Below are 60,948 nucleotides of genomic sequence, written 5' to 3' on the forward strand. Positions count from 1 at the left end.
AATCCACTCATACCTAAAGGAAGATTTAATTATCATCATTGTGTACGCACTACTTAACGGAGAGAGCCGATGGTGTCAGCCTTAGGGAACTTATAAATTCAAACTTAAATTGTAAACGTTGAAGACGAAATCTGTGTAATTGATATGTTGGGACCAAAATGGCACACGAGGAATACTTTGGGGACCAAAAATGTCAATAAGTTGTTTCAAGTCTCAACCTAACTTCGACTGTTTCAGCCGCACAAGTGCACGCCCCGAATACATATTTTCGAAAAAAGCTTCACATAATGTCAATTCAATTCGAGTAAGTGAACATTTGAAATAAAGAATTATGCGTGGTTATATAGTCATCTTAGTTATGAACTCATCAAAATGGGTTTTATGCTCCTCCTCCTCAAACATTTAGTTGTTTTCTTTGTAAATGGGTGCGACAAAATGAGTGATTCACAGTAAAATAGAGCTGTGAGCCTGTGAGAGAGTTGGAGTTGAGTTTCGGTGAGAGTTTTTGAAACTATTTTCAGTTTGTAAAACAGTGGAAATTTTTTCTCGGAAATTTTTGAAAAAAAAAAAGTACCATAGATTTAAATCATGTCAATCCTTGCTGGACCGAAGGATTATGAATTGATTTTTATTTGCATTTTAGTACTCTAAGCCCAACTGAGATAGTTGTGACGTGGAGTAATTAAGAAGGTTTGAAGAACCTTTTACTCTTTTTATATGTGCTTCCTTTATACTAGTATTAGTTTTTTTTACTCTTTTGACCATAAATCCATATTTGTGCTACTAAGGCCTCATTCCGCTAAGGTTCTTATTTTTTAAGTACTTATTTTTCGCTTTATAAGACAGGTCATTTTCTTACAATACATCACTTTTAATTCAAAAAAGAAGAAAAACAAATTAAGTATTTATTTTCCTTAGCGGAAATGGGGTTGCATTTGTTTTCTGAAATTTTTTTATCACAATTATTCAATTGTACGAATAAGTTTTTGGAGAGTATCATAGGCACGAGTACTTCGCTAGTAACATACAATGCAGGATGAAATGTTCTATGTCTAGTACTAATTTTTGAACAAATCTAAATTTAACTCTTTCGATCGGATTTCAGTAAAATAATTAAAATTTTCGGTCATATTGTTAAGTTTTCCGTTCTTCTCCTCGACAGAACACACAAATAAGAAAAATGCATTTTAATTTGACCAAGATATGATAAAAGAAATAAATAAATAAAAAAAGGAAAAAATATTAAACTATCTTAGACATCTCAAATACAAAATTAGGCCTATACCAAGCACAATGAATGGAAAAAATAGACATCTCAAATACAAAATTAGGCCTATACCAAGCACAATGAATGGAAAAAATAAGAGGAGAAAAATTACGAGTGTAAGCAAAAATGTGCCGTAAAAACTAGTGGGAATGGATGTAGCGCAAAGCTAGAGTTCTCACTGTTTTGTAGGTAATCCAAATTTAAAATTCAAATTCGAACGTTGCTACAGGCACAGCTGTACAACAGCCGCGTACAGATCATTTTTGCGCCCGTCTCGAATCCTGCAAAGATGATTGGAGCCGCTCATTTTGTTTAAAATACTTTGTTTAAGGTCTCTGTAAAAAATCATCTAAATCCGATATCGGAAGAGCGTTACAAATCATCCAATTTTGCTTCAAAATTTAGGATGTTTACGAATCATCTAACTTTGCTTCAAAATGTAACCTAAATTTTGAAGTGATCTGTGCATGGCTGTTATATAGCCTTTAGTGTACGCGTCTGTTTTAATGAAGTATCGGTTCGATAAGGCTTTAAAATTTTCAGGAAAAGTTAAACACTAATTCTAGGAACACATCAACCAACCACACCCCAACTGATCAAAAAAAAAAAAAAAACACCCCAACCACATACGTGTGGGTCCCATCTTACAAAAAAAATGTGTGGGGCCCAAACATATATTAAAGAGGTGTAGTTGGTTGATGTGCATACAGTACAATTGTTTTATTGTTTCTATTTCGGTCCGAATGAAACCATATTAAGGGGTTTTTTTGGCTAAATAAGTCAATTAGTTTTTTTTTGTCTTTATTCAAATACTTTTCATATTCGTTAGTTGCGCGTTAATTTTTTTTGGATTACTGGTTTGACTCAACGAGAGTTATCGGAAAAATTAAAAATTACAGTCCAAACCTTTTTTTTAATAAAGCTAAAAAAAATCTGCCTTTTTGTCTTAATAAATCAAATGGCTTATTTTTTTGTTCTTATTCAAATATTTTCCCATTTTTTTTGTTTTTCGTTAATTTTTTGTGTATTATTGGTTCGCCATGACCGTATTGGCTTACTTTTGTTTTTATTCAAAACAATTTGAATTTCGATCATAATTTTTAATTTCTCTCATCATGACGAATGAATAATTTATAAAAAAATTGACGAAAAAGTAACAAATACAGGAAAAAAAAATAATAATGACAAAAAAGAAGAAGAAAGGGATTTGGCTTTATTATGCCAAACAACCGAATCCATTTCGATAAGGCAGGGCCATAAAAACCAAACACCCATTAATACCCCCTACACCTTCTACTTGCTTGCATTCCCACTTTCCATTCGACTGAATATATACGCGGCTTCTCTCCCTCGTCTCATCTCTCTCACTGTATCTGTATCTCTTTCTCAAGCTCTGATCTTATTCACAAGGTAATCAACATTACTGGTAATCCTGTGCATGAGCGAGTTTAGTAGAGTATTCCCGCATCGATTACACCGTATAAGGTTTGCATCTCATTTTCCAATTTCGTCACCCTCGCTCTTCTTCTGTTTTGCTCGATTTATTTATTTATTAGAATGCTGGAACCAATAAGGCTCCGATTTTCGGGCTAAAGCCTCGCCTGTTCGTTGTTTGCATACACATTGCCTGCCTTTGGAATATATATCCCTATAATCTGCATGCGTTTATCTGTGTACGTACTGATGCTGCATTCTCCTGCGTGTATATACCTATGCATGTGTATCTCTTTGACCTCATTTGTGATATCTCAGTGGCAGAAAGCAAAATCCAAACAAGGAGTAATACAAATTTTGAAAAGTTTATTGATTCGGACTAAATGAGCAGCTCAGAAGAACACGACTTTTATTCGGATCCACTCCACACCCTACTACCAGAAGAAATCCTCCGTTTAATCCTCTCCAAAATTTCCGACCCGAAAACCCTCCTCGTATCTTCTCTCATTTCCAAGCGGATCGCATCCATTCTCTCCCATTCCGAATCCCTTTCTGTCCGATTCCCGACCCGGATTTCATGCCCTGGCGATCTCTTCCTTCGTCTGACTAAGCTGCTCCGAATATTCAACGGCGTTCGTTCTCTCCGCATTGAGCTGCCTTGCTCCTGCTACCTCTCCTCCGACGAACACACAGATGATGTTTTTAAGTGGAACGCTAAGATTTGTATCGGATTTGGGATATTCACCTTTTTCTGCTCGAAATCGGTGAGTAAAATCGACGATGAAGTGGAAGCGGAAGAGGAGGAAGAGGAAAAAGTAGATGTAGATGATTTTCATATACCTACAGAGATAATTGGGCCAGTGCTTTGTGCAACTAGCATGCATCACCTGATCTTGCTTCTTATTTGGCAGCATCCGAAGCTTGACAGTTTGGAGTTGACAGATTCAAAGAGACACGGGAAGCTTAGTCTCCGAGGGACAGAGCTTGTTAATTTGAGGAGGCCTATGCTGTTGGATTCGCTGCCGCCGCAGAAGAATGTTAAGTACTTCATTGGGGGTCCCTTTGGGCATCAGAAGGTATGGTACGTGCCGAAGCTGCGACTACCTTTGTCGGGGTTTGTGATGAAGGAGGTGAATTTAGTGGCGTTTATAGGGGATGTAGTCGCCAACGGAAATGGGGGTGCCGATGCGGAGGACAATGCTTCATTAGATGGTGGTTTTGAGGACGATGTAGATGGCATTTTTGGTGAAGCTATTAGTGAGATTGTCACTAAACATCGTTTCAGGGCGACTAACTTTTAGGAGTAATTATTCACAACTTTTGGAGCTTCAGCCGAACAATGCACGGTAAGCGTTTACTTCTGGGTTACTTTTATCTGGAACTACTGCTATGAGGACTTTATTATTAATTTCCTTTTTTTCTTATTTCCTCCTTGTATATATGTTCTGGTCAATTGTATAGCCATATTACTTTCCATTCCTACATGGGATAATCTCACACTTGGAGATGTTGAATCAAAAAGAAATCTAGGGTAGACTATGAGGTACTGAGTCATGGCCATGTAGCTGACCTTGTTTGACAGGGAAAGGACCTCCGTTGAAGTACGATAGCTCATAGCTGAGCTGCTGAGACAACATTTTAAAGAACAAGTCACAATTTGGTTGCTAGTATTATGTAGGGACAGGCCATGGATAAAGAGATTGCTTCCATACCAACACTGGACGAACTAGAAGAGATTAAAGATATAGAAGCTAGGGTTCTAAATGTTGGTGGGAGAGAAATATTTTCACACAATTTCAAACACTCTCCGTATATAAACTACAAATACAAATCACTCATCTTTCCAAGGCAGTTTACTTGTAGACTCGGAAGGTGTAAGTTACTGCTTTGCTCGCAAGCTTATGTTCTCCTTTCAATACTCATCTTCGTGGATGCCATTGCAAAGTGGCTGGAAACAAGGGCGTACAATAATAACAGCAAAACATGGTTTTATTTGGGGCTTAACTGAATCTTAATTGTTCAAGGTTGTTGCCCTTTCGTGGTTGACATATGTTATATGCTTGAATTGAAGTGGAGAAGAGATGAATTAAGATAGCTTGATTTTCATTGTTGGGGTCATTTTCTATAAAACTTAAGCTTTTAAGACAATTGGTGATTTAACTTGATTACAAGCTTTGATTTCTGGAAGGTCTTAAGTTTTGTTTTCTATTTCTCACCATTTGCAGTAGAGCTTGAAATGCTTGCTTTACGTTATTGGTCTCATTTTCTTATGATGTAAACTTTTCGGGTATATTGTGTTCTTAAAACCGTACCGTAACTTATGACTTTTTATCTCGATGTTGTGTTAATCTGTTTTTGCACAGCTTTTTCTTTTCACTTGGGGGGAAAAACTTTAGAAAGTTAATTTTTAAGAATCTCATTTGATTTGTTTTGGCCCTTGCTTTTGGATAATCAACTTTCTATCGTTAAGTTCAGCTACAACAAATACTAGATTCAGAATGAAAGCTTAATGAGTGACTAAACTACATAATAGTACATGACTTATTTTTAATGGAGCTTTAGATGGGATTTATAGGATAGAAAGCATATAAAGCTATGAACCTATTCAAAGTTAATTAGGAGGGGTTTCCGCAAATGGTCATCCATTGAATATTGGCAGATTAGCCCGGTACTGAGTTGAACCCGTTTCCTTCTTGTATTTTCTGGTCATTGTACAGCCACATTACTGTCCATCCCTATCTGGGATGACCTCACACTTGAAGTTGTTGAATTAAGCAAATAGAAATCTAGTAGATTTTGAGGTACTAAGTGATGGTCATGTAGCTGACCTTATTGGACATGGAAAGGGTCTCCATTTAAGTACAATAGCTGAGCTGCTGGGACAATATTTTTAAGAACAAGGCATGATTTCGGGTGCTAGTGCTAGGTGTCCTCACTCTGCTTTCTTGCATAAATATTTCTTCGGAAGTTGGGAACAGGCCATGAATAAAATGATTGCTTCCATACAAACACTGAACGAATTAGAAAAGATTAAAAGATATAGAAGCTTAGGTAGTAGATTTCTAAGAAGCTCATGTAGAAGTTGTCCTACTTTTCGAGTGGTAAGCTAAGAAACATACACACCCCTAAAAGTGGCGTTCCCTGAAATTTGCCATCAAATTGCTTGAGCACCAGCATGCATGACAAACTACCCGTGGATGACAGGGGGAACTCGATAGCATCTAGACGAACTTATATGAGCCCATGATATCTATTTTTAAAAGCTTGGGTAGAGATATGGAAGATTTGGAAGGGAAAAAAAAAACACCAAAAAGTTATAGAAAATTTGGAATTCATCCTTGCTTGAGTATATAGTAATTGCTTTTCTGTATGGATATTGAATTGCATCTTTTCGCTTTGTACAGATGGACTATGGTGAACTTCTCCACAGCTCGACTATAGTTTTGACATATGGATATGGATGCTTTTTTGTTGGGACGTCAAGATCGTGGTAAACTTCTCCACTGCTCATGTAGACTTTTTGGCATATGGATGCTTCTTGGCTGGACGACGACTATTGGTGTATAAACCTTATATATTATGTTGCAAAGATTTAGGTTATTTGGAATGTATTTGTGTAATACCGTGATGGCTATGCCACCATGATTATGCATGTATAGTTGAATATTGTGTGATTATGGCAAATGGTCGGGACATCAAACGATGATTTTGGATTTGATATCTATGATTGTTAAAGCTTTAAGACTTATAGATTGTGATTACTTATTTTACTTTCATTCTTGAACGGTTTGGCATTTTGGAGGTGCTATTTGGATGAACAAGTAGTTGTCGAGCGAGCCGTCGAGGGCACAGCTACCGGGGATTGAATGTATAAATCGCATCGAAGGAGATTTGTGGCCAAATTAGAGCAAGAAACTGGTCAATGAGAGATGGTGAGAATGAATGAGGAACCTCTTACATATCCCATTCTGTTTCTCACCGGTTTTTTTGGTGAGATTCTGTGAGAATGGAATGGTGGACAACAATAATTATTTGGGTTTTCCGACTTTGTCCCTGTCATTTTATCAAAATTACACACTTGTCTGCAACATTCAATCAACGTAACATCTTTCTTTCTTCTTTTCGGAAAATCCTATGTGTACCGACCATTTTGGACCGAAACCGTACCGACGGCCGCGCGCGGCCGTCTCCGGCCACCGGACGGCCGATCCGAGCCGTCCAAAAATTTTAAAAAAAAAAACCGAGGGGCCCAACGCGGGAATCAACGTCATCCGATGTGTGTAGGGTGCTTGATCTAAACACGAAAAATAGGGTGTTTAGATCAAGCACCCTACACACATCGGATGACGTTGATTCCCGCGTTGGGCCCCTCGGTTTTTTTTTTTAAAATTTTTGGATGGCTCGGATCGGCCGTCCGGTGGCCGGAGACGGCCGCGCGCGGCCGTCGGTACGGTTTCGGTCCAAAAATGGTCGGTGTATATAGCAGTACTCTTAAAAAAAAAAGTACTGCTATATACACCGACCATTTTGGACCGAAACCGTACCGACGGCAGCGCGCGGCCGTCTCCGGCCACCGGACGGCCGATCCGAGCCGTCCAAAAATTTTTAAAAAAAAAACCGAGGGGCCCAACGCGGGAATCAACGTCATCCGATGTGTGTAGGGTGCTTGATCTAAACACCCTATTTTTCGTGTACATATATACACGAAAAATAGGGTGTTTAGATCAAGCACCCTACACACATCGGATGACGTTGATTTCCGCGTTGGGCCCCTCGGTTTTTTTTTTAAAAATTTTTGGACGGCTCGGATCGGCCGTCCGGTGGCCGGAGACGGCCGCGCGCGGCCGTCGGTACGGTTTCGGTCCAAAAATGGTCGGTACACATAGGATTTTCCTTTTTTTAAATCTTCTTCCGTTGGAGATGGATGTTGCTCTCATCCATCCGGCTGCGGCATCTATCCCAAGTGTTTTACTATCCCAAGTGTTTTACGCTTCTTCTTTTTTTTATAGGCAACTGAAATTTAATAAAATTTGACAAAGGGTACATCAAGAAGGGGAAAGGGAAGAGGAAAATCTAACCAAAGGTTGAATGAAAATATCAGAGGGACAAACCCAAAACACATAAAAGGACAACCAAGTGTTTTACGCTTTGGAAGAATTATTTTCTCAAGTGGAAGATGTCAATATTGAAAACTAAAACGTAGGAACTTATGTTTTTTATTTATTTATATATATATATATATATATATATATATATTAAAACGAAAAGATAATGCAATCTACTTCATGTAATTGACCGGTATATTAAAGAAATACGACTGTAATTAATAATTTGGCCGGCCAATATACTTGACCAGGCCTCGAGTAAGGCGAGATTATTCACTGTGCTACTGCTCAAGGAGCCCTCCTTTCCCGTCGCATTAGGTGGGATCTACACACTTGTCGAATAGATAAATTTTTTAAATCTAGCAAATACTTCAAGAGTACGAAATAATTTTCACAAGTAATTGTTTGTCAGAAAGTTAAACTCCCGATGAATCAAACTATTAGAGAATAGAATTCGAAATTATCATAATGAAGCTTCTCAAAAACTAACTTTAAAAGTTGCCACAAGCAGAAAGACAAATACACAAAAGTGAAAAATAAAAAATCGCCAGTGGAGTGGCAGCCCGGATTACACTTTAAGAAGACTATATAGTGTGAGCTATTGTGATGTACTGTAGTATTGATTATTAAGTCCTTCACTATTGATCCGGTAAAATAGGATACCGAGTAAGGTTATACTCTTATTGGCCGTTTGCGACCATATTAGTTGTGAGGGGATATAGCATAAGGGAGGATATAATAAAATGACGATATATAGGGAGAATATGTTGTAAATAGTTCGTCCGAATAATTTATAAAAGAGAGGATGTATATATATGCTTGGTTTGTTTTGTGGTATCGGTAGATATAGAATTAAAAAGAGAGGTTAATTGCATTTTCGTAAGTAAGAGACCAAATATGAAGGCGGATATAAAATAAGAATAAGGGAGAGAGGGTATTATTTTCATACATGGGTATACTATCCCAGAATATGACAAACACCAGATATAAGGCCATCCACAGTGGTATAATCAAATGCTAATTGTTTCTAAAGTTAACAATGTTGGTACAAAAGATTACTCACAATGGTATAATCAAACTTAGCAACATTCTTAGAAATAATCAAATTTTGGGCTTTGGATAACCAAAACTAACAACCCTTTTCAATAATCAAAATTTGTGGATCTTACACCACATAAGTTAACTAGTTCCAAAATTTGTATACACGCGTGTTTCAACTAGTATTTTCTTCTTTCCTTCTTCGCCCACTCTTTTTTTTTTTTGGTTAAAAAAATAAAATTGAAGAATAAAAATTTTATGTAGCCAAACTTTTTCGCTACTCTATATCTTTTTCACTTCGCCAACAAACTATTTCTCTTTCTTTTCCTCCAAAAGTGAAACTCATATCTCTCGATCATCTACAATTCAATCCATCGTCGCCGGATTAAGGTGTTTCACTTTTCTTTCCTGTTTCTACTACCCACCCCCGAAAAAAAAAAAAGGAAAAAATCATAATAGGAGAGAAGGAAGTCACCAATTTTTTTTTCAAAATTAAGAGAGGGAATCGATATATTTTAACTCATAAAAAACGTAAATGGAGGGAAGTGAATGACGGGAAAGGGGGGGGGGGGGGGGGGGGGAGAGATAATGAAATTGTAGTGGATCCCATATTTTGATTATGGACTAGAAGTGACCATAGTGAAGCTTAACATTGTTAAGCTTAGCAACCTTTTAAGTGAATAATCAAAAGCTGATGTGTCAACTTTTGGTTATCATTTTTTGATTATACCACTGTGGATGGCCTAAGTAGTTTAGTTCGGGTATGCTATCCAGGGTGATAATATAACTGCTTTTTAACATCATGTTGACAAAACAGATGACAATATCCATTCACTAATTTTCCGGTCAGTATACCATTACAAAAACATAATTAAATTTCCATCCCATCAAATTTATCTCCAATCTGTATAATTTCACGCAAATGAAATTTACTCTTACCACTTTTGTTGAATATGTTTGCATTCAATCCCAATAACTTCATCATCAAAACAATATGAAAAATAATTTATTCTCAAATTCACTACCCCTTGCCAAGATTTACAGAGTCGAAAAAATTCCCTAAATTTTCGGTATTTTTTATTCAGGTACTTTTGTTCAGTTTTTTTAAGTCTTGTTAGGTTTTTGTTGTTTTTTGAATTAATCATTCATCTAAACGATGAGTTCCAAAAGAAAAAAATTAAAGACGAAAAAGTCGTATATGGATTCTTTTAAACTTCAGTCCCTACTTTTAAACAAAATACCAAAATAAAAATACCGAAAAAATATCAGACCATAAATTTAGGGGAAAAAATTACCAAAGTCTTCTGGAGTAAAAAGAGACACTCGAACAACCACAGAATAATTGGCATCTTCTGGTCCTCTCTTTGTGGGAGGCCAGGGCTTGAGTCTCGTCGTGGACGTTTGGGGCTCAGGACTATAGATAGACTCTGAAACTCCCCGTGGACTAACCTAATATAACTCCTCACTTACCCCGGTGATTTATATAATATATTGACCAAAAATAAAAAAGAAACAACCACAAAATAAAGAAACTGATCAAAAAAGATCCTGAAATCAAACAAAAAATTGAAAAGATCGAGATCATCATATCCCAAAATGATGCGAATTAAATCTTTCTGGTCCAACCAGTAGATGGGTCGTTGGAGCCCTATAGTAATCTACTGCCCACCTACACACCGCTTGTACGTTATCATATTGGGATAATTTCTCACTGGTCTTAGGTTGTCATCATGTGATGCCTAACACCGGTCTCTACCTCAAATTCATAATGGTTAATAATCGATAGTTCGATACGTTTGGCGTTGGCGCTAAAGTGACAGTGCCCCAACGGCACCCAATAATTCGTCTATCGCATTGACCCACATAGTTTATTTCCTAATCACTAAGATTTAAATTTGGGAAGTCACTCTCCATCGCTATATATATATATATACCACTTCGTATGCACCAGAGAGTAATCTAGAGCGAAGCAGATTTGAGATCCAGAGAAGCCGAGAAATGGGTTTGCAGGTATTTTCCTTTTTATTCCTCTCTCAAAAATTGAATCAAACTCTTCACTTTTAGCTTCTGGGTGGTATCTTGATTTTAGCTGTTTTATCCACTCCTGTATGAGTTGGTTTTGATGTGTTTTTGGTGACATTGGTTTTTGTATTTTCGTTAATACTAACAGAAATGCGATTTTGAAGTCTTGGTATCTATTTTTTTCACCTAAAACGTGTTCCAGATGCCTTAGAATATCTCCAATGGTATAATCAAAATTGAATAACCAAAAGTTACCACATCAACTTTTGATTATCTATATAAGAAATTTGCTAAGATTAGCAATATGTAGAGGTCTACAATGGCATAATTAAAATTGGATAACCAAAACTTTACCACATCATCTTTTCCAATCACAAAAAACTGAAAATTATGAACATAGAAAATATTTTTTAAACTAATAAAAACTAGGGAAAATTTCAAAATAACACCTAACCTTTCACACAAATCACACATAGGCACCTGACTTTTTAATATTATAAAAAAAATACCTAACCTAGTTAAAAACTCATCAATTTTCCACCCGCCGTTAACTTTCCATCCAAAAACAGACGGAAATGATAAAATGGCCTACATCTGGCCATTTGGAGAAAAACCAATATACATTTTGGGGGGAAAACACATTACTCTACTGATTTCTCCCGCCAAAACCCACCTATAGGGCCATGGAGTTCCAATGGTTTGTTATGGGAGTAATGCTTAAAAAACTTAATCTTGGTTATTAATTGTAACTGTTTGCTTTTGTTGAACTGGTTATTGCACATTTTGGGAATCAAATTTGTGTGCCATTTTTTTCGGCAGAACTTAAGATGCTGTGAAGCAAATGAAGGAGAAGAATGAGATGTTTGAAAATTTTGGGACATCCCAATTCCACTTAACTTTTCTATAACTTTTAATTTTGTTCTTATTTGAATTTTTTCCGTGTTTCGTAGTTTTGCGCCTCACTTTTTTTTTTTTGTCAAGACTAATCAGAAAAGTAAAAAAAAAAATTATATATTTACCCAAATATTTTGGGAAATAGTCAATTTTTTTTATTTAAAAGTGGTTATTTTCTAAAATATTTGGGTATGTATATACTTTTCCAATTCGTCTTGTCTAGACGAATCAATAAGTTACAAAAGGTTGACGCAAAACTAACAAATGCGAAAAAAAAAAAAAAAAAGAAAACTAAAAGTTATAGAAAAAATAAAAATAGTTGTTATTGAAACTCCATGGCCCCATAGGTGGGTTTTGGATGGAGAAATCAGTAGTGTAATATTTTTTTCCCCCAAATGTATATTGAATTCCCTCCAAATGGCTAGGTGTAGGCCATTTCAGCATTTCTGTCTGTTTTTGGATGAAAAGTTAACGGCGGGTGAAAAATTGATGAGTTTTTAAATAAGTTAGGTATTTTTTTGATAATATTAAAAGGTCAGGTGCCTATACGTGATTTGTGTGAAATGTCATGTGCTATTTTGAAATTTTCCCTAAAAACTATTTTTTAGAAATTGAGTGAGTTTTTAAAATTCTTTTTTTGAAAAAAATAGTTTTAAAAAAACAATTTTTCGTGTAATTACAATTTTTGAAAAAATAGTTTTTTTATAAGATAAGGTTTTGAAAAAAACAATTTTTCAAAAAAAAGTACAATTTTTTTGTATAAAATTATTTTTCAAAAAATAGTTTTTATGAGAAAATAGTTTTTATGAAAGAACAACTTTTAAAAAAGGAAAAAAATTGTTTTTACAAAATATTTTTTTGGAAAACTATTTTTTTGAAAACATTGTTTTGAGAGAGAGAGAGAGAGAGAGAGAGGGAAGATAGAAGGTTTTTATGTAATGATTGGTGTATTTGATTGAGAATATGTGGGATTCACTAAATTTGATTATTAGCAAAAGGTTGCGAGTTTTGGTTATCCAAAATCCAAAATTTGATTATTTTTAAGGAGGTTGCTAAGTTTGATTATAACATTGTAAGAGCATCCATAGTAGAATAACCAAAAGTCAATAATCAAAAATTGCTACATCATCTTTTGGTTATCCATTTAAGAGGTTGTTAAAGTTAGCAATGTAGATACCCACAATGGCATAATGAAAATTGAATAATCAAAACTTGCCACATCATCTTTTCAACCTATAAAAATCTAAAAATTGTCACCATATAAAATAATTTTTTTAAAAATAGTTTTCAAACTGATAAAAACAGGTTATTAGAAATAGAAAATAATTTTTTAAAAACTTTTATTTTGAAAAACACTTTTCAGAAAAAGTTTTTAAAAAAATACATTTAAAAAAACAATTTTTGAAAAAAAGACAGTTTAAAAAAACAAAAACAAAAACTTCTTTTAAAAATATATGAGAGAGAGAGAGAGAGAGAGAGAGAGAGAGAGAGAGAGAGAGAGAATGTTCAATTATTGGCAAAAGATTGCTAGTTTTGATTATCCAAGAGCCAAAATTTGATGAGTTGCTAAAATGTTGTTAAGTTTGTTTATGCAACTGTGAGCACCTTTTTAAGAAAACATTGCAAACTTTAGCAACTCTATGATTTTGATTATTCCGCTGTGGATATTCTTATTAAGCCATATTTTGCACAAACATTTTTTATTTTAGAAACCTTTTACTTTTGATTATGTGGATAGACTTACCTAGTCTCATGGCTATATAAAAACACCACACATGCAAATAAAAGTCATTTTCTTCTTTATAACATTCAACAAATTGAGTTTTAACCAAACCAGAGACTCAGAGAGGTGACCAGATCTTAATCCACAACCCCACAATTTTGTTTTGTCATTGCTTCCTATGTTGCACGGTCAGTCAAATAGCTTTTTGCGAATTCGCCTTTTCTGTTGTGATGCTGCTTTGTACTATAATAGTCGATTCTGGTGAGGTTGCCTGCCTTCACAATTTCCTTGACATAATTTTCATTGTTAGCTTCTGTTTTGTTAGTAATTTGACATCCAAAGTTACCCCATGTTGTGCATGAGAAACTTTATATCCAATTCAAAATCAATTGACAACGAATAGAGAGGTCTCAAATATTATTAAGTGATCATCCATTCCACTCCCAAATAATATGAGACTCTATTTCTTTAGCATCCCCCTCACGTGCAGCCGCATTTGATATTTGTCACGTATGGGCACTTTTTGGGTCCTATCAATTCGTGTAGCTTTTTTTGCTAGTCTGTCATCGTGGGGTGTGGATTGTAAATTTTTTAAAATGTGGAGTGGAATGAGTCCCGCTTTGATACAATGTGAAAACTTAATGTCCATATCAAAACCAATTGGCAATAAGTGGAGAGATCCCAAATGTTATTAAGTGATCTCCTGTTCCACTCACAAGCAATGTGAGACTCTATTTTCTTAACATCCCCCCTCACGTGCAGCAGCGTTTGAGGTATGTCACGTGTGGTCACTTTTTGTCTCACAAGCAATGTAAAATTCTATTTCCTTAACAGTGCACACCCAGGACCTCAAACCAAACACACATGCAATCCCATACAAGATGAGAGAAAAATAACTCTGTATAAATCACATATACAAAGTTACAAAAACTCTCCGGGAATCACAACCGGTTCCTCTCTGGAGAGCCACAAGCAGCTCCCCACTTTCCTTACCCTCTCCCTCACATTGTGCAACCCCACCCTCACATTGGGTTTACAACAAAAATATATACAGGGAGGCTCCAAGAAAATTACACACAATACTCTTAATTATGGATGTTGTACAAAAACACCCCACCACTATGGGTGGATTCCAACACCCCATAGGCTATATATGAATATGAGAATGTCATTCATTTTAAGTTCAATCTAGTGCAGTACTTTCAGACTTGCCATTAGCGTGCTAATATCGAACAACTTTGATGCCTGCAGGAGGAATTTGAGGAGTATTGCGCGAAAGCCAAGACCCTGCCCTTGAGTACTCCTAATTATGATGAAAACAAGCTTATTCTGTATGGACTGTTCAAGCAAGCTACTGTTGGACCAGTGAATACTAGTCAGTAATTAGCTACTGATAACTTTTTTCTTGAAATAGAATATAGTTTGTTTTGCTTTAGTACATCTTGCTTTTTCTCTTTTTTTACTCATAATTAAGTCTCATTTTGTACGTTGCTTCTGGTCCATAGGCTGCCCCCGTACGCAGGACAAGGCAAAGTCATGGGATGCATGGAAGGCTGTCGAAGGTATCGTACTCCGTCTTTGGCTATGAAGTTGTGGAACATTCGATCTGTTGGTAATGTCCAGGCCATCGTTTTTCATGTGAACGCTCCTCATTTACGGAGTATTATATTTTTCACTTTTGTGCAAAACGCAGTTTACAAATATTGAAAACATATTTTTGGAGTTTGATGAAAAAAGAGTTGTATTTTGAAAGAGAGAGAAAATCCCAACAACAGTTTCCAAAAGTAGTTTGCCAAACAAATTCTATGTATTTCCAATAAAAGAAAACAAAATAGGAAACGGAAATTAACGATGTCAACCAGACCCATTATAAGCGCATGCAGTGTGGTCTTTCATGTGATTTAATTTAATTGGCCCTCACCATGCATGGTTTGCCCGATTTTTGGCAGGAAAATCCAAGGAGGAAGCAATGAGTGACTATATCACTAAGGTGAAACAGTTGCTTGAAGAAGTCTCTGCTTGATGTTGTTTGATGTTCTGAAGCTTGTTTTTCTCCCTGATAGCTTTGCATGTGTTGGAACAAATTAAATATGTGGAAGATGATAATAAGGAACATTTGTGGTTTCACTACTACTAGTGTTGTGTGCATGGAAGATGACAATGATGTAATGTCCATACTTATTTTCAAGCTTTATATATATACCACCATAGATATATATATAAGAAGATCATTTTGTTTGACTAATTAATGTTATAAACATGCAGATTACACTATATTTAAGATGGCTATCTATCTGGCGTTAGTCAAAAGTGTTTATGATGCGGATTAAACATATCTCAAATATATCTTACAAGTATGCGATATTGTGACATACTGTAGTATTAATTATTAAGCCCTTCACTATTGATCCAGCAAAATAGGATACCGACTAAGGTTATACTCCTGCTGTTCGTTTGCCGACCGTATTAGTTGTGATCGAGTGGATATAGTAGGGAGGATCGATATGATAAAATGACAGTATATATAGGGAGAATATGTTGTATATGGTTCTTCTAAGTAATTTATAGAAGAGATGATATAAATATGCTTAGTTTGTTTTGTGGTAGATATAGAATTAAAATGATAGGTTGCATTTTCGCAAGTATGAGGCCGAATATGAAGGCGGATATATAATAGTAAGAGCATCAACAGTGGAATAAGCAAATGTGAATAACCAAAACATGCCACATCAGATTTTGATTATCCATTTAGAGGTTGCTAAAGTTAGCAATGTCAAATTCCATATTGGTTAGTTTTTGCCCATAATCAAAACAAATGGGCCCTCCAAACTTTTTCTCTTTATTTCATGCATATTTTTTGAAAAAGCGGTTTTTGAAGGAAAAAAAACAGTTTATGTTAGAAATAGTTCAAAAAAATTAGTTTTTCGAAACAATTTTTTTTTCAATAAACACACACTTTGTTCACTTAAAAACTGTAAATACAATTTTGAAAGAATTGTATTTACACAAATAGTTTTGAAATTTTAAAAACTATAAATACAATTTTTTAAAAACAGATTTTGTGTAAAAAATAGTTTTCTATAAAAGAGTTTTGAAATTTCAAAAACACTTTTTTTAAAAACACATTGTATTTACTTACAGTTTTTAAATTTTTTGAAAAAATTATTTTTTGTAAAAAAAAAGTTTCTGAAAAAATCTGAAAGTTACAGTTTTTTAAAATTATTTTTTGAAAACATTTTTGAGAGAGAGAGAGGGAGAGAGAGAGAGAGGGTTTTTGTGTAAATGTTGGTGTACTTGATTGAGATATAAAATTTGATTATTGACAAAATATTGCTAACTTTGATTATTAAAAAACCAAAATTTGATGAGTTGTTAAGAGGTTGCTAGGTTTGGTTATTCCAATGTGAGCGCTTTTATGATCTAACATTGCTAACTTTAACAATTTTTTATTTTGCTTATTCCATTGTGGATGCTCTAAGAACAAGGGAGAGAGGATGTTATTATATTTGCATGCGGATATACAATCCGAGAATATGACAACCACCAGATATAACTATTTCGGATCGATATCCTATCCTGCAAGGTGATAACATACCGCTTTTTATATCCGGTTGACAAAACAGATGGCTATATCCATTCACTAGTTTTCCAGTCATTAACCCATTACAAAAACAATAATTTCCATCCCATCCATCAAATCTATCTCCAATCTGTATAAATTCACTGATTTCACGCAAATGAAATATACTCTTATCACTTTCGTTGAATATATTCGCATTCAATCCCAATAACTTCATCATCAAAACAATATAAAACATAATTTATTCTCAAGTTCACTGCCCCTTGCCAAGATTTATAGAGTCAAAAAATTAAGCACAATAATTCACGAAACTTCATTCTCCCTAAATTTTTGGTATTGTTTATTCAGGTACTTTTGTTCGAATTTATTTTTTCATTCTTGTTAGATTTCTGTTGTTTTTTTAATTAATCATTCATTTGAACAAGATGAGTCCAAAAAAAATATGACAAAAAAAAAAAAAATTAAAGACAAACTACTAAAACAATTGACATTTTTGTTGTCTTATATGGATTCTTTAAAACTTCGGTTCCCCCTTTTAAAAAAATACCAAAAAAAAATATCAAACCATAAATTTAGGGAAAATAATACTAAAGTCTTTCGGAGTAATTAGAGACATTCGAACAACCACGGAATAATGCCAAAGAGCTCTAGCCCAGTTGGCACGCATCTGTTGGTCCTCTCCTTGTGGGAGGCCAGGGTTCGACCTTCGTCGTGCGCGTTTGGGGTTGAGGGCTATGAATAACCACCCCCGTTGACTAACTTACTATTTACTAACTCTACATGCATTCGCTGATGTATACAATATTAGGAAGAAAAAAAAAACAACCTCAAAATAAAGAAAATGAAAAAAGATCCTTAAATAAATCGAAAAGAGATCATCATATCCCAAAATAATGGATGAAAATTTCTGCCATAAATATTGGAAAGAAAAACAATCACAAAAAAGGAAAATCAAACAAGATTCTTAAATCAAACAAAAAATCGAAAAGGAGATCATCATATCCCAAAATGATGGATGAAAATTTATGTCATGCTCTCAAGTGGTATGGGAGCATGATGCTTCCATCGAAAATAGACTTTTAGATTGAAGAATATGTAATCACAGCTGTTCGATCAAAACAATTCTCAAAAAGCAAGGTGAATTTGCCAAAAAATGAGATGACTTACTATTTTTCCACCAAAAATTGCAATATAATTTACCATAAAAATTTGGTGTATATATCATTTTACTAATGTAACACTTATTACGTATATTTTATTACTACATTAACTACAGAGATGTTTTACAATTTAGACCAATATTAAGATTCACTCATACAATCTAACGGTTAAAAACAATTGAGAGCATTATGCTCCCAAATCGCTTGGAAGCATCGTAGCCATTGCCCAAAATGATGCAAATTAAATCTTTTTGGTTCCCACCGGTAGATGGGTCGTTGGAGCCTAGTAATCTACTGCCCACCTACCCACCGCTTGTACGTTATCATATTGGGATAATTACTCGGTGGTTCTGGGTCGTCACCTAATGCCTAACAGCTTTCTCTACCTCAAATCCGTAACTACGGGTGTTGATTGAGTAAAACAAGCCAAACACGTAATATCTAGGCTTAGCTCGATTCCTTTCTATATGTGCTTAAGCTTGGCGAGAGCTTGAGGAATTTTTTACAGTACAGCAGAAGTGACACAGACAGCACGTAGAGCGCGCATTTGGGCCCATTTCGGATCTAACAAAAATAATCGGAGCCGCTCATTCTGTTCAATAGATTTTGCTTAAAGTCTCCATAAAAAATCAGTCCCATCCGACATCCATAAGGGCATTTACGAATTGTCAAAAATCGATTTAAAAATTTTCATAAGCAATTTTGGATGCTTCGTAAATGCTTTTATCGATATCGGATGGAGCTGATTTTTTACGGAGACCTTAAGCAAAATATATTGAACAAAATGAGCGGCTCTGATTATTTTTGTTAGACCTGAGACGAGCCCAAACACGCGCTGTATGCGCTGTCTATACCCACTTCTGCAGTACTAGTAGCATTGCTCAATTTTTTATACTAATTGTTCAGATTTGACTCGAACTTGAAGTTTTGTATTCGTGATATGTTTGACTTGGCTCGTGAAAAGCCAATCTCGATCTTCCAAACATGAACTTAAGCTCGTGAAGTTTCAAATTTTCAAGTTTGAGCTTAAGCTTATTAAGTTCCAAGATGAAATGAGCTAATTCAAAATCATAAAATCCTAGCCAGCTAGAAGAATGTGATAATAGCTCCAAATTTTCTAAATTAACCCTTTGAATTGCTCCAAGGCAGATTTACATAGGATTTAATGTAGCCCTAGATTTTCATATCTCATATAGGAGATTTCCTATTTGGATGCAATAATACTGTAAAGTAAAACTGGTGATGAAGAGTGCTAGAGACAAAAAAAATGGGCAAAGAAAAGACAAGACACTTTAAGAGTCTTTTCTTTGTCCATTTTCACTTTAAAGGTTTTTTCTTTGCTCATTTTCTTTGCACTTAGCATTTCTCAACTTGTGAAATATCTTCCAGCTCATTCTCATATTAGTGATATTTATTTATTCTACTCTATATTTTTGTATTTACGGATTGACCTCTTTGTTCACGAGTCTATCGAACCAAATACGAATACGCTCAAGCTTGATTTGAATTTATAAATAAATGTAAAAACGTGATTGAATTTTGCTTATATTTTTTTTATAAATAAGTTTGAACAAAGTGAAAATTCAAACCGAGATCGAGCTGTTTTGTTTGTTTAGCAGCACTATCCACAACAATTAATAACCGACACACTTGGTGTTGAGGACTGAAGTGACGAGGCAGCCAATAATTTTTCCATCATATTGACCCCACGTAGTTTATTGGGTGATCACTCAGATTTAAATCTGGGAAGTCACTCTCCATCGCTATATCTACGCATCTATACCACTCCTGTACGCAGCGGAGTAATCTAGAGCGAAGCAGATTTGAGATCCAGAGAAGCCGAGAAATGGGTTTGCAGGTATCTTTTTTATTCCTCTCTCAAAAATTGAATCAAACTATTAGCTTCTGGGTATCTTGAATTTAGCTGTTTCATCCACTCCTTGTCAGTCGGTTTTGATATGTTTTTGGTGATTTTGGTTTCTGGGTCCTTTTTCTTTGATCTGTATGCTTTGGGCGCTTAGATGAGAATTGGGATTAAGTTTCCAGTTTCTTGTACTGTTCTTATTAGATTCTGGTCAGGGGCGGAGCCAGGATTCTGGCACGGGGTGGCACCGCTCAAGGGAAATTTAGTTATATGTTGTGCGAAAAAATGTGAAGAAGAAAATTATTGTGAAGTCATATAATTAGGTTTTGTCTTTTGATAAACAAATATGGCTTGCTCCAAAAATATATTTTTTATCTTAACCGACCATTCTCTAAATTGCAACTTTTACAGAATTTGTACGAAGGATTAGTTTTTTTTTCTTGCATACCCATGACGTATTAGTTTTTTTTCTTGCATACTCATAAATACATAGTCGAACCACGTTCGTCCTTAAAAAATTACGTATTCAAATGGGGTCACTTCCTTTCCAATTAGTGGAAAAAATTACAAATCTATATATATCTATATAAGGGCCAGTTTTGCTCACACAAAATTTGACAAAAGTTTTGCGTGGGACATTCACACAAATTATCAAAGCTGTTCAATTTATTTAAAACACATATTTTTAAGAGCTCCTGAAAATATATTGAGAGAGAGATGAGTTTCTTGGAAATAGAAAAAACGGTATGAGGTGCCAGGAGATTTGAACCTCAATAAAGAGATGAGTTTCTTGGAAATAGAAAAAACGGCATGATTTGGTTGTTAACGTGTGTATATGCTAGGCACCCAGGCCCACGTGAAGCGTGTGCAATGTTATATAAAAGATGATAAGAGAATCTTGACTTCTGATTAATCAGTGATGAAATCTGAAATCTAAAGGTTGAAAAGATAGGAGAAAAGAATTTGGGGTGGCAGTTTTTTTCCCCTTGGTAGTTTTTCTTTACCCTTCAAAAGGGTAGTGTGGAAAAACAGTGGGAGTCAGCCTCAAACCGCCGTTCACACCATAAATTGGTGTTCCATTTATATTAGTGATAGATGCAAGGGTTTGTTCATCTCATAATCTCTACTTGAATCCCTAAGAGGGATTTTATGATTATAATCTTTATTAGAAGGGATCTGCTGTAATTCACATGGTCATTCAATTCAAATATAATCTTCTTAACGGTTGAATCTAAGTTTCTGTCTGTTCTTGCACATATATAGTTTCTTCGTGGCTAGTAACATGGTTAGTGTTGATACAGCTATTAATTTGAGTGTTTATCGTTTTGATTTGTAATCTGGGCGAGTTGTTCAGCTTTGATCGGACAAACATGTGGAGGTCTCACCTAGGTTTTAATTTAAGTGACAAAGAAGCTCAAAGCAGCTTCATCAGTTCGCTATTATAGATAAAAAGGAGCTTCATCCCTGATGTGGAGCAAAATACTGATACGTGTGGTGATAATAACAGTACGCATACAAACATGCCACATATTTTTATCAAAATTACCAAACACCAATTATTTTTATCAAAATTTATCTAGTTTGAAATTTGTTTGAGCCTGGGTTTTGGTCTACCCAGGTTAAAATGGTCCAGTCGGTACATTTATCTAATTTGAATTGCTCCCGTATGCTTTTTGCTTTTATTTTATTTCTCTTTTTGCATTCAATTCAAGATGATCAATTTGTATTCGAATAAATCGTGACATGCCATGGGAACTTCCTTAGTCACTGAAAGAAGCAAATAGAAGGAAAGAATCCAGAATAACCTTTTTTAAAGTTCTCATGCATTACTGCCATCTTCGATGCTTTTATTCCTTTCTGATGAAAGATGCTATTATTTCTCTCTGATGGATTTGCCTCCTAATGCTCATGGACAGAACCATATTCCTTTCTGTGTTTTTTCCCCATTGTTTTCACCCCTTATGATGTTTATCACCAAATCTTGCTTCAAACTTCTCTCTCATTTTTTGTCATACTTGTAAACATTTGGAGCCCATGTGCATCGTTGGTATTGTGTATAACAGGGAAATTTATTTTCATCGTTTTAGAAACCCGAAAAACATGCCAGCTATCCTCATCAACTGACGGGCCTTTTCTAATACGCAATGATGTTCCCGTAATTTTAATGACAGACAAAGCTTCAATACTGCGTACTAACTTAATGAGATTGTAAATCCTTTCTGCTGCCAATAACACATCAGCTTTCCTCATCAACTGTCAGGCCTTTAAAGACCCAATGATCTTATGTAACACGATGAGAGACTCAAAGCTTGATTATTTTCATAATGACTGAATGAGTTTCTAAATCCTTTCTGCTGCAATACAAATTGTGTCAACTTCAGTAAACGTCTAGTTTGAACATTGAATTTACAGGAAAAAAAGTGTTTTCATAGTCAATAACATAAACTATGGTGACTGACAAGTTTTTTTAACCATGGAGATGCCACGTTGTACTTTAATTGTAGATTCTGGTGAGGTTGGCTTTCCCAATTTCCTGTCATATTATTTCATTGTTAGCTTTTTTAGTAATTTGACATCCAAAGTTACCCTATCGACTGTGAATATGAGAGCATTCTAAGTTTCACTCTAATGCAGTTTCAGACTTGCCATTAGTGTCCTGATATCGAACAACTTTGATGCCTGCAGGAGGAATTTGAGGAGCATGCTGAGAAAGCCAAGACCCTGCCCGAGAGTACTACTAATGAAAACAAGCTTATTCTGTACGGACTGTTCAAGCAATCTACTGTTGGACCAGTGAATACTAGTCAGTGAATAGCTACTGATAACCTTTTTCCTGGAATAAAATACAGTTTGTTCTGCGTAGTCTTCCTTTTTTTCTTGTTTTATTCATAAGTGAGTCTCATCTTGTATGTTGCTTCTGGTCCACAGGCCGCCCTGGTATGTTCAACATGAAGGACAGGGCTAAGTGGGACGCATGGAAGGCTGTTGAAGGTATTGTACTCCGTCTTTGACTATGAAGTTGTAGAACATTCGCTCTGTTGGTAGTGTCTGGGCCATCGTTTTTCATGTGAATGCTCCTCATTTATTTATATTTTTCACTTTTGTGCAAAAAACAGTTTGCGCCGTCTGGTCTTTCATGTGATTTAATTTAATTGGCCCTCACTGTGGTTTACGCGATTTGTGGCAGGAAAATCCAAGGAGGAAGCAATGAGTGACTATGTCACTAAGGTGAAACAGTTGCATGAAGAAGCTTCTGCTTGATGTTGTTTGATCTTCTGAAGCTTGTTTTTCTTCCTGGTAACTTTATGTTGGAACAAATATATGGAAGATGATAATAAGGAACATTTGTGGTTTCACTACTACTAGTATTGTGTCCTTCCCAATTCTGTGTGTACTTGGATCAGGTATGTTAAGGTTTAGCGGACACGATCATAGCTAATGAAATTGGATGTTTGTGTTTTAGTTTCTTATGATTGGTTTTGAAAGTGTACCCGAGAAAATTAGACCAGCACCATGAATCCATCATAGTTTGATGTTGTGTGGGCTTGGGCTTGGGCCCTTGTTGTCCATGTTGGACCGTTTCGCACTTGCGTTTCTTCCACTTACGTTTTTTGGAATGTGTTTCAACACAGGCATACGTAATCGATGATTGAACCTCAATCTGGCAAGTTGTCATGAAAATTTGAAAAATTACACTTAAGATGTGTGAGTGTATCCATTTCTTTTCTTCCTCGACTCTCTCCATGAGCATGAAGATATGTTACGGCGAGGCTCTTCAACCCAGTTGCCTTTCTCCCAAATCCAGAATCATTACCTCCAACCCAGCTGCATGTTCCATCTCCAAAATGGAGGCCATGATTTGAAGATGGATATTCATTTATTACATATAAGTAAATCAAATTAGCGTTTTACTACATCTTGTGCACAAGAAATTAGTATTGTCAGAAAAGTAGCTATAATGCCTTCAAATTAAGACCAAGTTTCTCGACCGAGTTTTTTGAATGGCACCAGGAGCACAATTTGGCTTCCTTATTTTGAACTGCTATTGGTATAAGAAGACTTTCCAGTCTTAAAACAAAGCGTCATATGAGACTAACATAGCACTGGGTTTGAAGTCTCTCTCCGGTCCACACATTGTACGGTGGTCCATGCAACTAAGGTTAAATTAACAATCAGACCAATCAAATAACTATGGATTTATCGTTTCATTGCAATTGTCGCAATTGTTACAAGATGAATCGATTTGATCACTGCTACTCCGTACTGCAAGTACAGAGTGGGATCGGAGAGAAGCTTGACTACGTCACAAGATTGGTGTAATAGAACACAGAGCAGGATAAACTCAGAAGTAAATTCCTATTCACAACTGGAAGTGATGAACATTTCAAACTCTACCTCCCTCTCGGAAATCTCCCCCTTCCCATGATCCCATAACCAGGCAAACCCAGATAAAGTTGGAAGTTGTTCTGTAGGTCTATAGAGAACTCTTTCTTCAGACCTTGGTATGCGCCGACATAGTAACCAACGAACAAAAAGTACTACCTCAATTCCTCAAGCTGTTTTCCTCAAAAAGAGCAAAATTAGTAAACCGCGAGACATGCACAATTTTCTCTTTGTCACGGGTGTGCCAAGACTGGATTGCAGTCGGAATTCGTGCTAAGGCCTAAATGCCCCAAATCTGACTTTCGTACAGAACGATTGCTTACGACCTAAGACGTGAGGCCGTATGTGGTTCGTGGTTTGCCTTAATGAAAAAGAACTTAAAATTTCTCAACCGTTATGGAAAATGGAAAGAAAAAGTAGGACAGAATGATAAAAGTAAACAAATTTCGTTAACTGTGTAACAAAGTTTGGGTACAAGAAAATGAAAGAAAATAAAATCTAGGCAAGGCTAGATTGAACGGAAAGATAAAGTACTTCGCTGAAAAGTAAAGATAATTTGGCTAAGCGCTGAACTTGATGGTCATAGACCCCTGCTAAGGCCTTCAATTCTAGTTTTTTATAGGCAAAGCTCCGGGCCTTGAGCTGCTCGAATGCACGAGCTACATAGCTACCAAGTGTCCCAAGCCTTGCTTCATGTGCCTTGCTTCATGTTGAAGAAAAACTCCAGGCCTTGAGCTGCTTATGCTAGCCTGATTAAGCTACTTGTATGCATGGGGAATTGCCCAAAAAGGAATTTCGATTGTTGGAGAGAACCTTCTAGGCGTTTGAGCTACTAGCAACTGCTTGGGCTGTATGAATACCATATGTCCCGAGCCTTGCTTCACGTTGAAGGATGACAGTCATTCAGGCCTTGAGCTGCTTTTCAAGTATGACTAAGCAGCTTATGACCTTCTTGACTTGGTTACCCTTGAACTGCTTGTGAGTTGATTGTGCAGGCCTGATTGAAGAAGCTTCAATCCTTTCCAAAGAAGGCAATTACTTGAAGGCCATTTTTGGTGATTTTGTCACCCTTGAGTGGTGAGGCCCTTAGGTATGAGAGAGTTTATTTCATACTTCTCATTCCACCATATTCTCTTTAGACCTCTTTCTAATTGGGTCAAAATAATTCCAGACTTGATTAATCTAGGCCTTTACAAAAATGAGCCCCGACTTGAAAAACGAATTTGGACCTTCAATCAATTGGGCTACGTGGGCCTAAACTTGACAATGAACCTGAGCCTTTATTGATTTGGGCTTGGGCTTTAATTAATTGGGCCAAGACCTAAACCTAATCTGGGCTCCTACCCAATTGGGCCAAATAAGCCTAAGTATTGAGCCTTGACTAATTAAGTCCTGCTCCAAATATTAATGTGGCGCATTAATCCCAATCAGCCATTCCAAATCCAATTCGGCCCAATTGTGGTCCACCATAAATGTAACCAAGGCCCAAAAAATAATAATTTGGCCATTAATTCTTCAATAAATCATCTTCTTAAAATTTGGCCAAAAATAAGTGTAAACACAAGCATAATTCTTCTTCTTCTTCTTCCTCTCTGTTTTTAGGTCCAACAACGGAGTACAGATCCCAACAACCAGGCACAATCCCGGACGCTGTAGAGCACCCGTGCTAGCTCAAGAGTTCCATACAAGGTGATGCTTAGTTTAGATTTGAATGTCGGATTAGATACTCTTTTTATGCTAGCAAAATTTTAGTCAATCAAATAACTGAGCAATTATAAAGAAACCTCAACCCATAGCATTTCTCCTTCCCTAGAATATTAATTATAAAAAATAACGTACAGCTTTACACAAGGGTTCCACCTTTATCTGTATCACAAGTTCATATCATTACTACTGGTGCTTACTAACTTCTTTAAAATGAGTGTTTCCAATCCTCTTTGATACCCTTATCTCAAATTAATCTTCTTTCCTCCTTGGTTTCTCTTTGAACAATGAAATCATTCCGCTTCTGTGGGACTTCTTATCACCACTTAAATGGGTTTGTGCCAGACCTGAACTTGACCGAAAGAGGAACATATTGATTGGGATTGTGTACTATACTAGTCTAAACATCTCTATTGAACAAATGGATACCTGGATACATAATACTCCTTTACACGAGAAGCGCCATCTCTGGCTAGAATCCCTTCAACATCTCCAACAATTCTTGCCAACCAAATCTCCAGATTCCTCTGGATTTCTTTGAAGTTGTTTTTAATGGAGTCCAAGCACCGCCTCGTCGTCAGTTTGGCTTGACTTTCCATATCATCCCCAAAATACCCCTTTCCTGTCTCAGTTTGTAATGCCATTAGCTTCTGTCCAGTTTCAGATGCACGCTGCTGGAGACGTAATGCTTCAATCAAAAACTCGGTTTGCCTTTGTGCTCGCAACTCTGAGCTCAAAGTGGGATCACTTGCCTGCTATAAACAAATGAGATGGAGTTTTCCGTCAATCACTAGTACTACGAAACAATCGTCATAGTGCTAGAGAGAGAAGATGCATAAATGATATTCGTGCAAGAATACAGACTTGAACGGAGGAAGAAATGAAACTGCAAAATGAGATACCCAGCACTGACCCCAATTCCCCAAAAAAGTTCACCCTCTGCTCATATATACTAAAAATATGCTACTTAGACACCTCCTTAGTTAATTCCTACAGAAGACTTAACAAAAGAATCCAATTTTTCTAAGTCAATCCCCTTCATTGAAAAACCAATAAAATTGAGCAGAAGTTTTAAATAGACATCTTTTTTCCTTCATTATTTTTTTTTAGTTTTCGGATTCTACATAAACATTTCGTATTATCCTTCAGAGGAAACACAGGATGTAAGCTTTGCCTTTGATAAGCCAAACAGCGTTATCAAGATAAATGCTCGCACAGCCATGTACTACGCATACTTGATAATGAAAACAGCTGAAAGCAGCATAAAATAGAGTATTAATTATTTGATCAATACAAATTTCTGCAACTTGGATGTCTGATTTCCAGTCCTCACAACTCTGGTCCATGTGCAACATCATTCTTAAAAATCTTCTACATCCCAAAAATCTAATGCACCAATTGATATACCATCCTTGTCTTTCTCAAAATCCTGGGTATTAATTTCTACTTACTGTACAACAATTTTCTTTTGATTGGCAAAGAAAACAATTACTGTACAAGAAAAAAAAATAGACGCGGTGCTAATTGAAATGTGAATTGTATGTAGCAGTACGGTGACATATAGTGAAAAGATCACTAAACTACTCGGGTGAAAGATTTGGGGGTGAAAGAAGACGAACCAAATTTTATGTAAAAGCAAAAAGTTGCAAAAGTAGACTGCTAACTTGTTATGCATTACCATTCTTCTACATAAGTTATCGATCTTCCCCGCAAGAGTTTGATATCTCCTTGTTTGCTTCCGCATTTTTGACGGTACCTTGGATAGATCACTTTTCCCAATTCTTTCCAAATTCAGCAGTTCCTGCTCAAGTAACTTCAGTTTAGAGGATACACCTGAGGCTTCACCTTCCAACTTCCAAGGGGACTCCCTTCTGAGAATAAACAGTTGATGCACTTCTATTAGTTGCATTATGCTACAACCTACACTGTGATTTAATGCAGACTGTTCAAATTTACCTCGAAGCAAAATGCTTCAGATGACACAATGATTCAAGGGATTCATACTGTACATCCTGCAACAAAGAACACATGAAATCAACATATTGTGGAAATAGCATAATCCCAAGTCTTAAGTTCTCCTTAGCAATCTGATAAGTCCCTTCAAAATTACCAAAGTTAAACACTCACCAAGTTGGCATCCAAAACAACAATAAGAGTTGGGAAAATGTATAATGTTACCCAAGAAGGAGATTTTGCACGTTAATTATCAGTCCAATTCATGATGAAAGGGAAACTTCATCTTTTTGTAACCAATTCTATCAGACAGTACCACGTGAACTGATGATTTTTAATTGGACCACACTTTCCGAATGGATTATAGCAAGAGAAGCAATTCCTACATCTCAAATATGATCAAATACGAAAATCTAAATCACCTTCAGTGCGTGCAAAAATTTGTTGTGTTTGAAACTGAGAAAAGGTAAATTCTGTAAAAGAAATTAACAGTCAGAAGCCAAAAGAAAAAACAGGAAAGCAAGAACAAAAGGGCATATCCACAACAAACTTAGATGAGTCCATGAAAGAGAGATATCACAAAATTAACTCCTTTTTTATTGGTAACATTATGAAATTGACTCCAATTATGCAACGGGCTCCTTAGTGCAATCCAGATAATAAAAAATAAAAAAAAGGAAAATCCAACAGAAGTGCCCTCATATTGATCAATATCTTTCAACTTTCCAACGTAATTTGTCTTTACCGGGACTTATTTAATTGGAAATACCAAGTCAGGTCCAATAATACCAATTACAGTTGGATGACAACGATGTAGGAAGAAGATACCCCAACAGTGATAAGAAGACTGATGAGCAGTGGACCAGTTAAATGGGGAAGTACAACGGTAAACAACAAGAAATACTGAAATCAAGAGTTGTTTGTGATTCAAAAAAAGCCAAATCAAGTGGGTACCGACAAAGATCAAAATATCACGAAGTCATGGATAAGGGGATGAGGACAAAATCCCAACAAAAGAAATACAAATGATCAGACAAATTGCAAGTTATATCAGCACTCCACGAGGAAGAGTGTTGATGGGACTTGGTTATGAGCTAAACACACAATTAAATTTGAACTTTTGGTGCCAATTAACGCTCGGTGATCAACTTCAGAAGATATGGTCCTAAACAATAACAATTACACATGAAGCAGCAATCTTTCCAACGTCAATGGCATCAAAACAACAAACCATTCCCGCAAAACCAATCTACGAAACAAACTTCCAAAAGCAGATATCCTTATCGTAACAAAACAGCATTAGCTGCAAATGCAGAGTCAAGCTGTCATCAGAATTCAACACCAGTCCTCTTTAAAATTGACTTGAAATTTGCAAGGACACAACAAAAGGAAGAAAGGAAACAGATATGCTGGTCTTTTCACATTTTGTTTTCACAGCCCCAAATCCCATTAGGGATGGGATCCTCCCCAGTCCCGGACAGTCCAATAATTTCTCACAATGCAGGATATCTTCACATGAAGATATGTTTGTAGGACCGGCCGGCACTTGTGAGACAATTCCAGTTTGTACGACGCACACTTGTGAGACAATTCCATTAACTGGAGAGGATACACTCCCATCCCCTTAACACACACAAATCTTTCTTTCATTTTCTCTCATTTCCATATTCCATATTCTAAGCTACCAAACAGAAGAGAAAAAAGAAAAAAGAAAAACCATTATGCAAAAACTCCATCAATAACTAAAGCAATCGGAGAACAAGAATAAAAGACGAACAAATGATCATCAAACCTGCCAAACACTCGCTCTTTCAGCCCAAAACTTGGAAGCAGAATTCCTCAACTCAGAACTAAACCCATCATTATCTCCATACACAGCAGCCCCCATTTCCTCCACACCACCATACCCCTCTCTCTCCAAAAATCCCTCCTCTCCCACCTCACCTCCCACCCCCTCCGAAACCCTAAACTCCCCAAACCCCGCACCCACCGCCTCCACTGCCGCCTCCGAACACCACCGCCCTCCCTCTTCGAACTCCGGCTGCCTCGTGACGAAATTCAGCATCTCCTCCCTCTCCCCGACCTCTCTCCTCAGCTCCTCCACCTCCCTCCTCAGCTCGGCGTCGGAGCTCTCCAGCTCCCCCGCCCGCTCCCGGAGCCGGGCGATCTCCTCCGCCGCGGCGTCAATCCCGCGCAGCAGCCGCTCCTCCTCCCGCCGCCACGCGTGGCGCTGGCTGGCGAAGATCTCGACCACGCGCGCGTTGGCCTTGGAGTCCTCCTTGCGGCGCGAGCGCAGCTGGCGGAGCTGCTCCTCGGCCTCGATCAGCTTCAGGCAGAGGTCCCTGTTGCGGGATTGGAGGGACGAGAGAGAGGAGCTTCGGGTGAGGCCGAGGTAGACAGCGAAGGTTAGACCCAGGTAGGAAGTCAGGAGTTTTTCGTGGGTTTGTTGTTGGTTGTCGGAGAGTTCGGCCGTGTTGGTTGGTTGCTCGCCCTCATGGGCTTGTGCCGCCATTAGTGGGTCTCTCTCTCTCTCTCGAAAATTTTTGTCTCCCTCTCTCTCTCTGTCTGTCTTTCAATCACGCACACGAGGTGTCTTGGGGGAAATGGGGAGAGGAGAGATGGGGGGTGGGGTCGGGGTCTTGTCTGTATGTAGGTGCTTTGTATGTATAGATTTCTGAGAGAGAAACAGATTTTGAGCTTTTTTTTGTGGGTCTGGTTTCTTCTGTCTGTATCGTGGGAGAGAGTTGAGCTTCTATAATGCATCCAAAATCAGTCTCAATACACCATTAGTCAATACCCCTCTTGTGGTGCGTTTCCCTGTATTATTATTGTTGGACTATATGCTAATATCAATAGCGAAGTAGTTTTCGCAAAATAGTACTAGTATTTCACTTGATACAGGTAAGGAGAATGATCTTTCGAAAAATTAGTGAAAATATTTGCTTTGATCCACTTAGAGCCCGTTCCAGAACACCTTCTTAAAAAATAAGTACTTATTTCACATTTTCAAACTAAAAAATAATGCAAATGAAAAATAATTTTTTAATTTTTTCTGCACCGTATTAAAGATCTCAATGAGATCTTTTAAACAAGATCCATATTGCATATTTTTAGATTTTAATAAACTTATCATTTTTGAATTTAAAATTGCCTTCTTAAAAAATAAGTTTTTATTTCGCGTTGCGAAACGGGGCCTAAAGTTTAGCGAAAAACGCCTCCTCTATCCTAATTTAAGAACATGTTGTATTTTCACACTCTATTTGGGGGCTGCAATTGAACCCAGTTACTCGTAATCAGCTCGACTTGTTTAGTAATCAAGCTGAACTTGAGCTCGCATTCGAATTTTAGACCCATGTAGCAAATGGGTCAAGCTTGCATTTGAAAAACTCGACTTTTTTCTCGTTTAGTACATGAATCAGGTTTAAATTGATGGTCGATCACCTCTCATATTTGTTTGCGACGACAATGCAATATTCTGCTTGCGACCACCTACGAGGGTGTGTATGAATCAATTTGGGATTAGGGGATCGTCAACGACTAGTTAGTCGTTAAATGGTTGTTTTTACAACACGATTGGTTCTTCCATGATTCTGAGGCCCCCTCTCTTCGGGCCTGGGGTTGACATGGTTGCATTAGAATGCCATACTGTCGTCAGTGTCGTGTTCGTGAGCGTTGGGGTAGTTTGATCATTTTTGTGTAACTCGTAGTTGGCTCCACAAATATGATACGTACATGATATGTGCACAATGTATCGCACGCATCTTTAATGTCTAAACAAAGTATGATCAACAACCAAAGTGGTTTATGAATAGTGAGAAAAGCAGATGACAGCTACATACTATGCCCGAAGAAAAAAGTTTAAGGATACTTTTGGCTCCGTTCCGGAACCAAAAATAAGTCCTTATTTTTTAAAAAGGCAATTTTAAGCTCAAAAATTATAAGTTTATTGAAATCTAAAAATATGCGATATGGATCTTATTTGGAAGATCTCGATAAGATTTTTCATAAGATGCAAAAAAATTGAAAAATTATTTTTCATTTACTTTATTTTTAAGTTTAAAAATTTTTAAGTTTAAAAATGTAAAATAAACTACTCATTTTTTAAAAAGATTTATGAAATGGGAGCTTCAGGATGGTTTTAGGCCTGGATGCGGTGAGCAGCCGTCATCGTGGCAATAGCGGGCTAGACTACGGTAGCGGGAGATGGGGGTTGAGAGGTACTCCTATTTGCATTTAAAATAGTAGTAATTGTTTTAGTTTAGTCATGACAGAAAGGAACTACTCCATACATACATACATACATACATATATATATATATATATATATATATATACACGGGACGGTTCCGGAGACACTTAAAAAAACTTCTAAAAAATTCCTCCAAATCTTAATCTCGTAGTTCCCGATCAAATTTTGATGATCCGAGCCGTTCAATGTGTTCAAAACATGATTTTAAGGTTACTCGCGAGAAACTGGCAAAAAAACTAACCGGGAAGGGCTTGATTTGAGCAGTTTTTTATTGGACCGTTCAATAAAGTTCAATAAAAAAATGTTCGGATGAAGCCTTTCCCGGTCTTTTTTTTTGCTGATTTCTCGCGGACACCCTTAAAATCACATTCTTATTACATTGAGAGGCTCGGATCATCAAAATTCGATCGGAAACTTGGAAGGGTTTTTTTAAGTGTCCCCAGAACCGCCTCTATATATATATATATATATATTTGTGTTAGGTCCGGACCACAATCTCAGCCGTTGGATTGTGTTTTCAATTAATGGTCTAGATGCACAGACAGTTTGTTCGTGCGAACAAATTTTCTGCTGATGTGGACCATTGAAAATACAATCGAACAGCTGAGAGCAAAAGTCCGGACCTAACACTAAATTAGGGTGTCCTGACTTGATCTCAATGTGTGTGTATATATATATATATATAACTGGTAGAGATTCTCTTTGCTTGTTTTACTAACATTTGTGCATTGTTGTTGACACAATAAACACCATGTGAACATAATTATATTTGCTAAATTGGGGAACCCACCATGGCATGCAAGTGTGAAGATACAATAACATATACTAACTTGTCATCATCATATATATAAGTAGAAGATTAAATTATATACACCGTCGGTATAAACATTTGTTTTTTCTAAATCAATTACATTACGCCATATCACCATGTTCTATTAATTGAGACAACTGTTTTGACGACTTGAAACAATGTACGAAGTATTTGGTTTGGAGAAAATAAACATTTACCACGTCGGTGTATATAATTTATTCTCATACAAGTAGTATATTACTCTCCTTGGGGAGTTCAGTTTGAGGGTGCACTGAGGCCCTGTGGCGTGCATTTAGTATCTCCTTTTTGCATGTGGTAACTAGTTTTTCTTGTTTTACTCTCCTGAAAATAGCATTCATTGAGTTTTAAATTTACTGGACCCAACATTTAAGAAATCCAACGGACCTTTTAAAGAGTAGTATCTGGTTCTCTTTCCTACTGTGTTGACTTCCCTTGCATGGTTCATTTCTTTCTTTTCTTTTCTTTTTCTATCCTATGCATGGTTCACTATTGAGGGCTAAACTAAACATGTCATGTTAATAGGGATGGGAGGCTCTCCAATCCCTTAATGTATTTTCGAAACACATTTATTTCGAAAAAACGGGTTTATAAAATATTGCACCACTAGATAAAATTCATTTTTCTAGAGATGAATATGTCTTGAAATGAAAACACAATCATATCAAACGATACCCGATTAGCATGATTTTTTACGTGCCTATTTTTCTTAATGAGGTCTAATATATCAACAATTCTGATCATCAAAATGGATCCGGAAAGGGCCTGAAATGATTCGGATAAAATTGTCCAAAGGGAATCACGTCCCATATTGCCTTTATGTCATAAAAGAAAATTGTGAGAAAGGTAGAAAATAATAATAATTTAAGGGAAATGATAATAATGTCACTGTCTAATAAACTGGCGTAAAAATAATTTCCTTATAGTTTTTTTAGTTTCTTGCTAGACACGTTTGAGGGAAAACAAATAAAAGATGTGAGTTCTATAACTTTCTTGGAACATATTAAAAATATTGAATAGGGATTTTTTAAACTAGCTAGAAGTGTTTGGGCCAATTTAAATGTTAATTCACAATGGATCAACTTTATCCTACACTCACAAAGTTCAATGATAATTGAAGAAAACTCTGGACCTATCTCTTTAAAATTTAATATAACATCAAACAAAATTCAACTGCGAGATCTACACGTAAACCCCAAATTATGATCCAAGATGCAAGGGGAAGAAGACATGAATTGGAGGGTGTCTCTTCTGGGATTCACGTACTTTATTGCTACACGTGTATAACCATTAGTATTTGTTATAATTAAGGGAAATGATTTTGCCACTCTTTTTTTTGTTAACGTCGCTCCCTTGCAAGTATATTTTTTTTATCAAAAATACACTTGTAGGGAAGTGGCGTTAACAAAAAAGAAAATTACAAAATCAACAGCCATAATTAAAATACGATAATCAAAAAAAAAATCTTAAAAATTTTGTCTCCTCAGTTAAACTCGAAATAATTTTTAATACCTACCGTAATTTTTGAATATTTGTCCGAGAACAAATGTGGGCGTAATAAATTGGAGACCGGAGATAGACTGTCAAAATACAGATATTTTCTCTGGAATAGGGTGTGGGCAGATATTTGTCAACTAATATCGGTTCTTCATATAAATGCTACTACATGAATATAGTTGTACTATTTTTAATGCTATGAATATAGGAGTACTATTTTTTTTGTAGGCAAAAATCCAGGTGGGTAGTTGTCCTGTAGCGTAACTTTAACAAAGTAGTAGTACTACACATGTTTAATTCGAGGTACGGAGGTGGTCATCTTCTCTAATTTTGTCGGGGGTTTGTTTTTCTAAATAAAGTCATTTGGTTTATTTTTTTATTTTTATTCAATTTTTTTGTTTGTATTTGTTAATTTTTTATTAATTTTTTTGAGGATTATTGCTTATTCATGACAAGAGGAATCTAAAAAGTAAAAAATTACGATCGAAAGTTAATTTTTTTTTAATAAAGACGACAAAATTGGCTTATTGGCTTATTTTTGTTTTTATTCAAAAAAATTAGGTTTCGATCATAATTTTTTATTTTTTGGATTCCTCTAGTCATGACGAAGCAATAATCCTCAAAAAATTGACGAAAAATTAACAAATGCGAAAAAAATTTAAATAAGGACAAAAAAAATAAATGCCAAGTGGCTTATTTAGAAGAACAACCCTCAGATATCTTGATATCATTCGCATGTTTCGCTAAGGTTCTTAAAAATATGCAGTTTATTTGTAATTATCAAATTTAAAAATAATGTATTTATAAAAATAATTTTTTGATTTTTTTGCATCGTTCAAAAGTTTTCATCGAGATCTATTAAACAAGATTCATATTGAACAGAAAATTATTTCAGTAAGCCCATTATTTTAAAACTTGAAAATTGCAAATAAACTACTTATTTTTTAAGAACTTTAGCGAAACGGATTCACTGCGCATCATTTCTTTTCCACAGCAACACAAACAAACCACTCCCTCTCGCTCTTTTCATTACTACCTCAAATTCTCTCCCACATCAACGAGAAAATTTTCAATGTAACTGTTATGTGTAATGTTTCCCTTATATGGGATGTGACCTATACGTACATAGGACCTACATCGTGTGACAGGACATTACAAATAACCGTTATATTAAAACTTTTTTACACATCAACAACTTTTGCGGATAAAAAAAAAAAACACCTTCCCCATATAAACTTCTCTCACATCTGTCTCCCTTGTTAATTACTCCCAACCAAACATCCATCTTCCCCTTTTCTTCTGCAACTCCGGCGACCACACCCCTTTCCGGCAACCCCTCTGACAACCCTCTCTCTCCTCGGTGAGCACCCCTCTCTCTCTCGGAGTGTCATAAAAGAAAAGGAAACAAGAGAATGAAAAAAAAAAAAATGTACGTATTCTATATAATATGCATGGGAGAGCTGTAATTGAATCCGTATATTTTGGACCTTAGGATTGGTACATACTTTTTCTACAACTGAGATATACGGTAGAGCTAACGATATACTTAGAAAAAATGAATAATTTTTCCTTACTTTCCTAACAGTTATCAAGATGAAATCAATTACTACCACCTCATTTAGTATATTAGAGACTTTCCTAATTTATTATAGAACGTAATTGATATATTAGAAATGATACGCCCACCGCACGGGCACCGCATGCCGTGTGGGGTCCACTCTGAGCCTTACAAAAATACAAAAAATACTCATAAATACTTCAATTTTGCCCCTTTGAATTCAGAAAACAAACTAACCGATTTCCGTTGTAGCTGATTTTTTACAAGGCTTCATAAATAATTATTTTAAAATTTATAGCTATTTTCTGTATTTTGTGAGGCTTGAAACGAGCCCCAATAGGCATGCAGTGGGCGTATCATTTCTGTTGATACATGTACGGACATTCCTAACGTAATTGATGTATTTATTATAGACTTTCCTAATTTTTTAACTATGTTGCTGACATTAAAGTAGATGAACGGATGGTCTAGATTGGTTAGGACCTATTACTATATTTGAGTATCCACAATGTTATAGTCAAAAGTCAAAAGTTTTTAAAGTTAACAATGTTAATGGAAAATATAGCTCACAGTGCTATAATCAAACTTAACAACCTCCTTATAAATAATTAAATTTTGGATTTTGAATAACCAAAACTAGCAACATTTTGACAATAACCAAATTTAATAGACCTTGCATATTCTCAATCAAATACACCAATCATTATACAAAAATGTTCTATCTCTCTTCTCTTTTCCTCTCTCTTTCTTTTCGAACAATATTTTCGATTTTTTTTTTTAGAAAATAGTTTTTTTCCCAAAAAAGTTTCAAAAATTATTTTCTATTTCTAGTAAATAGTTTTTATTAGTTTCAAAAGTATTTCTAGGAAAAATTATTTTCTACTGTTCACAGTTTTTAGTTTTTTGTAATTTGAAAAGATGATGTGACAAGTTTTGGTTATCCAATTTTGATTATGCCATTGTAGACATCTATATTGCTAACCATATCAATCTCTCTTAAATGAATAATCAAAAGCTAATGTGTCAATTTTTGGTTATTAATTTTTTATTATAGCATTGTGGATACCCTTAGAGACATCATTTTGCCCTAAATGGATGGTCTACATTTGTTATGACCTATTACTATAGTTAGAAATGCATGTAGTTAGCCTTTCCAAAAAAATAAAATAAAATCCTGTTACCCCGGAAATGCACTAAAGTTCTATAAAATCCTGTCATGGCTAATTGATTTTCAAATTCAAAATGGTCAAGATTTATCAATGTTTTAGGATTTTGAAAAAGGAAATTCTCATTCTCACTATGCCCAAATAGAAATGAAAAAAGGAAAACCTTAAAACATTCACAATTTAAATATCCTTGCACTCTAATAACAAGCATAATTTTCTTTCCTCTTTGATCATGAATCTTCTCTACCCACTAAAATTTTGTGACCTATGTCCATTTTTCCTCTATTCTCAACAAAGGGATAGGCATAAGAGAAACATGGGTATGTGACCTAGACCCTAGGATTTTTTCAATAATGCTTCATATATAAATCATGTCTTAGTGAGTACATTTGTTTTTTCTCCTCAGCAAATTTGCAACCAAAATCAAGATTATTATTATTTTTTTTGAAACGCCCAAAATCAAGATGTTTGGCAAAATGATTTCAGTCAAAGGCAAGGGTCCATATCCATGAAAGTTTCGTTGCTTCCGTTTTTCTTTGACCGTAGGCCGTTTGTTTTCGGTGCTTGTTTGGCTTTTGTTCTGGTCGTCCTATTAAGGCTTGGAAGGGATGCTAATCCAGTGCTTGGCTAAATGGGCGTTGCTGTCCCACTCTTCGTCATCAGTTGCTCGGGGAATACCGTTTTGGACGGGAGCTTCTTCAACCACCGGCCTTCGGTTTTTGTTTATTTTGTTGTCATTTGTTTCCCTTGTAAACTATTTTCATATATTAATGCATTTCTATCATTGTTCCAAAAAAAAAAAGGAGAAAAATCAGGTATATGGTCTCTTTTTTCTGCGAATATGTAATTGTAGGATTTCGTCCAATCTCAATTTTATACTTCTAAGTTGACATGCTTCATTTGCTTTGACACGACCAATTTTCTTATTGACGCGGACAAGATGTCAATGACAACAAAGAAAGTCTTTGCAGTTAGTCATTTTAATTAATTTATGATTAATTTTCTCCTACTGTCATTCTCTTTGTAAAAAAAAAAAAAAACACCAAACATCTAAAATCTGCTATATAAAGCTACCTACATCTCTTTTCATCCATTAAAAGGATAGACACAATAATAAATTGCTCCATTTCGTACCAAGAGTTCTCTGTTAACTAAAGGAAAACTCATTTCTTTGTGTGACTTCTGGATTTTTCGCATTGCTAAGAAGGTTAAATTAAGTACTATCATAAATCACAATGAAAAGTTGAGGATGTGTTGAATCATAATGTATCTGTTTCAACTAATTTTTAGAAACTCTATATGTAAAGTTGTTTTTCTTCTTTTCATTATGTAAGTTTGTAGGATTACAAAGTTTGCATAGCTAATTCATTGCACAAGGATCACACGCAATTGGTAGAAACTACATGGGAGAGCCACGGGAAAATATGTCAATTGAGATGGGTGGGTGCACAAGGATCACATGTAATGGGTTTCAGTTTTCGTGTAGAAATATTGCGAGACATGAGGTCTTCTTACTATTGCTAAAGTGAGATGAGAATAGAGGAGAAATGGATAGGGATATGAATGGGTTGAAGTGGGTTAGAACAGGTGAGAACCTGAAGGAGGATTCAGCTGTAAGTCATGATTAATTGGGGTTTGAAATTTATTATGGTTGACTGTGTTTTTAATTTTTATAGGTTAGAGGACGGAGATGGGTCGCTCGCTAATACTGAGTCTAGTTTTGTAATTCCTATTAATTGTATATGATTTGTTGGACATGCAATCACATTATGTTTGGACCAAGATGACAATGTTTGTAATTTATTTTGTTTCAAGTGTGACTAACTCTCGAGTCTCGATGAAGCTGTTGAATTCTAGATTAATCGATGTGGTCCCCACTAATTAGAAATCGGTTTATGTTGGGATCAAGTTATGTGGGCGTGTGTCCTTAGGCACGGGCTGTCACGCCCCGCCCCGCAAAACGGCACCCATTGTGGGCCCGAGTCGGCGCGGCCACATGGCATTCAAAATCACCAACCAAACAACCACTCAACAACAATAAATACCTCAGAATAAACTAGCGGAAGACTTAACATTAATATTAACAAAAGAGTCGACATTATACACCATATCATTACATACTTGACATACTAAAGTGCAAGACATCCTTATTACAAAACAAGTCGATAATATGTACAAGACAACTCACTACCATCGACTCAACCAACAACCTTGAAACTAGCCTGAACCAACCCCAAAACGCCGACCGGTAATGGACCATCCTACGAACCCCTGCTATCTGGCAATCCAAAGGAAAATCAGGAGTGTGTGAGATATAGAATATATCCAATAAAACTCAATATAAACAACCAACTGAACATCCACAACACATGCAGTGACATGTCTATCACATCCCATGTATCCAAGGTATTGTGTCCCGCACACCAAGCTCTCATTCACTGTAAATAGAACGGCACGGCCCACGACAAGGTGTGACTCACTCCACAAACCTCATATGGGTACAATCAATACACGTCAACATGCATATCAATAGCTAAACCAACAATAGCATGATACACATCTAACAACATGTTAACATCTTATTGAAGACATAACATATCAACACACTCACCTGTGAGTCGACCGAAGTATGCCAAACTATGGTTTGGGCACCTCCCGATTACTCTACTCGTTACCTAGCCATACGCTAAGTCGTATTAGTGATGAGTTCAACAAACAATCAACACAAAATTATAAAGCTCATAAGAAACTAAACGATGCCCAAAGAATGCAAGTATATCTATCTCAAAGACCTAGAAGTATTCCAAAACACACATGAAGTTGAAACACAACAAAACCCCCAAAATAGTAAAACATTCTACAACCAGCCTGTCTTTAAATGACTGTAGCATTTTATAGGTTTAGGATTGGATCATGAAACCACCACCGTTAGAAAGTAGATTTCTAGTACATCAATATCGATATAAAGTTTGTCCCAAACAGATTCCGGATGACAAAGTTATGCTCGTCCAAATTCACAAAATTAGAAACTCAAAACTGCAGTTTCTACAAATCAATCAACTTCGAACCAACGACTGATTTTGCCCACGAAATATTAAGGCACAAACCCTACATATTTTGAAAGGTTTATGAGTCTAGTTTCCAAATCAAAAACCGGTTCGCAAACCCGATACACGTGCTAAGAGATATGTCGGTTTTTCCAAGATGTGTTGGTGCAGCAAATATAAAATTCAGCAGAACAGTCTGTGATTGATAATTCATTAAAAATTGCATACTTAATATTTTTCAGTATTTCCAACACCAAAACATCTGTAACTTACCAATCTTTAAGACCCATAAGAACCCATAACTAATTGGGTCAATTAACTATATCAAAACTGATGAAGAACCCCAGCTCTGAAAACTGTCCAGATTTCTAAAATTCTCAATGCCTTGTTTGGATAGTGATTTGAAAAAAATTTCTCTAACTCAAAAAATACTTATTACTCCTACTTACAATTATTACTCACATCTATCTTCAATCATTATTCTCATTTCTCTCTTTATCTCTCTTCAGTTATTATCTCTACTTCCAATCATTACTCAAATTTCTCTCTCCACTCATAACTCTGCAATTTTTTTTCAAAAACTCATCCAAACAAAACACAAGTCATCAAAACAACTATTGCCATATGAACTCCCTTCCCAAACATGAGATATAAGCCTTAAAACATGGAATTCAAGATAAAGGTATGAAATCAAGTACAAGAAAATAATAGCCCGTTTGGATGAATGATATGATTTTGGGTGGATATAGAAAGGGGGTGGATATATAATGAGGATGGATATGTAAGAAGGGTGGACCCACCTTCTACGAATGGTGGATTTGTAATCTAATGTTTGGATAATGTTTTTGGAAGGGGATTTAGAGGGTGGATTTGATGAGATTATATGTTAAATGACTGAATTACCCCCACAAATGTTTAAACTTAATTTCATTTTAGAAAAATATTTTTTCCAAAACAAATTAAAAGTAAACCATAATTGATTAGAAACCCCATCTTTGCAACGCCTCATTTTCTCCGTCCGCCGTTGCCGCCGCCGCCGTCGATTATCACCACTCCGGCCGTCAATCTCTTGCTCCGATCATCACTACAACTTCCATCCACTTCTCAAAAAACGAACAGTACTTCTTTCTCTCTCCTTCTTCTTTGTTGCCCCTAATTCTTCCAACTGTTTGGATGGAAGAGAGATTAAGGGCAAAACAGTCATTCGCCTTCCCCATATCACCTCGCATATCCACCGACAGGGGTACCCCCTGTCGTTACAAATCCTGGCAAAGGGGGAGTAGCAATCCTGGTGTCGGCCAAATCCAGAACAAAACAAGGAAGTTTTTTCCTCTCTCAAACACCAGAGAAAGAGTGGGGCCAGGAGTTGCAATCGAGGAAGGGGTTATGCGGGCTTATGCGGGGTCTTAAGGACCAGCCAAACAGGCCGTAAGAGTTATCAAAATCAAACCTCAATTCAAGCAAAGAAACACAATCCCTAACCTTTCCCCTTTTCTCCTCTTCTTTCTCCTTCTTGTTGTGCCCTTCTCTCTCTATATATACGTGTATAGAAGAGTTCCAGGAGAATAACACGTTTTAGTTCTCTGTTGATAAACTTAAAAGTAAAGTTATCATGTGTATGCTAGTCCACAAACTAGTATGCTCTCATCCACAAATCACACACAAGCCCCCACACTTCTAATGAATGCAATTTAACCCTAAGACGTGTAATTCAATTAAATACGTGAATTAAAATACTAAATATCCAGGACGGGTGCGACACGAGCAGTTGCTCACACCTTGCTAAAGAGTAAAAATGCTAAAAGTCAGTTATAATGCCACATTTTCGAACCGTGCCTAAGGCACGGGCATGCACTAGTTCTTTTATATATTTTAGCGCATTTAACACGTTTTTTCAACCTCAATAACCACTTCAATAGACTATTTTTAGAATTTATTTTTCGCTATTCCAAACAAAATTCCCATCCAATAGAAGATTACCGGCAAGACTAATGACCCTGGCACCTTTCAGGGAATAACTTAAATTATATTTCGACCGAATAGATCTCAGTTGTCCAGTCGAGGTAAAATTTGAGCCGTCCATTACTGAACATGGACTATCCGGATGGGGCCAACATCCATGTTGTCCCTTAAAGGACAGCAGGGTCCCAAGGAGATGGATTCATGCTATTTTTTCATTTTCAATATTTTTTTACTAGAACTTAATTTTTGAAATTTTTGTTTAGCTTTTTTTCATAATTTTTGGGATTAATAGTTTGTCTCGACGAGAGGAATCGAAAAAGTATAAAAATGTGAACTAAAGTTGAAAAAAAGTTCACATAAAACGACACACACAAAAAATCAGCTGTTTGGAAGTATTTTTTTTTCTTGTTTTATAGACTTTTTTGGCTTTTGGTTATTATATTTTAATTTTTTTTGACTTTTCTCATCGAGACAGATAATTAATTTAAAAAATAAAATGTGAATGAACATAAATAAAAAAAAGGACAAAAATACCGAAACAAAAAATGCAAAAAATAGAGGGTGAACTCATTCCGGAGAACTCAACCTCCATTTTTTAGGGTGTGTTCCATCAACTAAAATAATTATTTATTTTTAAATTAAAAGTGATGTATTGTAAGAGAATGACTTGTATCATAGAGCGATAAATAAGTATTTAAAAAATATGAATCTTAGCGGAATGAGACCTAAATGAGAATAATAAAGAGGTTTGCTTAGATAAAAGTGCAACTCCAACCAAATTCCAAAATAGAGAATGTATGTGACATATTGAGGGGATATTTTGTAATCTATCACAACTTTTTGTACTTTTGCCATTTTTAGAGATTTAATCTCCAAAATGAAAATGTGGTCACCATTTTTGGAGACCCCAAAAGTAAATTTAGAGACTAAATTTTTATTAAAAAAATAAATAAATTATAAAGTCTTCTTTCAATATGTCACATTCATTATCTATTTTGGAGTTATAAAACTTGGTTGGAATTGCTGTAAAGAAGAGAAACCCCTATGATGTCTAGCCACTAGGGTTAATGTCATTTTGTGGGGTGTTTTAGATGGAAATTGCCCTTAAGTTTTGTTTGTAAACGTATTTTTGTCAATCTAACATATGCTCCATGATTTTCTAAATATTAAATAGAGGTAATACTGTATAAGTTAAAAATAGTAAAAATAAAAGAAAGTATACTACGGTACTACTTAAAAATTCTCCTCGTCATTTTCAAATTTGTTTAACCCCCTCCGGCTAATTTACTGCAGGCCTGGACGGCTCGAAGATGAATTAAAGAGACGAAAAATTCAAAAGCGCCATTAAAGTTCATTTTTAATTTTGTTTCTGATCTACAGTCCCAATTGAAAGTTGAAAATTCAAAAACCAGAGTTTTCATTGAAGTAATTGTGCCAGGTTATATACTTGTAAGTTGTAACCCCTAATCGATCAGAATCAGAACCACCCCAAAATCTCAAATGGAACAAAGCTCTTGGCACAGCTGCACAGGTACCTCTCTCTCTCTCTCCGCCTCTTTCTATTGGTCTCCCTCTTTCTCTCTCTTCGTTATTGTTATTTTTCTGGGTTTTTTTTTTTTTGGGGGGGGGGGGGGGCAAGTTAGATGCTTAAACGTAATATGTTCGGGGTTTAGTGAGTAAACTCCCCTTCAGGGGTAATGGGTATGTCGTGAATCCATTCAAACTAGGAGGAGTATTAATCGTTTAGGGGCCTGAAGCTGTGGCTTTTTTTCTAGGCTTCTGCACAGGGCCGGCCCTGCCCTGTTTATACCCACCGTTTGGTTGCTGAGATTGCTCAGGAGAAGAAAAGAAATGAAGAAACATGTAGAAATCTTCATGTTTTTCTGTTGTTTTGGTATCTAAAAAGAAAAGCACCGAGCTTAACTGAATTAGACAGTCATATTATGCTTAGGAGAAGTACTGCATTTCTTTGTGTTTGTCCCGTAAATTTTGGTGGGCATTTGAAGTTTATGCCTTTTTCATTTCTTGTGTTTGATATCAGTTAATCAGCATTGAAAGGGAGCATTTTATTTTTAATTTTGAATATAGTCTTGGATTTCACGACATTGCGTCCCTTGAGTTCCTCCATTTTTGGAGGTTAGTGGGGCCGCTATTTCAGATGGTAAGACTTCATAACTAGCCGTCATTTCGTGCATGTATCTCGCCAAGGACCTCCCCTGCTCATACCCCTGTCGATTGGGGATTATATGGTACTGTTAACGTTGTTGTTGTATAGGATTTCAGCTCAGAACTCTATCTGCAATTTCATGTTTTTCAGGGATTGATTCATTGGCGTAGATGCAGATGTAATTTGCTGGACAACTATGTCAATCCTTAGTAGATTCTTTCACAGAAGAGCCCCGGATGGCTTGCTTGAATTCGTTGACAGAGTATATGGTAAAGGAACTTGATTCTCAAACGTAAACCTGATGATATATTAATACATTCAGTTATACACTGCTACATTGACCTTCTGGGTGGTGTTGGGTTTGAGCCTTGTGAAATCTGTCTGCACCTTCTTTTGGCATGAGTTAATACTCATTTCTTTCTTGTTCAAAAAGAAAAACAATTAAGGGCCTATATTCATTACATATTGGGTGCAAGCCCCTAAGGTGAGGAGTAAATAAGAACCTCCAGTTTCCCCAGAAGGTAAGATAAGTTCTTTTTGGTTTGTGGAGAGTTCAACCGATATGAAAACTAATGTTGGGCAATGCCCATATCTGTGATTCTGTGAATACAAATACCATTTCTTGTTGTTACTCATGCACAGTTTTGTGTTAATTTTGGGATTTTTATGGTTTGTGTACCTTTGCAGTGTTTGACTCTTGCTTTTCAACCGAAGTTTTGCCCGATGGATTGTACCAACTTTACTTGCATGAGACCATAACAGAATTACATGAAGCATTCCCAGAATCATCCTTTCTCGCATTCAATTTCCGAGAAGGGGAGAAGCGGAGTCAGTTTGCCGAAATTTTGTGCGAGTATGATGTAACTGTCATGGATTATCCGCGACAGTATGAGGGTTGCCCCCTGCTGCCACTGTCTTTAATTCACCATTTTCTTCGTGTTTGTGAAAGTTGGCTATCAGGTTGGAACCACCAAAATGTTGTTCTGCTCCATTGTGAGAGAGGGGGTTGGCCCCTCTTGGCGTTTCTTTTATCTAGTTTCTTGATTTTCAGAAAGTTGCATAGTGGGGAACGAAAGACTCTTGAAATTGTCCATAGAGAGGCTCCTAAAGGTCTGTTACAGCTCTTGTCACCTTTAAATCCATTTCCCTCTCAGCTTCGCTACCTCCAATACGTATCAAGAAGAAATATATCTCCAGAGTGGCCTCCTCATGAACGAGCTCTTTCTTTGGATTGTCTTATTATTCGTGCAATCCCAAGCTATGACAATCAAAATGGGTGTAGGCCACTTATCCGTATTTTTGGAAGAAACCTTCTCAGCAAAGGTGGTCTGACCACTCAAATGTTGTTTTCCACGTCCAAGAAAAATAGAAGTCTTCGATACTACCGCCGGGTAAAGAGTTTCTTGTTTGTAATTTTGCATGATTTTTGGCACTGCCTTTTCTTGCATAGGTAGGTCCCACTAACAATGCTATTTTATTGCAGAAAGACAGTGACGTTATCAAGATTGATATTCAGTGTTTGGTGAAAGGGGATGTTGTGTTGGAGTGTGTCCACTTAGACTTGGAACCTGAAAGAGAAGTTATGATGTTTCGTATCATGTTCAATACTGCTTTTATCCGGTCTAACATCTTGATGCTAAATTCTGATAACTTGGATATAATGTGGGATTCAAAGGTGCGCTATCCAAAGGGATTTCGAGCAGAGGTGAATATTTTATGACTAGCAAGAGCTGAGTATTTGATGGAACTTAGTTTACTTACACTGGCCAATGGTCATACATCTCATTACAATTTTATTCTGCTTAAATTCAGGTTCTGTTTGGCGAGGTTGACAGCATCTCTCCCCAAAAAGCTCAAACTACAATCTTAGATGGTGAGGAGAGAGGTGGATTGCCCCTTGAAGCTTTTTCTAGGGTTCAAGAACTTTTCAGTGGTATTGAGTGGGTTGATAATGGAGACGATGCTGCGTTTTGGTTGCTCAAACAACTCTCAGTGCTAAATGACGCAAAAGAACTGTCAATGTTGCGGAGTAGAGCAAGTACATATTTATCACCTTTTGATTCCGAAGAAGAAAATAACGCGTCTAGCATAGCTGATAGCTTGGATTTTCTGGACGCAGAAAAGGTTAATAACCTGACAAACACTAGTGCAATGGGTTTGAATTTCTTGGATGATCCTTTATCTCAGGATTCTGCTTCAGATGAAGTATCTGATCCTAAGATGTCTGCGGATGCACCAAAGACGCCAGATAATGTTGATTCAATACCATCTCCTCTTGAAGGAGTTGTTCAACAGGATATGGATGTGACTTCAACACCTTCAAATCAAGTTCCATCTGTAACTGTTGAGGAACAATCTTCAGTTCCGAGTGAAGAGGGTCCATCTTTTTCTTCGATTTTGCCACCAGCACCTCCTTTTTTTGGTACATATGCCGTTCCACCTCCTCCGCCTCCACCTCCTCCGCCTTTCCAAATTAATTCGACTAGAGGAACTTCACTGCATCCACCAGCTCTGCCTCCACCTACTACAAATTCTAGTGGAGGATCTCCTCCTCCGCCTCCGCCTCCGCCGCTGCCTACTACTACCAGTAGAGGTCTGCCACCCTCGCCTCCACCACCACCTCCTCCGCCTCCTGCTACCAGTAAAGGTCCTCCCCCGCCACCCCCGCCACCTCCCTTGCTGCCTATTATCAGTAGAGGTCCTTCTAAGATGCCTCCTCCGCCGCCGCCTCCTCCTCCGCTTACTAGTAGAAGCCCTCCACCACCTCCACCTCCAACACCCCCACCACCTCCGCCTTTCGTTACAAGTAGCCATCTTCTGCCACATCCACCTCCCCCTCCGCCTCCCACTGCAAGTAAAGGTCCTCCTCCACCTCTTTCCTCAAGTAAAGGCCCTCCCCCACCGCCGCCGCCGCCTCCACCTCCTTCTTCAATCTCTGTTAGGTGTCCCCCGCCTCCGCCACCTCCTCCCCTTTCCTCTTCCTCTAGTCAACCATCAACACTTGCACCCCCACCCCCTCCGCTGCCATTGGCACCGCAATATGCTGGTGTTGCCACGAAGAAGCCGCCACCACCACCTCCGCCACCTCTTTTAGGTCTCAGCCCTAGCATTAACGCAAAGCCGCCACCGCCACCACCACCTCCTCCAGGACCCCCTCGACAATCTTCCAATCCCTCACCTCCTCCGGAGGCACCAAAGCCTCCCGGGGCCCCCCCTCCACCTCCAAGTCGTGGTTTGGCACCAGGTCCACCTCCACCGCCTGTGGCAAAGGGCTCCAGTGCTCCACCACCACCACCTCCATCTTCCGGAAGAGGAAAAGCCTCATCAGGTTCAACAAGTCATGGAAGGGGGCGAGTTGGTATAGGTTCTATTCCTCCTAAGCGAAATTCATTGAAGCCATTACATTGGGTGAAAGTTACCCGAGCAATGCAAGGGAGTTTATGGGCTGACTCTCAAAAACAGGAAAATCAAACAAAGTATGTGGATTTGAAATTCTTATTTGAAACCGGATTCTTATTTCTAGAATTTCCTTTTCAGATGTTGCAGTTGTAATTTTTGGAATTCTTTGGACCATCACTTTAGGATTGCCTGAATGAGAAGTTGACTTTAAAAAATTTGTCATCTTTGGATGTCGTGTGAGCTTAGTTGTTGCCTATAGCGCAATCACCGATACTAAATATAGTGATGCCTTTTGACGATTTAATTATGACTTCCACTTAATTTCACAATAAAATAGTTGATAAGATGTATCTTCTGAGCTTTACGTGCTTGGCTTTTGCTGGGTCTTATTTCCTCTTTTGTTTTGCATATGTCATTCTTTCATCTCCAGTAGAATTCTTTGATACCAAATGGTGACATTTCGTTGTAGGGCCGCTGAGATTGATATATCAGAACTTGAAAGTCTGTTTTCAGCTGCTTCTACTTCAGATGGCGCTGACAAAGGTGGAGGTCGACTTGGTTCTAAAATCAACAAACCCGAGAAAGTACAATTGGTAAGCAACACAAGTTTCTCCTTTTTAGCTTAATCGGAACTTGTTGGAGCAATTAGTTTCTGAATGCATACAGCTATGCTTTTACTTGACAGTAGTTAGGTAAAATTGACTTCAGCTCCTTAGTTAATGAAGTTGCAGTCAAATTATAACAGCAGGGTGTTAAACTGTGATATCGTATCTTTTGAGAATGTCAATTTGACAGTTGTGATTGCCGACGGAAAATGATACGGATGAATCCATTCATTTCCACTGTTGATTTGCTTAGGCCTAATGCTGGGGTGTTTTAGGCTAATCGCTCTGGGTAACTATATAGTAATGCATGTCCATCCGATTTTTTCTCATCTTCTTTGTCTATCCAATTTTCAACTAGAAGAAAGGATTTCCACGGAACATGAGAAACATCCAGCCGGATTGAGTTGCAGTCAGAACTTCAAAACTATTAGTCATTTAACTTAATGGGTGGCTTTACCCGAGACTACATGCTAACAACCTTGCAAGCTGCTCGGTGGATTTACGCGATCATATATTAAGGAAACGACACATTTTAACTTCACGGAGATGGCGGAGATTGATTCTTTCATAAGAGGGATGAATGATGCCTGGTTGAGGCAGAGGGGGCCACATTTATGAATGAGATGCTGATTGCGAGCCCATGTTAACACTTTGGCATAACTCTATATGCTGGTCTTATATAACATTAGGATACCGTTCACGTTGTTTTTACTTCGGCGACTTAGACAAATATCTGACCAAGGAAGGTAATTTGTATGTCCTGTTTGTCTGCGGAATGCAAAATATGGTCTGCTGCCAAATAATTGAAAATTATATCAAGAAAGGCAAAGAAGTTGGAGATAGCCTCGTGGTTATCAAGAAGGGAAGGCCTCCGGTGCATGCTATGTCCCTAGGGTTCGTACCATACTACCGGCAAGATTCCATCTCCAAGAGAATAAGTCCGGCTGTCTTGCCTCCAAGTGAGTGAGCTCGCCTCAAAATGACGTATCGGAAGTATCATGGCATATTCATGTTTCTTTTGTTCCAGAGCAATGGATGATACTGAGGTTGCGTAGTCTAAGCCTCTAGTACATGGACTTGGTAGTTAAGGAGCGCCCATGTCACATGACAGGGCATAGATATGGGTGTTTATCTTTGTCAGACAATGGCATCCATCCTGTCAACTCTGATAGAGGATGCGTTAAACGGTTAAAGAGTAGGTTGGTGATAATACTTATTTTTGCTGAGTTGTTAGCACATCTTTAACGGGCACTAGCAGTGAGCACATCACATTTGTTTGCTTCTTACCAGAACAATGTCTTTACTTCTCTCGACGACGAGCCCAACAGTCTTTCCATCATGGAAAAGCTAATTCTTTTTCTATTTCTTGTTGTTTTTGTTAGTACGTCATTAGTCCCTAATTGACAAGTTAGTTGTGGTGTTCATTGGAGTGAATTATATGGAGCATCTCTTTTGTTTTCAAATTTATGTACCTGATGAAAGTGGGGTGCAATTTCATCCATTTTCTTTTCCTTCATGAAAGCGGTAAAAAGTTCTTATCGGTTCAGTTTAATAATGTTCTCTTTGTGCTTCTTTCTTTCAGGTTGATTTGAACAGAGCAAAAAACTGTGAAATCATGCTCACTAAAATAAAAATTCCGCTTTCGGATATGATTGTAAGCTCACCTTTTCCTCTTCCCATTGCACACACATTTATGTGAAAGCAACTTTAGTTTTCTTACAGATCTATTTCCAAATGGATAATTATGAGTTGTTTAGTCTTGATTTGTTTGAATTCTTTTTATTATTAAGGCTATGTCATATTTGATTTATGAATGGAGATTTTGTTGAAGTAACAGCCAAAAGGGTGGGGGTTAGCTGAATGACCGTGCCTGGTTTCTACCGATGGGGTCTGTGTTCCCTTCACTGTACTATATTTCCTTTGAGTTCTATTTGTACTCTTGGGAAGAGTGATATTGATATTACCTAGAGCTTGACTTGAAGAGCAAGAATCTGTTAGGGTTCAAATTTTTTGTATGTATGGACTCCTTCCTCAGCGACACTACGTACCCAGGGTGGCAAATCCAGTCTAGAAGCTTGAGTTAAGAGCAAGAATCTTGTGAAAACCTCACTCCCTTCGAGAAATAACCCCACTTCAAAATAGGACGAAACTTCTCTAGCAAATGAATATCAGAGGGACAAAAGAAAAGCTACAAAGCAAGAGCATATCACTGGTTTAGATTTACACAAAAAGAACAATTTTTTTGTAGACATCAATTTTCTAAAATGTTCAAAGAAAAGGATGTTGACATCAACCTTCGGTATTTGTTCAAACATATACATTTATAATAATTATTTTTCTTGAAGGTTGTGGTCGAGGATGGATTCGAACCCACGACACCGTGGTTTGTAGCCACATGCTCTAATCCTCAAAGCTACTTGCCCCACCTTGTCTCACTCAATATGTTCCTGGAAGTAGACCTAAAAAAAGGAACATTCTTATTTTAGATTATAATTGTATTATATAATATAAATGCTTCTACAAGCACTCCCAACCCTAAGACTCTTTTAAGTGCCCCTCGCTACTCCACCCTGCTCCCACTTGTGCAATCAGGGCTGGCACTTATTTAAACTGGAATATCCATGCAGATTCAGTCTTTTGAATCTCAAAGCTTGAGTTTGGGCCTTGATTAACAAGATGACTCATCCAGAATGAAGTGTTTGTCTTGTTTATTAGCTTGCTATCTTCCAGGAGAATAAAATTCTCAATTGTTCAGAAAGATTGTACAAGCGCATGCAAATCCATTGGTTTGTGCTCTAGTAAATCTGTGACAGCTTGATCTGTTGTAGTTAACGTAACAAAAGTAAATGTTGCGGTATAATGTATTATTATTGTTTTTTTTTGTTCATGCTGTTATAAATCAGTTTGTTTATCTTGAAGTACCATCATAGAACTTTGGTGTGCTACAAGTTAAAGATGTTCTCTTTCCAGAATGCTGTTCTTGCTTTGGATTCTTCGGCCCTGGACATTGACCAAGTGGAGAATCTCATTAAATTTTGTCCTACAAAAGAAGAGATGACGATGCTTAAGGCACTCCCCTCCTCCCTCTCCTCCTTGTTATCTAATAGCACTGCTTTTTTATTATATTATTTGGCCTACTTTTGTGCCTCTATGTGCAAACTGCAAAGGCTTTATCATCCTACAATAGCTTGAAGTTGTGTTGGACTCGTAACTATGTGCTGATATTTAACTTAGCAGTATATTTTACATTTAGGAAGGTAGAATATAGCCTGCTTGCCTCAGGATAGGGAGTGTTTTTGAAGGCAAACCCATCAGTTGCACGTTTGTGATGAGTGGCTTTGTTGATGAGATTGATAAGTGTCCGACACTTTCTCAAAGTGTTAGTTTTCTTGACATGTAAAACTAAAAGTACGAGGAAACTGGTACGATGCTGCTGCCTACATTTCATACTGTGCTAGAAGTTGAAAAAAGTTTTCCTGTTCCAAATGGAAAGTAGTGTTATTTAAATTGGTATCTTGATTGATTAATTGTTTGGTTTCTCCAAATTACTTTCATGGGTTTTGAGTGTTACATTGAAGCTCAAAATGTAGGGGAAGGGTTAAGAAGTGTTTAAATTGGTTAAAAAACTCAACTTTAAAGTGCTACAAGGACAAGAGAGCTGAAGCAGGAGAAATGCTTCATGAAACTGACTTGGACCTTTGCTGAAAATGGAAAAGGTCTTTTTATCAGTTTGAAATACTCATATTTTGGTTTCAGGGTTGTGGTAGACATTTATCCGACATATCCTATTCTGTTATGCCTTAAGATAATTTCAAAGCCATGTTTAACTAATTTATTTGTTCCTTAATGGTGTTATTATTTTTTCAGAACTACAATGGGAACAAGGATATGCTTGGAAAGTGTGAGCAGGTTCTATTCTTGTCTTGATCATGGAGGGAATTGAAAGCATCTTGCATATGAATTGCTTACAAATATTGTGCTTAATGAACAAATTTCAGTTTTTCCTGGAGCTGATGAAGGTCCCACGAGTAGAATCTAAATTGCGAGTATTTGCATTTAGCATTACTTTTTCCAGTCAGGTAGAGTGTTCTGGTGCTTTTTGTTTCTCATATGCAGAATGCTATCATCAATTCTTGCTGTACGTGCTTATACAACTTTGTTCAGGTGAATGAATTAAGATGTAACCTGGACACAATAAACGGTGCTGCGAGAGAGGTACGGCCTCTCATTTTTGGGTTTGTAAAGTTAGCTCTTGCAAGTTACACCAAAAGATTTCGAAAACTAATAAATATACCATCCGCTTTTTTGTAGGTTAAAGAATCAGCGAAATTGCGTCAAGTAATGCAGACGATTCTCACTTTGGGAAATGCATTGAACCAAGGCACTGCTCGAGGTATTCTGTAGGACTAGCGTGTAATGATTTACGGTTCCTTTTTTGGTGGAAGCCTTTTAACATTGATGTCCTCTTTCATATTGCAGGATCTGCTGTAGGATTCAAATTGGACAGCCTACTCAAGCTGTCTGATACCCGTGCAAGGAACAATAAAATGACGTTGATGCATTATTTATGCAAGGTAGACCAGTTTAGAGTCTCACTTGGAAGGCTTTGTTGAGTAGTGATCTGATACATGTGTGGTTTACGCTTGGGTTGTTTCGGTTGATGAGAACTTGTTTTGCTAAGCTCACCTTCATTTATTTCATTAATCTGTTGTTCATAAGGACCTCGAGAGTTTTAAGTAATACCCTGGAGAAGTCTGCAATCTGCATATGCCTGAAAGGATGCACGTGCACCTGTCTTCTTTTGTAAAGGATCTTGTTAAGAATTTTTTGTTTACTAGATATTTTATAAAGCGTAACACTTGAGTCCTCTTTGCCAGTCCAAATTTTGTTTCTCTGGAAATCATTAATTTCAATTGAGCAGATTGTATGACCTAATCTATTTCATTTGAGGAAATTTTGTGATCATATTTATATAGATTCTTCAATTTGCTTTCCATCATTCCATGCTTGTTACTCCTTTGACTCTTGCTTCTTCCTTGCTAGTTCACAGTATATGGTTTAACAATATTTCCATTTAATTGTGAGTATGTCGTTCTTTTGCTTCTTTTAAAGTTTTTTTGGGTACTTCATGCTTGTGTGATGCTATAGTCATTTTTCTTTCTTTTCTTTATTAGATCCTTGCCGAGAAGTTACCGGAGTTGCTGGATTTTGATAAGGATCTCGGTCATTTAGAAGCAGCCTCCAAGGTATGTACGACATGGTATAAGTGCAAGATTTTTACTAAGATTTACTATTGCATAATTAGGGTGTCTATAGTAATATGGACAATATATTGGTTCTTCCATCTGCAAATGGCCAGATTCAATTGAAATCTTTAGCTGAAGAAATGCAAGCTGTTAGTAAAGGTCTTGAAAAGGTTGAGCAGGAACTCACCGCTTCAGAGAATGATGGTGCCATCTCTGCAGGCTTCCAAAAGGTGAGGGTTGTGTGCTTGGGACTCGTGGTTTCTTACTTTCTTCATTGAGAAGCATGTGCCCGTTAGGTTATTCATTACGATGTTAATGTACACATGGATTCACAATCTGAAGTTCCTATATGTTTGTCAGTAATGTTAGTACCGTTAGAAGAACTCGTATTTTTCAAGTGTAACTATAGGTTGCATATCTTGGCAAGTTAAGATTCTTGTTTTCACATTTGACGTTTGTCCTTGGGAATGGAGTAAAGCAATTTTTCCAATGTTTACTGGAACTTCATGCATGATCAGAATGTTGGTTTAATGGAAAAATTGGTTTTTGTTTGGTGTTGACGTTGAGAAATCAGTCACTGGATTAACTAACAATAGATGCTCTTGGTTTGCTTTTCCAGAGGGAAGGTACATGAGTTGTTTGTTGAATAGTTTATGTGCTTGACCCAGTCCCTTCTCTCTACAAACTTCCGTTTTTTACTTATCATTTTTTGTTGATGGGGTTTTCCACACTCTTAAGAATCTTAACTTATGCTAGACTAGAATACCTTGATTAATGGTTGTTAGTTATCACAGGCTGAATATAAGCAGGGGTGGAGGAATCAAGAGACAAATTGGGTCAATTGACCCCACTGCCTCCCATTTTTCACTGGGGAGATTTATACTTCACACCCAAAATATGCTTATTTGATCCCACCACTTTAAACTCCTAATTTGCCCCAACTCATATCAAAGGTTTGGTACTTAGAAAACTCAGGAGGGCAAATAGAATCTCCTCACTAGTTTTCTTCTCCCACACAGAGACAAATCTCCAAACATTTATACCCAAATTCACCGGTATCCCCATGGAGATCAACTGGGAGGAAAGATTTGAGACTCTCTCTCTCTCTCTGATCCAGAGGTCCAGAGTTAAACTTCTTTCTTTCTTTTTTTATTTTTTTATTTCGGATTCACATATTGAGAATCATAAATTTGCCATTGGTGGTGACATTGAAGCAGATTTCCGATATAGGAACCAAGGAGAAGGGAATATCTACTGAATGATCAAAATTGTACTTATTATCCATATATATGTACCCCACAAATGAAAAATCCTAGTTCCGGCCTCGAATATAAGTACACAACTGATAGTTTAGGGAGCCTTAAAATAGACATATTAGTTTCCCTTTGTCAGGTAAATGTGATGGTGAAGTTGGTGGGTATTATAGGGCTTCTTGCTGTTACATGGGTCATGGGTAGAACTCATTTAAACTTCAAGGTCATGTGTGTTTGCATTCATGTAAAGTCTAGGTGGTATCTGGTTCAAACTATTGTTCTCTGGGATTGGTTATCATCCTTGATTTTGAACTCTTGAGTTTTCTGTTAGAAGTAGAGTTTGACAGAAAATATCTATAAAAGCTCGTTTTTTCATGCAAAGCAAAGATTCAATTCATCTTTCAGGCCTTGAAGATTTTCCTCGATACTGCTGAAGCTGAAGTAAGGTCGCTTATCTCCTTGTACTCTGAAGTGGTGAGCCTTAATTTCTGTCTTGTAATTTGTCTATCTGCTGGTTCTCGGTGAGTTAAAGTTTTCTGTTGCATTGTCTTGTAGGGAAGAAGTGCAGATTCGTTGTCTCAGTATTTTGGGGAGGATCCTGCGAGGTGCCCTTTTGAACAAGGTTTGATTTTAATTTTCCATATTACGTAATTGCTTCGATTTCTATTGATGTAAGGTTGGGATTCGCTATCTTGTTTCTGTTTGACCTCCCTTCCCATGCAGCCACCACCACCAACACACCCACAAACACACATCAATAGTCTACATGGATTCTGTTCAAGAATTCTCTGTATTTTGGCTAGATGACAAGATGGAGAAAAAACCTCTGGCAATTTTCTTTAGTTATATGTTAACTCTCTCAATCAATAAATTTCATGACACTCTCCACTCTCCAGAAAGTTTAGATATTCTACTGTCGTCAGTTGTCACCGTCTGAGGAGTTAAGGCCCCGTTCCGCTTTCTCCAAAAAGTAACTTTTTCAAAAAGAGGTAATTTCAAACTCAAATATAACGAAAATGAAAAATGATTTTTCAATTTTTTTTTGCACCGTTTTAAAGATCTCAATGAGATCTATCAAACAAGATCCATATTGGTAGAAAAATTATTTGCGTAAACACATAATTTTTGAGCTTAAAATTGCCTTCTTTTTCAAAAAGTTATTTTTTGCAAAAAGGGGAACACCCCCTAAGAACCATCAGGACCTGTGTTATCTGGGACATGGACCATTACAGTATAAGAACTGGGAGTGGGAACTTGGTACCCCACATGCCTTTAATTTTAGTTAGTGGGGTAGGCTTGTATACATTATACTGTTAAAATATGCGTCTTTCAAGCGGTAGACCCCCGATAATACCGAAATCTATCTTTCCACTTATTCATGGAAAACAATTTCTATGAGCACAACGACCAGTTTATTGGCATTTTGTCTTTCCCTAGCTCGACGATCTCTCCATTGTTTATCATACCACGTTTGAATTTTTTTATTTTTTTATTTGGGGGGGGGGGGGGGGGGGGGGGTGGTGGTGGGGGGTGTGTGCAAAAATTGGGAGGGTCACTGTGGATCGCTGAATTCGCTGCTTTGGAATGAACGTATAGTGCTTTTGTTTACCATGTCGGGGAACATACATTCTAAAACGTTTCTCTAGGGTTTTAGTGATTCCAGGTAATGTAAATCATGACTCTAGAATACTTCAATGTTTTCCTTCCTCTACCAACACCATTGTAGTATTATTCTATCGGCATGATTTGGTATTTTGGTATTTGTTCAGCTTGTCTGGAGACGACTGATAATTAGTGCCCTTTCTTAAGCTCTGATTTGCATGATTTCTGCATTTCTTATATTAGATTTGTTGATGGTGCTATAAAAGTGGAAGCTAGTTAATTGTATAGGATTTGATGACCAGTACTTTCTTCTTTCCATGTAGTTGATTATCTGGTCTCCATTTGCGTAGGCTGACTGCTGAGCCTTTTTTGGGTTTCTGTTTGCAGTTACACAGATTTTGGCCGTCTTCTGTAAGATGTTCAACAAAGCACGCGACGAGAATGAGCAGCAGGCAGATGCTGAAAGAAAGAAACTAGAAAAGGAAGCCATGAAGGAGCAGGCAGCAGCTAATTCTGCAAAAAAAGAGGGTGGCGATGCGGATCGAACAAAACCTAATTACCGAAAGCATTCCCGATCAAACTCTGTTAATGAAGCACTAGGAAGCCTCCATAATCTCGGGTCATAGTGGGAGGCTAAGGTTGATATGTTCTTGGAATATTGCCTTACTTCTGGAGGTTCATGGTGGGATTTCGCAGATGTTTGTAGGAGAATGCACTTGTTTTGGAAAACATTCCGATACGGTCTTGGACATATGGTCTTATTTCCTCTTCTTCCGGCGAAGTCATAATCATGTATTGCATCAGTTATTGGGTATACATGCAGTGCTGCGGCAGCTGATCCTACCCTTTTGGCCGGTGGAATCTCCTTTACAATACCAAGTGTATCCGCTCGGCAGCATCCCCGGGTCCATATTTAGTTGCTCGCTCCATTGCCATTTTGTTGGAAGCTTCATATGTGCCTTCCCACCCCCATTTATCCCAAATTTGTAGAACTTTTCTCGGAGTAACTCTGAACGTAAAATACCACTGTCCAATTGTATATATTCAAACGGAAGAGCATTTATACAGAGTTGAGTGCTTGCTCTCCCTTTCGCAATGCATGCAATAACCATCTAATCCTGACGCAATAGCAACAAATTTGAATGAGCGTGTGCGTGTATGCTAATGCACGTAACAAAAAATTTGAATGAGCGTGTGCGTGTATGCTAATGCACATAACAACAAATTTGAATGAGCGTGTGTGCGCGCTAATGCATAACCGCTTACACAAATACACTCAAAATACCCTGTTCTTAATTTTTCGTTTGATTTGGTTCGAGTCTATTTACAACTTGAAGTGTACACTTCAAAAAGTTCGGGTATCAACCGTTACTTCCTAGAACCCCCTTTCTGTTTTATTTTTTGAACCCGAATTGCTGTTATTTGCTAACAAACTAGAACACAAAATCGAATTTATTTTAGAATTTGGAAAATCTCCAATCACTACAATAAAAACATAAATCCATTTTGGAAGGAATTAATCATTTTGCCAGTTTCCATTTATATTCTTATATGGGGGAGAAGAAGAAATAACCCGTGTGTCAAGGAAAAGAAAAAATCTACGTGGAAATTGACAAAGGAATAATAATTTTACCGTTAAATTTATTTATTTATTTATTTTGACAAGAATTTTACCGTTAAATTGGGACTTGACTTGAATTATTGTTTTCATATTTATCTTGTGTAGTTAATCAATTATTATAACTGGATCTAATTTTAGATTTTACATACTTTCAACCTATACATGTATCTATCTCATCTCTGCTATTCTCTACTTTGGTGCAAAATTAATAAACACGAAAAAAATTTAAATAAGGACAAAACGTGCACTTTTTCTAAAAATGCAAAAAGTTTGGGTGGAATGGGGTCTTACTTTCTAAAATTTGTGAAAAATAGTTGATTTTTTTTATTTAAAAGTGGTTATTTTATAAAATATTTGCGTATAAGTAGAATTTTTTTAACTTTTTCTAAACAATCCACAAAAAATTGGCGCAAAAATAAAAAATCCGAAAAAAATTCAAATAAAGAAAGCACTATAACTTTTAAAGAAGTTAAGTATAACTAAGTCGACAACATAATAAATACACAAGCACTAAACGTTAAATTTTAGATTGCATTTATACAAAAAATAGTGTTAATATTTTTTAACGTAAACAATTTCAATCACAAAAATAAGTCTCCAAAAAAATCTTTAAAGATATCAATCCAAAGATTTTTTAGTGTTTCCACTAAAAACTTAACGCATTTTATTATTTCATTTCCACTAATAAAAAACACTAAAAACTTAGGGAAATGATAATGCAAAAACTGTTTTTGTTGGTGCCAAAACTCTAGTACACAAAAGGCTTGTACCATGTGTAATGTACAAGATTTTTATGCATTGGAGTTTTGGCACTAATAAAAACAGTTTTAGCATTATCACTCTGCTAACAAATTTTTTTTTATCAACTCAACAACTTTTTCAATCACATACCCCAAAAAAACTTTTTCACTACCGGAAACAACTTGACATTTTTCAATAACTTATTCACTATCGAAAGCACTTAAAAACTTGTCGATCACAAATAAAAATCTACAAAATTTTAGGTACGGAAACCCCCCCTTTAGTTCATTTTCAAACAAAAGACAGAGGAGGGAAAGTCTATGTGGTTAGGCTAGAAACCCACCAAGAAAGTAGTACAGTAAGGGCTCGTTTGGATGCCACACTATGAAGGGGTATTGTCCAATCCCTTCTTTTAATCCGTGGGGCCAGTCGTAGTTTGGGAAGTAAAAAATCGGGGGATTTGATAATATCCCCTCCTCCATAACCCCCTAATACCCCTTGAGGGAGCTTACATATGGCTAGGATTTGAGCCGGCATTGTGGAATCACTCTCCTAAGAGCATCTCCAGCCTTGATCCATTTTAAAACTCAAATTTAAAAATGGGGCAAAAACCACAAAAATATCTCTCCAATCTTTGACCCAAACCCTTCCCCATTTTAGGTTTTATCCATTTTTTTGCCCAAATCTGAGACAACTTTTGCCTTGACCCATTTCTCCAACGACTAGTTAGAGAGAGAGAAAGAGGGAGATGTGTAAAATTTGGGTTTGATGGTTGGAGATGTGTCTACCCAAAATGGGTTTTTACCCAAAATTTGACTCAAATTTGAGAAAAAAAATATGGGTGAAGGCTGAAGATGCTCTAATACCCCCTTTCTCTTTCATTTCAACTACAGTACACAACAACATTATCTCCCATTTTATCCCTCATCCAAACCAAGTAGTATTATTTAATCCCATTCATATCAATATAGGCCCACTCTTCTTTTATAATACCCCCTACTATCCAATCCAATCCCCCTTCTTACATAATACCTCTAAACCTAATCTCGCATTCAATTGAGCCCTAATGATTAGACCGTGTCTTTCTGAGGTTGTAGTATCTCGTCCCCCTTGGTTAAAGACTCCCTGCATTGGAATATTTAAATATCCATCCTTTTTATTCATGCCATGTAAGAATTCATCATGTCATTTTTTCATGCTTATGTTTTCATCCTCTTAGTATGTGAATTACCTTTCTTACCCTTTTCACTATGATATACATATATTATGTTATATTAATGCTTTCCTAATTTGGTGGGATTGGATTGGATTGTTTTCCCAATTTAGAAGGATTAGATTGGATTGTTTTTCTAATTCAGTGGGATTTGATAAATTTAAATATAATTGACCATTTTTATTTTTTATCCTATTACTTTTATATTTCAAATTGAATCGCATCAAAACAATCATAATTCATGATTTTTTGGTAATTTTAATATAATTGATTACTTTTATATTTCAATGATAATATTTTGGGAGTATGCCATGTTTATTAAATCGGTTTCAAGCTAGATTATGAATGGTCATGAAACGTTGGAATCGACATGGTAATCTAACCATAAAACGTTGATCACGATAACACTTGTTTTGATGGTAATTTAACCATATTTCATGGAATAAGATCAATTAAAAATATGACATTTTTGATTAATACGTGAACATTTTAACATTATCAATACATGCAAAAATGTGGTCAACTTATCATGAAACAATTATTTCAAATTGAATCGAACCAAAATAATTACGATTTAATGAATACACCAGGATTTATTTAAAACATACAAATACGAGTCATGATTTCGCACCATGATTTAAGCAAAAAACATGAATAAACCATGAA

At 36.7% G+C, this 60,948-nt stretch overlaps 5 protein-coding genes across 8 annotated transcripts; 4 read left to right on the forward strand and 1 right to left on the reverse strand.

Annotated features, from left to right (window-relative positions):
* The first annotated feature begins 2,621 nt into the window (after positions 1–2,621).
* On the forward strand, positions 2,622–6,449 carry LOC131306659 (F-box protein At1g30200-like). Its single transcript, XM_058333048.1, has 3 exons — positions 2,622–2,752; positions 3,020–4,047; positions 6,106–6,449. The coding sequence occupies exon 2, from the start codon at positions 3,085–3,087 to the stop codon at positions 4,000–4,002; it is 918 nt and encodes a 305-aa protein (XP_058189031.1). The 5' UTR covers positions 2,622–2,752; positions 3,020–3,084; the 3' UTR covers positions 4,003–4,047; positions 6,106–6,449.
* A 4,208-nt stretch (positions 6,450–10,657) lies between these two features.
* LOC131306681 (acyl-CoA-binding domain-containing protein 1-like) lies at positions 10,658–15,728 on the forward strand. Its single transcript, XM_058333088.1, has 4 exons — positions 10,658–10,854; positions 14,735–14,858; positions 14,989–15,045; positions 15,433–15,728. Exons 1-4 carry the CDS (start codon positions 10,843–10,845, stop codon positions 15,504–15,506), a joined length of 267 nt encoding a protein of 88 aa, XP_058189071.1. The 5' UTR covers positions 10,658–10,842; the 3' UTR covers positions 15,507–15,728.
* Positions 15,729–19,834: 4,106 nt separating this feature from the next.
* LOC131306680 (acyl-CoA-binding protein) lies at positions 19,835–23,549 on the forward strand. Its single transcript, XM_058333087.1, has 4 exons — positions 19,835–20,081; positions 22,773–22,890; positions 23,016–23,078; positions 23,275–23,549. Exons 1-4 carry the CDS (start codon positions 20,070–20,072, stop codon positions 23,346–23,348), a joined length of 267 nt encoding a protein of 88 aa, XP_058189070.1. The 5' UTR covers positions 19,835–20,069; the 3' UTR covers positions 23,349–23,549.
* A 2,696-nt stretch (positions 23,550–26,245) lies between these two features.
* Positions 26,246–30,849, reverse strand: LOC131306650 (uncharacterized). Of its 4 annotated transcripts, XM_058333035.1 has the most exons (6): positions 30,708–30,828; positions 29,920–30,674; positions 28,131–28,186; positions 27,853–28,045; positions 26,604–26,929; positions 26,246–26,521 (listed from the first exon to the last, which is right to left on the reverse strand). In XM_058333035.1, the coding sequence occupies exons 2-6, from the start codon at positions 30,637–30,639 to the stop codon at positions 26,494–26,496; spliced, it is 1,323 nt and encodes a 440-aa protein (XP_058189018.1). In that variant the 5' UTR covers positions 30,640–30,674; positions 30,708–30,828; the 3' UTR covers positions 26,246–26,493. The 4 variants fall into 4 exon arrangements, with proteins under 4 accessions (XP_058189018.1, XP_058189019.1, XP_058189021.1 ...); XM_058333036.1 differs by having other exon boundaries at positions 26,604–26,926; positions 29,920–30,849; XM_058333038.1 differs by having other exon boundaries at positions 30,118–30,848.
* A 12,860-nt stretch (positions 30,850–43,709) lies between these two features.
* LOC131306682 (formin-like protein 14) lies at positions 43,710–57,793 on the forward strand. The gene is made up of 18 exons (XM_058333090.1): positions 43,710–43,966; positions 44,753–44,871; positions 45,290–45,993; positions 46,086–46,307; positions 46,415–48,078; positions 48,471–48,594; positions 50,189–50,260; positions 51,577–51,675; positions 52,474–52,515; positions 52,605–52,685; positions 52,771–52,821; positions 52,918–52,999; positions 53,086–53,180; positions 53,781–53,852; positions 53,966–54,082; positions 55,511–55,579; positions 55,661–55,727; positions 57,095–57,793. Exons 2-18 carry the CDS (start codon positions 44,799–44,801, stop codon positions 57,331–57,333), a joined length of 3,873 nt encoding a protein of 1,290 aa, XP_058189073.1. The 5' UTR covers positions 43,710–43,966; positions 44,753–44,798; the 3' UTR covers positions 57,334–57,793.
* The last annotated feature ends 3,155 nt before the right edge of the window (positions 57,794–60,948 follow it).

This window comes from Rhododendron vialii, chromosome 11a (genome assembly GCF_030253575.1).
Source record: "Rhododendron vialii isolate Sample 1 chromosome 11a, ASM3025357v1".
Taxonomy (NCBI): Eukaryota; Viridiplantae; Streptophyta; class Magnoliopsida; order Ericales; family Ericaceae; genus Rhododendron; species Rhododendron vialii.

Bases quoted from the DNA above. Each gene is read 5' to 3' on its own strand.
- LOC131306682 (XM_058333090.1), top strand. From the start codon at position 44,799: ATGTCAATCCTTAGTAGATTCTTTCACAGAAGAGCCCCGGATGGCTTG. The intron at 45,994-46,085 runs GTAAAGAGTTTC...ATTTTATTGCAG, and splicing joins GTCTTCGATACTACCGCCGG to AAAGACAGTGACGTTATCAA. The intron at 55,580-55,660 runs GTGAGCCTTAAT...ATTGTCTTGTAG, and splicing joins TCTCCTTGTACTCTGAAGTG to GGAAGAAGTGCAGATTCGTT.
- LOC131306681 (XM_058333088.1), top strand. The intron at 14,859-14,988 runs GTCAGTAATTAG...TCTGGTCCATAG, and splicing joins TGTTGGACCAGTGAATACTA to GCTGCCCCCGTACGCAGGAC. The intron at 15,046-15,432 runs GTATCGTACTCC...GATTTTTGGCAG, and splicing joins TGCATGGAAGGCTGTCGAAG to GAAAATCCAAGGAGGAAGCA.
- LOC131306659 (XM_058333048.1), top strand. From the start codon at position 3,085: ATGAGCAGCTCAGAAGAACACGACTTTTATTCGGATCCACTCCACACC.
- LOC131306650 (XM_058333034.1), bottom strand. From the start codon at position 30,639: ATGGCGGCACAAGCCCATGAGGGCGAGCAACCAACCAACACGGCCGAA. The intron at 28,046-28,130 runs GTAAATTTGAAC...GTTTATTCTCAG, and splicing joins CTGAAGCATTTTGCTTCGAG to AAGGGAGTCCCCTTGGAAGT. The intron at 26,930-27,852 runs GTAATGCATAAC...ATTTGTTTATAG, and splicing joins ATAACTTATGTAGAAGAATG to CAGGCAAGTGATCCCACTTT.
- LOC131306680 (XM_058333087.1), top strand. The intron at 22,891-23,015 runs GTCAGTGAATAG...TCTGGTCCACAG, and splicing joins TGTTGGACCAGTGAATACTA to GCCGCCCTGGTATGTTCAAC. The intron at 23,079-23,274 runs GTATTGTACTCC...GATTTGTGGCAG, and splicing joins CGCATGGAAGGCTGTTGAAG to GAAAATCCAAGGAGGAAGCA.